This window comes from Haliotis rufescens, unplaced genomic scaffold (genome assembly GCF_023055435.1).
Source record: "Haliotis rufescens isolate VD_foot unplaced genomic scaffold, xgHalRufe1.0.p SCAF_8, whole genome shotgun sequence".
NCBI classification, from domain to species: Eukaryota; Metazoa; Mollusca; class Gastropoda; order Lepetellida; family Haliotidae; genus Haliotis; species Haliotis rufescens.
Window position 1 is genome coordinate 15,754,510 of NW_025964372.1, and position 72,089 is coordinate 15,826,598.

At 42.3% G+C, this 72,089-nt stretch overlaps 4 protein-coding genes across 6 annotated transcripts; 3 read left to right on the plus strand and 1 right to left on the minus strand.

Annotated features, from left to right (window-relative positions):
- Window positions 1–3,715: 3,715 nt before the first annotated feature.
- LOC124144782 (calcium-binding protein LPS1-beta-like) lies at window positions 3,716–8,033 on the minus strand. Of its 2 annotated transcripts, none has more exons than XM_046514336.2 (7): window positions 8,009–8,033; window positions 6,944–6,999; window positions 6,393–6,511; window positions 5,679–5,831; window positions 5,062–5,108; window positions 4,366–4,413; window positions 3,716–3,794 (listed from the first exon to the last, which is right to left on the minus strand). In XM_046514336.2, the coding sequence occupies exons 2-6, from the start codon at window positions 6,991–6,993 to the stop codon at window positions 4,369–4,371; spliced, it is 414 nt and encodes a 137-aa protein (XP_046370292.2). In that variant the 5' UTR covers window positions 6,994–6,999; window positions 8,009–8,033; the 3' UTR covers window positions 3,716–3,794; window positions 4,366–4,368. The 2 variants fall into 2 exon arrangements, with proteins under 2 accessions (XP_046370292.2, XP_046370291.2); XM_046514335.2 differs by lacking the exon at window positions 8,009–8,033 and adding an exon at window positions 7,632–7,654.
- A 129-nt stretch (window positions 8,034–8,162) lies between these two features.
- Window positions 8,163–20,439, plus strand: LOC124144783. 2 transcript variants are annotated; one of them, XM_046514337.2, is made up of 7 exons: window positions 8,163–8,182; window positions 11,269–11,321; window positions 13,251–13,378; window positions 14,092–14,256; window positions 14,892–14,938; window positions 19,824–19,863; window positions 20,390–20,439. In XM_046514337.2, the coding sequence occupies exons 2-6, from the start codon at window positions 11,275–11,277 to the stop codon at window positions 19,860–19,862; spliced, it is 426 nt and encodes a 141-aa protein (XP_046370293.1). In that variant the 5' UTR covers window positions 8,163–8,182; window positions 11,269–11,274; the 3' UTR covers window position 19,863; window positions 20,390–20,439. The 2 variants fall into 2 exon arrangements, with proteins under 2 accessions (XP_046370293.1, XP_046370295.1); XM_046514339.2 differs by lacking the exon at window positions 8,163–8,182 and adding an exon at window positions 10,948–11,026.
- A 2,171-nt stretch (window positions 20,440–22,610) lies between these two features.
- Window positions 22,611–34,119, plus strand: LOC124144784. Its single transcript, XM_048389689.1, has 6 exons — window positions 22,611–22,751; window positions 28,028–28,081; window positions 30,005–30,123; window positions 31,620–31,772; window positions 33,337–33,383; window positions 34,065–34,119. Exons 1-6 carry the CDS (start codon window positions 22,627–22,629, stop codon window positions 34,101–34,103), a joined length of 537 nt encoding a protein of 178 aa, XP_048245646.1. The 5' UTR covers window positions 22,611–22,626; the 3' UTR covers window positions 34,104–34,119.
- Window positions 34,120–43,680: 9,561 nt separating this feature from the next.
- LOC124144785 lies at window positions 43,681–53,852 on the plus strand. The gene is made up of 6 exons (XM_046514342.2): window positions 43,681–43,813; window positions 45,994–46,080; window positions 50,356–50,483; window positions 52,612–52,764; window positions 53,262–53,308; window positions 53,737–53,852. The coding sequence occupies exons 2-6, from the start codon at window positions 46,004–46,006 to the stop codon at window positions 53,773–53,775; spliced, it is 444 nt and encodes a 147-aa protein (XP_046370298.2). The 5' UTR covers window positions 43,681–43,813; window positions 45,994–46,003; the 3' UTR covers window positions 53,776–53,852.
- Window positions 53,853–72,089: the final 18,237 nt, after the last annotated feature.

Below are 72,089 nucleotides of genomic sequence, written 5' to 3' on the forward strand. Positions count from 1 at the left end.
CCTGTCGTAAGTAGCGACTAACAGGATCGGGTTGTCAGGCTCGCTGACTTGGTTGATGCTTGTCATCGTATCCCAATTGAGTGGATCGATGCTCATGCTATTATTCACTGGATTGTCTGGTCCAGACTCGATTATTTACAGAGCGCCGTCATATAGCTGGAATATTGCTGAGTGCGGCGTAAAACAACGGAGAAAGAAAGAAAGAGAAAGTATAAAGATGTGCTCATAAAGATACCATGTCACAATGATCCAAACAGTTAAAGTGCGACATGGTTTGATTAGTTCACTTGGTTGTTATTTATTGAAATTTCTATAACCACACTATGTTTTGGTTGAAAACATGTTCGTCCTTTTAAGATTAATAGTATGTACATCAGTTTGCAATACTTGTCTTTCTGTGGAGCAAATATTATATTAAATTATATTAGCTCTATCGTGTTTATTTTAATCAAAATAAAAGGGTTTAAGCTAATGACAGCGATTAATAACCGTGTATTCTGTGCTTCTGATACATACTTCAACATTAGGGTGTGTGTTTAGCGTCCATAGGAGTTTTGCTGATTTTTTCTGTGCTGGCTGCCTGCGTTTACAAACGTGCGTTTCGTCGCGCTAAGGCAGAGCACTCGCCCCACACCCGGCGTACCGCTAAAAGTGAGTGAGTGAGTTATGTCCCCGCTATTAACAGTATTCCAGTTATATCGCGGCGTGTCAGCTTATCGTGGGAGGAAAGCCCGAAGTGATGCAGGTCTCAGACGTTCACCACTTTGGTTAAACCCACGGAGCACGGGTATACTAACAAACCTAGAAACATAATCGGGGCGAACCGGGATTCGAACCCACAATCTCAGGTTTCTGGCGTGCCCAAGGGACGCAACTCTGCACAGGGATTCGCGGCGCCTTAGACGACTGGGCCACCCGTGCCTCCAATATAGTATGTTATATGCATTATGACGTATCTTTATATTGCTGGGACTGCTACATGGTGCAAACAAATTTTCTTCGGTATAATAAAGTGTTGTCTTATCTCTGAGCTTAACATTGGTGAGGAAAGCCTGGCACATTAGTGAGGCTAGCTCAGCATCGAATTGTGTCAACCAACAAAGAGATCTACTGCATTGCTGTCAGCATGTTGATGGGTATCTTATATTGAACAATGGAGACTGTTTCCAGTGCGTTACTGGACAGAATATGACTCAAGTGTTGATGGCACCAAGAGATGGGCAACATTGCCGGTAACTGAACATCACATTGCTCACTATTTACAAGGACCCGTGACGATCCGGGGTATAAGAGGCGACTAACGAGATCGGTTGGTCAGGCTCGCTAACTTTGTTGATGCATGTCATCGATCCCCATTGCGTGGGTCGATGCTCATGATATCAATCACTGGATTGTCTGGTCCAGACTCGATTATTAACAGACCACCGTCATTTAGCTTGGCATATTGCTGATTGCGGGGTTAATAACAAACAAAACACTATTTACATTACTATATTCAAAAAATAAAACTGGTAGTGTGATCTCAAGCTCGACTAGAAAGTCACCTTTCTCATGGCACTGGATAACTATTTTATCTGCCTTTGTCCATCCTGCACACAATCCAGTTATGCAAGAAAATGGGAAAAGAAAAAATAAAGAAAACTAAACAAGGAAGAAAATAAATTGGTTGACAAATAGAGGATTCATCACTCGTGTTTTTTTAATATGGGAAATATCAACCGAGTCTTAGTTAATCGGTATTTGCCTCGCCAAAGGCTCGGCAAATACCGATTAACTAAGACTCGGTTGATATTTCCCATATTAAAAAACACGAGTGATGAATTCTATTTATCATTTTCACATTTTTGCTTCCCAATTAAGGAATAATTGCATTAAACATTAACACCAGCAACTTGTCGAAATCTTACGTATAGATCGTGCGTAGTGATACATGTTTTCCATAGCCGTGTAAACCAAAATAAACAACCTCTTAACTCCTTTATGACATATTCCTTCGCTGAGAAAAAAAATTCCTCGGATTATTTTAAACAAAATACTTGAACAAAAAGATCGTATCGCCAGCTCTCCGTTGGGCTTCGATGACAGCACGTGGAGCCGTACAACCAATGTAAACAAAGAATAACTACACAAAAACAAAAAGATTTTCACGTATTAGGATACTTTCTTAATGAAACGTAACCATTCTTTGACGTTTGTTTATGAAAATGTGTTGACTTGTCATACATGAAACGGATGAAAAGCATATGCAATATCTTGAAAGGACTGTGAAAGATGTGACGAATCGTCACATGGCGCTGGCCTGTGGCAGAGGTACTATGCTGGCTGGCTGCCGGCCGCATGGAACTCTTTGTAGGAGAGTGCATTGGGGTATGACATACATGTTTTTATGTCAAAGGCTTATGTCATGGATAAATGCTTTAGTTAAATGATAAATCTTTATTCGATATTATAGCTAAAATGGATAGAATTATCATTAAATCGCCCGCATGTTATCAGAAATGAGCGGGCCACTGGGGAAAATGTCCTAATTGCTTGCCGACGGGCCATTATCACGCCCGTTGTTAGGTGACGTTACAGGGATAGGAAAGGTTACGTCACGTTCAATATTGACGTCATCGGGTTTGTTCTTTGACGTTTCCATATTTGTAAAAGTGGGTCAGTGAAATTTGTGTTAATTGCACTAAATGTTTCAAAACTGATATTGTTTATTTTTATTTGATTACATATCCTATCCATTTTAGCTATAAAAACGGTAACGCTATTTTTCAGGGCATTATCATTTGCAGAAGCCGTCGGTCTTTTCAACTACCCTCCTTCGTCGGGCAGTTAATGGAAGACCTCGGGCTTCTGCAAATGATAATGCCCTGAAAAATAGCGTTACCCTTATACCAACAGTTAATTTACCCAGCGTTCCTGAATAGTTTGCCTCCGTTGCACTTTCAGGGGCGGTCGGGTAGCCTAGTGGTTAAAGCGTTCGCTAGCCACGCCGAAGACCCGGGTTCGATTCCCGACATGGGTACAATGTGTGAAGCCTATTTCTAGTGTCCCCCGCCGTGATATTGCTGGAATATTGCTAAAAGCGGCGTAAAACCATACTCACTAATTTTACACTTTCAACCTTTTAAACAAAGCCTAGGGGTCCTATGGTCATATTTTCGTCACTCCAAGATCCATAGTCACAGGAATGAACCTGTTGCTACGTGCGTTACAGAACGAACTACTTGTCTCCAAATATAAGTGCTAACGGACAGAGTGGGTTAACAAGGTTCTTCTCCATAAGGACACTTGGTATTATATGATTTTCAAGAAAAGCATCATAGGTAATAATGTGAGTTCGTGGCTTGTTTTCAAAGCCGCTCTACAGTATTACAGTTGTATCACGTGTCAGTTTAATGTGATGACTTTGGACAAACCGGGAGGGCGAGTGCATAAACACCAAGACTAATGCTGGTGCCCTTATATGTCTAGAAAACGCCCCCTGCAAACTGGAGACTGATGTATCTTTGGACAAACCGGAACGACTGGTATGGTTCTGTCAAACCAAGAACCATATTATATGGCGCCTTATCTGAGACAGTCCACTGACAACGGATCCAGATGCGCTTAAGGGACGCAACTCTGCATTGGGCTATCAGCGTTTGCGTGTCTACTGCTGCGAAACAGCATGGCAGTTCATTAATGGTTGGATTATGGTAATTGACAACACGAAAAAAGATTTATTGAATTTTTTTTTATTGTATAAGGAAAGATTGTTAGAACGCCGACGTTACCATCTGCATGGTTGGGTTGTAAGCCTGAAAGGAAATACGTCTTAGTTACTGGCTTTCTGGTTACTTCGTCATATGCTAAAAGAACTAACAAATATTACTCAAGTTCAAGATTAATTACTTCTTCTATTGAGTGGTTCAAAATAAATCCCAAGTTTTGTCAAAAGAAGTGATTATACAATACCCCAAAGGTATATAGTTAATGTCATTGCAACCTCTTGTATATATTCGACTGCTTGGACTTTATGGAGTCATTAATGGGAAATCAACATGATATCTTTTCAAGTTCGGGTTGGAATGATGGCCGTTCTGTATATGTATCAAGTACTGTACATGTTGGGGAACCCGTGAAGAAACGGATTAGAATTGGTCTTCAGCAACCAATGCTTATCGTAAGAGATGACTGACGGGATCGGGTTGTCAGGCTCGCTGACTTGGTTGATGCATGTCATCGTATCCCAATTGCGTTGATCGATGCTCATGATATTATTCACTGGATTGTCTGGATCACACACGATTATTTACAGACCGCCGTCATATAGCTTGGTATATTGCAGAGTGCGGCGTTAAACAACAAACAAACAAACAAACACCTTACCAGTTACTTGCCAACACCAGTCCCAGCAGCAGCAATGGCTTTCTCCACCTGGAACCAAATATTATTTGTGAAGCATGGTATGTAATGTTTGAAGTAAAAGATATCATTGTGTATTACATGACATTAATGTTATAGGAAGCCAAACTATTCTATTATTGGGCTGTCTGATAAACCTTTATGAATTTGTTCATTCTCTAGGCCTCAGATGTTTAATTATCATTATATTTTAGTCTTTAAAAAAGCATGGATGATGGTGGAAATAAGGATATTCGTAATAAACATGTTCTGTTAAGCCATCTCAAAAAGTATTGTTGGTCGAGTGACTTAATTCTTTTAAAATGTTATTTCGAAATACATGTCTGACATATGTGGTCGCCATACACCAACTAGATCGATGCTCATATCAATCACTGGATTGTCTGGTCCAAACTCGATTATGTATAGACCGCCGTCATATAGCTGGAATATTGCTGAGTGCGGCGCTAAACAACAAACCAAACCAAAATCAAAAGTTTTAAGAATGTACGTTAACTATATTTGCGCAATGTCAGCTTGCTGTAGGAGCGATGCAAGTTTTTGACGTTTATCAATTTGGTGAAACCCCTGATCTCAAGGTTCTGGCACACCTAAGGGGCGCAACTCTGAACAGCTAATTGCGGTGCCTTAGACGACCAATGTCTTCCGGTGATTACTTACCATTGCATAGTGATGCGTAAATTCCCCAAATGACACGTCGCCATCAGCTGTTAGAATAAGGAACCATCATGTAATCAGAAGATTTTATTGGACAACAAGTGGGGTACAGGCGTACACAAGCGTCCGACATTGTTGTAATATCAATAAAGGGGTAAGAGTCAATGAATAGGCATGCTATATTACCGGTACCCGATACATTTGTTTTTAATGGGTTTAACGCGGCTTTAAACAGTATTGCACTTATATCACGGCGTGTCAGCTTGATTTTGAGTAAAGACAAAAGTTATACAGTTCTTAGACGTTTGTCACGTTGGACAAAACCTAGGAACAATCTGGTCAAGCCGGGATTCGAACCTACGACCATAGATTTCTGGCGTGCCCAAGGGACGCTACTCTGCAAATCGAATTGCGGCGCCTTAGATTTGTAAAAAATCTGTGTTATTATTATTAGTGTTAAGAGTACTTGTTTAAGATTTTACTGTGAAAAAAGTCATTATGTGTAATATTGTTTACTGGGAGTCCTGAAAAGAATGAGTTGGACGTTTAAAAAATCGTTTGGCTCCCCTTTCAAAGATAGAAATGTGTAGGTTTCAAGCAAAATGCTCATGTTCACGTACCATTCCCATCGTAGTCTCCGAAAATTTTCTTCACGTCAGATTTCGTGATGTCGCCATCCTTGTTGGTGTCGTAGTAGTCAAAGTTGGCTTGAGCAGAGGCCTGGGGGACTTGTGATGCTGCAATGTACTCGGCCAGCTTCATGTGACCGTCACCTAGGGGAGATAAGTCTTGGGGTAATGATTGCAAAATACTTAACTTCAGAAACCTGCAAGCATCCGTATGCGAGATGTTCAGGAAAACTGATAATAAAACTTTTTATATTATATTTATATATTATATATTAATATACCGAAACCTTCGTTTTTTCTAACATCTTGGATTGAGTGATGATGCTCGGTGACTCTTGTGATTGCGTTTCATCGTACCCCGACGATGTGGAACGTTCTAGTCGACTATGCTTGTCGTTAGAGGCGACTAACGGGATCGGGTGGTCAGGCTCGCTGACTTGGTTGATGCATGTCATCGATCCCAATTGCGCTGATCGATGTTCATGATGTCAATCACTGGATTGTCTGGTCCAGACTCGATTATTTACAGACCGCCGTCATAGAGCTGGAATATTGCGGCGTGCGGCGTCAAACAGCAAACAAATTAACACAATTAAAATCACTGGTTTGTCTGGTCCTCACTCACACCAACCGCGAGATCTCTTGAGATCCCTCGAGAGGAGACAGCTAGCTCGCCAAGAAACGGGAAAGGAAAACAAGACTTACCATCCTTATCGAACATGTCATAAATAGATTCAAATTCTGCTTCTGAGAGTTGACCATCTTTGTTGGAGTCGACGGAGGTAAAAGCCGCTTTAAGAGCTGCTACAACTGGGGAGTCGGTGCTGAAATCGAAGAGAAAACATCATTTTCATGTACATTGGAACATCCAGTTTACATAGTTTGTCAATGTCAGCACAATTTAGAAACCTGTTATGACGTTGTCCCATTGTCCTACAAGCGGGTGAAATCTCATAATCGAAGATATAAAAATTACAAAAGTAGGGATACTTGGAAATAACTTTAAGTTACAATTTCCAAAATTGTAGAGATATTAGTTGCTAGTAATAGTTGATTGATAATAATAAACGAATTGGGAACACTCCAAAACCGGTTGTCAAGTATGACAGAAGATGTTATGACCGCCAGTGATCTTAAAGGACGAGACCAGTTACTTTTGTCAGTTAGTATATAACAATGACCTGGCACACCCTAGGGACCTAACTCTGCGAAATGCAGCGCCTTAAACGACCCGTGCCACTACAATTGAAACTCACGCTGAAAACGCCACGGCGACAAGACACGTGAAGATTACTAGGCTGTTCATTTCGATCTGGAAGAACAAATATAACATTTTAGTCAAATCCAATTCGAATGCCCGCATGGGTACAACACGTGATATATCCTGTGTCACTCTGTGATATTGCTGGAATAGTGCTAAAAGCGACGCCAGCCCTTATTCTCTCACACACTCATCAATATGCCAGCTTTATGACGGCTTGCCGCAAATCCCGGAGTCTGGACCAGACAATCCTGTGATTGATATCATCAGCATCGATCTACGCCATTGGGATACGATGACATGCTTCAACCAAGTCAGTGAGCATGGCCACCCGATCCCGTTAGTAGCCTTTTACGATGAGCATGGGTTGCTGAAGACCAATACTAACCCGGATCTTCACGGGTATATAATCAAATGTAAATATAAGCTTAGCTTCACTTTACCTAAAACAAATTAACAAAATGGAAAAGAAACATTTTTTATCACATGTCTAAATGTATTTTAAAATAGAGTATTTCATACTTTCGGAAAACACCATTTAAGAGGAAAATATATCTCGATTATTTAAATTGTTTTTGATACAGAGTCTGTTTTCAGTGTAGAGAAACATCTGCTAACAAGCAAAATATAAAAAGGTCGACAGAAATGAACATGAAATTGATCCAAAATTTGAAGTTCATTACCTGCATGTGTGAGGGAGGGGGGTGGGGGAGATTCTCAACGTACGATCCACGTCCTCGGGGTACGATAATACACAATCAACCAAGTCATTGAGCTTGACCACCTCTTCAAAATTGGAATCCCCACGGCAATGAAAAAGGTACAGTTTCACCAACTGAACACGAAACATATGCCCCGTGAGGATTCCGGTGGTCAGGCTCAGTGACTTGCTTGATTGCGTGTCATCGTACCCCGACGGCGTGGATTGTTGTTCATAATATCAGCCTCTGGTTTGTCATGTCCAGATTGGATTATTTGCAGGCCGTCATCCCATAGCTGGAATATTCCCGAGTGTGGCGTTATACAACGAACACCTTATCAGCGACTGAATTGGACGCACCTACCGGGAGATCCTGAGAGAGAAGACAGATACCTCGCCAGCACAGACTTAAATATTCTCCTGACACGTGTCATATTGGTACAAGAGAAAGCATTGGTGGTTTTAAAACGTTAAAAAAAATAACTGCGGATTTGACGTCATTCTTTTAACGGGTCTAATTCGTCACGTATATAAGTAAGATTGTGAAACTTGAGATTTCGTCCCTAAATCCCTAAACATTTCAGTAACTTCATGGTAAACCTATTTTGTTAACGGATTTCATGACAATTGTAACCCCTAGTTTCATAAACTTAGTGTAACATATATACGTTTGTTGTACTGACCGCTGGGGCTTGTAAGAGACTTACTACATGTACTTGAGTTTTAGACCGACAACAAGGTTTGTTGTACTGACCGCTGGGGCTTGTTAGAGACTGACTGCATGTACTTGACGTTTTAGACCGACAACAAGGTTTGTTGCACTGACCGCTGGGGCTTGTAAGAGACTGACTGCATGTACTTGACGTTTTAGACCGACAACAAGGTTTGTTAGACTGACCGCTGGGGATTTTTAGAGACTGACTACATGTACTTGGCGTTTTAGACCGACAACAAGGTTTGTTGGACTGACCGCTGGGGCTTGTTAGACACTGACTGCATGAACTTGACGTTTTAGACCGACAACAAGGTTTGTAGGACTGACCGCTGGGGCTTGTTAGCGACTGACTGCATGTACTTGACGTTTAAGACCGACAACAAGGTTTGTAGGACTGACCGCTGGGGCTTGTTAGCGACTGACTGCATGTACTTGACGTTTTAGACCGACAACAAGGTTTGTAGGACTGACCGCTGGGGCTTGTTAGCGACTGACTGCATGTACTTGACGTTTTAGACCGACAACAAGGTTTGTAGGACTGACCGCTGGGGCTTGTTAGCGACTGACTACATGTACTTGACGTTTTAGACCGACAACAAGGTTTGTAGGACTGACCGCTGGGGCTTGTTAGCGACTGACTGCATGTACTTGACGTTTTAGACCGACAACAAGGTTTGTAGGACTGACCGCTGGGGCTTGTTAGCGACTGACTACATGTACTTGACGTTTTAGACCGACAACAAGGTTTGTTGGACTGACCGCTGGGGCTTGTTAGCGACTGACTGCATGTACTTGACGTTTTAGACCGACAACAAGGTTTGTTGGACTGACCGCTGGGGCTTGTTAGCGACTGACTGCATGTACTTGACGTTTTAGACCGACAACAAGGTTTGTTGGACTGACCGATGGGGCTTGTTAGACACTGACTGCATGAACTTGACGTATTAGACCGACAACAAGGTTTGTTGGACTGACCGCTGGGGCTTGTTAGACACTGACTGCATGTACTTGACCTAATAGACCGACAACAAAGTTTGTTGGACTTGCCGCTGGGGTTAATCTTTTTCACATATTGTTTTATTATTAGGACGGGAGACAACCGAACTGTATTCATTGGTTCATGTTTATAACGGTTGTGTTGTAATTCATCGTGATAATATATTTAACATATTGTCGCACGGGGCTTATATTCCAGCTCGCATATGTTTTTTTAATTTGCAAGAGGGTAACATCAGCAATATTGCAGCCAAATCACGGCGGCCTGTAAGTTTACGAGTCTTGCCTAGACAAACCAGTGAGTGATAGCATGAACAAATAGAAAGTGTAAACTTGAAAATTGGATTTGACCAAAAAGCGTTAACTCAACGTTACTAGCCTGAAAACAGTCCCCGAAACACTGCAAACTTTAGGCCCGAAACACAAATATGATAACCGTATTAAATATATCACCTTCGGAAAATATTTTTGAATTGTTTCATTTTTAGACACCATCAAACATAAGTATATACTTTCTTTTGCGGGCAGTTTTTTTCAGTTAGTTGACATCGCATCAGTTAAGTATTGGTTGACACCTTCCTCGTGGGTTACTACACAAATGGTGAGTGAGTGAGTGAATGAGTGAGTGAGTGAGTGAGTGAGTTGTGTTTAACGCCGCTTTTAAAAGTAGTCCAGTTATATAACGGCGTGTCAGCTTAATGTGGTTGGAAAGCCCGAAGTCATGCAGGTCTCAGACGTTTACCACTTCGGTGAAACCAACGAGCATGGGTATGGTGCTGACAAACCTAGAAACATAATCGGGGCGAACCTGGATTCGAACCCACAATCATAGGTTTCTGGCGTGCCCAAGGGACGCAACTCTGCACAGCGAATCGCAGCGCCTTAGACGACAGGGCCACCCGAGGCCCCCTAAGTGGTTACTATCTGAGGTTTGCATCACTGAGGGCTTTTGTCCCACGGCAAGCTGAAACCGGGACCTTCTTTTCAGTGTGGCGTGAAAACAAACTTATCAGATTTGTATGAAAGCCTAAAGGGACAGGAGCGGCAGGGTAGCCTAGTGGTTAAAGCGTTCGCTCGTGCCGCCGATGACCCGGGTTCGTTTCCCCACCTGGGTATAAAGTGTGAAGCCCATTTCTGGCGCCCCCCGCCGTGATATTTCTGGAATATTGTTCAAAGCGACGTAAAACCATATTCACTCATTCACTCACTCAATAAAGGGACACATGTTGCCGACGTGTTCCTCATTGATGAAACCCATGAGCATGGGTAAAGTGGCATCAAACCGATGAGCACAATCCACAACCAGCGGATCCTGTCACGGCTAGGGGATGTAAGTCCGTACTGCGAATTGCGGTACGCTAAACCAGAGGGTTGCCGACTTACTGTGGGTGAAAGCTCAAAGTGACGACGGTTGAAGACGTTTACCACTTTTGTGAGGTGTTGATGGGACAAGGGTCAGCTGGGATTCGAACCAAGGATTATCGGACCCTTGCACAGCTAAGTAACGCAACTCTAGAAAATGACGATTTAGACCACTAGGCGTAGTTCACAGACCGGTGTTAGATAATGGCTTGCTTATTCAGCAAATCAGATGTAATCAGCTGTGAACAGCCAGTTGTAACATCACGTGATAGATAACTGTTCTTCAAAATCTAGCCTTCTAGAAGGTATGTGACCATATGCCTCTCCTTAAAAAATACCAATATTGTTAAAAATAACATCCTTCAAAAGGTATTCCCATCAAGTGAAAAGTAACTATTTTGCCTTTATCTTGATTATATATATTCCGTATTTGTGTCATAAATAGTTTAGGAATTACAAAAAACGCTGATGACACAACACAAAAACTACCTATATATATGTATCGACACACACGGGTCATTCTTTATTCTTTTCGATCTATCCCCAGTGAACGATGAAGTTTCTAGTCGTTTTGGCGTCGCTAGCGTCTTTGGCTTTAAGGTTGGTAGTACTTTCATATAAAGTTTCATCTTGACAATATTTTTCAACGACCAACAAACATATGCTTTGTTTTAACGTATTACAGCTAACTGTTAATTGCTATACCTATATTGACCTTGTGAACTTGGTGATACTCTATATGTGCGAGCAGGGGCTTTCAATTGACATTTCCGGGCATCGGATAACCATTAACACCTCGCATCGCAAAAGACATAATGTATATCTCCTTACTGAAATGCAAACATATATTCATTGCCGACAATTTAGCACAATGTGGCATTCGTGCATATGGTATGGGTATTCCTACAGTCTTGCTTGCCGACGATACTACACTTATTAGCGCATCACCGAGAGGCTTACAAACATCCCTTGATATTGGGCGAGATGGTGTAAATATTGAGTTTTTAAACTTTTTTTTTTCATTTTTTTTCCCTTAGTATGTTCCCATGAAAACAGCATGCTTATTTTTGTAAATACCTTTGACCGAGACTGGGAAAAGACCGTAGAGTTTCTGGACTTTTGGGCTTCCAGAATTAAAATGGGACGTGTTTTGTACATACATATGCCTTAAGGTGGCGCCTAACATATAATCCATCAAAAAGTGCAATAATTGTGTCCACCAAAGCAAAACGCAAGGGGTATAACTTTCATTGTAAACTTGGTGATACACACATTACTACAACTGACTCTACGGTGTATGGTGGAATACTTTTAACGTGTAACCTGTCTTGTAAAACAAAGCAAAACAAAATATTAACTCCCTAAGATCTTTAGGATAAGATAGTTATGATCTTCATCCAATTTCAAGCGTGAAAATATGGCTCAGAATGATACAGAAAACCAGCCTTTATGGATGCGAATTACTCTATGACATCAAGGGTCAACATGCCGTTCTGTTGGAAGGTACGCAAAGATATTTTGCACACATTGTACAGGGTCTTGATAAAAGATCTCCTTCAGAATCTACTATTTCGAACCTTGGACTTTGGACAATTACTGCATATATTGATAAATGCAAACTTTTATTTCTTGGTCGTTTATGCAATCTTAACTGTAATAACTTTGCAAAAGATATTTTTGCGCGTCCATTGCAAGCCCTGTCAATTCAAAGACAATCTGTGGAGAGCCTAACTTTGTGTGAAAGTCTCATCACGCAGTAAACTTTCGAAAGAGTGCATGCTCTGTATTAGGCATGCTTTCGACGATGACAGTCACATTATTTCACATTGTGAAGCGCTTATACCAGAAAGAAATGCGTTTTTCTCTTCTCTCATTGACTTACTCGACGTTCAAAAACATGTTGATTTTGAAATGCAAGACGACACAGATATGTTATCATTCTTATTTGGGGCTGAAACTACATTTACTCACAATCTGGATCAACACACCTGGGAAACTATTATACTACAATTCGCCTCGTATCTGTACAAACTAAGGCATCTTTTGAGGTTCCAACAAACTAAACTCCAGGTTTAAAAACTGGAGCCTTGTAAATATCGTTGATTGTCTTAAATGGGGCTGAAGTGAGGTGAGGTGAGGTGAGGTGGGTTGAGGTGAGGTGAGGTGAGGTGAGGTTTAACATCGCGTTCAAAATTATTGCATATATAGCGACATTCAAGCATTCATGTGTGGTTGTGTGTGTGTGTGTGTGTGTGTGTGTGTGTGTGTGTGTGTGTGTGTGTGCGTGCGTTCCCTGATGTAAGGGTCGATTGGACACAATGGATGCCGAGTATATTTAATTGTTGTGTTTTCAATATATTTTCGGCGGTCAGAAATGGTCCCTTTGATTGTCGATTGAAGTTAAGACCTTGCGAGTATGAATTCATTTTAAATGATGTGGATCTCATAGGGGGTGCCATTCTGCCTTGACCACGTTAAATTATCATAAAGCTGTAATATTAGTGATAAAGATGTGGCCGCTTATTCCAGCCAACACGATCACCACAAGAACACCCAGGCTGTGGCGGAGCATCTGTTCAAGCTTGTGGACACAGACAGGAGCGGTGATGTCTCTGGTTCAGAACTGCTCGGGGTCTTCCATCAATATGACACTAATGGTATTATTGTTGTTGTGTGTTTCTCTCTAGACCTTCCTCCCTGTAATCCATCACTATCTCAAAACTGTACATTACAGGTGATATGTCATTACAGCTGATATGTCGTTACAGGTGGTATGTCGTTATAGGTGATACATCATTACAGGTGGTATGTCGGTGTAGGTGATATGCCATAGCAGGTGATGCATCATTACAGCTAGTATGCCGTTACAGCTGATATGTCATTACAGGTAGTATGCCGTTACAGCTGATATGGCATTACAGGTGGTATGTCGTTATACAATGTAGGTGATACATCATTACAGGTAGTATGCCGTTACAGCTGATATGTCATTACAGGTGATACATCATTAAAGGTTATATACCATTATAAGTGGTATGTCGTTACAGGTGATATGTCGTTACAGTGGATATGTCGTTACAGGTGCTATGTCGTTACAGGTGCTATGTCGTTACAGGTGCTATGTCGTTATAGGTGATATGTCGTTACATGTGATATGTCGTTACAGCGGATATGACGTTACAGGTGATATGTCGTTACAGGTGCTATGTCGTTACAGGTGCTATGTCGTTACAGGTGCTATGTCGTTACGGGTGCTATGTCGTTACAGGTGATATGTCGTTACAGGTGATATGACGTTACAGGTGATATGACGTTACAGCGGATATGTCGTTACAGGTGATATGTCGTTACAGGTGATATGTCGTTACAGGTGATAACCGTCTGACCGAGAAGGAGTTCTACTTGGGTCTCTGTCTTCACACCCCCGAGATTTGTCCGGAGACGGTGGGTCTCTTCCAGGAACTGGACACCCTCAATGAAAATGTTCTGTGGCTCGAAAACATGCACAGTGTATACAGTCTCTTCGATACAAACGGTATGTTCCCCGCGTTACACAAACAGTATGTCCCATATTTGGATACAAGCGGTCAGTTTCGTCTCTTTGACCAAAAGGTAGGTGCTATAAATCAAGTTGATACATGGGACATATCTACTTAATCCCTAAGCATGTGTTTAGTGAGTGAGTATGGCTTTACGTCGCTTTTAGCAATATTCCAGCAATATCACGGCGAGGACACCAGAAATGGGCTTCCATGTCGGGAATCGAACCCGGGTCTTCGGCGTGACGAGCGAACGCTTTAACCACTAGGCTACCCGACCGCCCCTGCATGTGTTTAAAACAACGAAGGACAAGAAGGTTTACATGAACTTACTCCATTATATACGAGGTATAGCATACTCATGAAATAATTGTGACTTCTTCACCCACACTGTCCTTAATGAATCGTGGGATTCAGATGGGATCGTGGGATTCTCTAGTGTCTCGAATTGTATTACCACCAGGATGTTCCGAAGTCTGACCTGGTTAGATCGTTGCTCATGCTATCAACTCCTAGTCTGACGGCTTATTGAGTTGAGTAATAATATTCCCATGGTAATTAAATGCTTAATTTATTATTTCTTTGTAATACAACACACATTTACTATAATTATATTCGGTATGTTCTGCAGGAAACGGAGCGATTACCCGAAGCGAATTTGTCACCTGGATGACAAACGTGAGTAATGCTGACAAATGATTGAATGATGATTCATGTAGTCTCAGAACCAAGATTTTGTATCAAGATTAGATATTTTTGCAGCTACAGGTAAAAAACCCATTTTTTTTTAAGTTTAAAACTTTGAGCCTTAAATTTCTTTTAAAAAACATCACTTTGGGATCTATATTGTGGACTGGCGCGGATGAAACATCACAGTCTGGACTGAAGTAGATGAAACATCATAGTCTGGACTGGCGCAGATGAAACATCAGAGTCTGGACTGGCGCAGATGAAACATCATAGTCTGGACTGGCGCAGATGAAACATCATAGTCTGGACTGGCGCAGATGAAACATCATAGTCTGGACTGGCGCAGATGAAACATCACAGTCTGGACTGGCGCAGATGAAACATCATAGTCTGGACTGGCGCAGATGAAACATCACAGTCTGGACTGAAGTAGATGAAACATCACAGTCTGGACTGAAGTAGATGAAACATCATAGTCTAGACTGGCGCAGATGAAACATCATAGTCTGGACTGGCGCAGATGAAACATCATAGTCTGGACTGAAGTAGATGAAAGATCATAGCCTAGACTGGCGCAGATGAAACATCATAGTCTGGACTGAAGTAGATGAAACATCAAAGTCTGGACTGGCGCAGATGAAACATCATAGTCTAGACTGGCGCGGATGAAACATCACAGTCTGGACTGGCGCAGATGAAACATCATAGTCTGGACTGGCGCAGATGAAACATCACAGTCTGGACTGGCGCAGATGAAACATCATAGTCTGGACTGGCGCAGATGAAACATCATAGTCTGGACTGAAGTAGATGAAACATCATAGTCTGGACTGAAGTAGATGAAACATCATAGTCTAGACTGGCGCAGATGAAACATCATAGTCTGGACTGAAGTAGATGAAACATCATAGTCTGGACTGGCGCAGATGAAACATCATAGTCTAGACTGGCGCGGATGAAACATCACAGTCTGGACTGGCGCAGATGAAACATCATAGTCTGGACTGGCGCAGATGAAACATCACAGTCTGGACTGGCGCAGATGAAACATCATAGTCTGGACTGGCGCAGATGAAACATCATAGTCTGGACTGAAGTAGATGAAACATCATAGTCTGGACTGAAGTAGATGAAACATCATAGTCTGGACTGAAGTAGATGAAACATCATAGTCTAGACTGGCGCAGATGAAACATCATAGTCTGGACTGGCGCAGATGAAACATCATAGTCTGGACTGGCGCAGATGAAACATCACAGTCTGGACTGGCGCAGATGAAACATCATAGTCTGGACTGAAGTAGATGAAACATCATAGTCTAGACTGGCGCGGAAGAAACATCACAGTCTGGACTGGCGCAGATGAAACATCATAGTCTGGACTGGCGCAGATGAAACATCATAGTCTAGACTGGCGCAGATGAGACATCACAGTCTGGACTGGCGCAGATGAAACATCATAGTCTGGACTGGCGCAGATGAAACATCATAGTCTGGACTGGCGCAGATGAAACATCACAGTCTGGACTGGCTCAGATGAAACATACCAGTCTGGACTGGCGCAGTTAAACCATCAAAGTCTCGAATGGGGAATATGAAACGTTATAGTGTCGATTGGCGTAGACAAAACATCATAGTTTGGACTGACAAAAATGAAACATCATAGTCTAGACTGGCGCAGATGAGACATCACAGTCTGGACTGGCGCAGATGAAACATCATAGTTTGGACTGGCGCAGATGAAGCATCACAGTCTGGACTGGCGCAGATGAAACATACCAGTCTGGACTGGCTCAGATGAAACATCACAGTCTAGACTGGCTCAGATGAAACATCACAGTCTAGACTGGCGCAGATGAAACATCACAGTCTGGACTGGCGCAGATGAAACATCACAGTCTGGATTGGCTCAGATGAAACATCACAGTCTGGACTGGCTGAGATGAAACATCACAGTCTGGACTGGCTCAGATGAAACATCAAAGTCTGGACTGGCGCAGATGAAACATCACAGTCTGGACTGGCGCAGATGAAACATACCAGTCTGGACTGGCTCAGATGAAACATCACAGTCTGGACTGGCGCAGATGAAACATCAAAGTCTGGACTGGCGCAGATGAAACATCACAGTCTGGACTGGCGCAGATGAAACATCATAGTCTAGACTGGCGCAGATGCGACATCACAGTCTGGACTGGCGCAGATGAAACATCATAGTCTGGACTGGCGCAGATGAAACATCATAGTCTGGACTGGCGCAGATGAAACATCACAGTCTGGACTGGCTCAGATGAAACATACCAGTCTGGACTGGCGCAGTTAAACCATCAAAGTCTCGACTGGGGAAGATGAAACGTTATAGTGTCGATTGGCGTAGACAAAACATCATAGTTTGGACTGACAAAAATGAAACATCATAGTCTAGACTGGCGCAGATGAGACATCACAGTCTGGACTGGCTCAGATGAAACATCATAGTTTGGACTGGCGCAGATGAAGCATCACAGTCTGGACTGGCGCAGATGAAACATACCAGTCTTGACTGGCTCAGATGAAACATCACAGTCTAGACTGGCTCAGATGAAACATCACAGTCTAGACTGGCGCAGATGAAACATCACAGTCTGGACTGGCGCAGATGAAACATCACAGTCTGGACTGGCTCAGATGAAACATACCAGTCTGGACTGGCGCAGATGAAACATCATAGTCTGGACTGGCGCAGATGAAACATCATAGTCTGGACTGGCGCAGATGAAACATCACAGTCTGGACTGGCGCAGATGAAACAACGCAGTCTGGACTGGCGCAGATGAAACATCAAAGTCTGGACTGGCGCAGATGAAACATCACAGTCTGGACTGGCTCAGATGAAACATCACAGTCTTGACTGGCGCAGATGAAACATCAAAGTCTGGACTGGCGCAGATGAAACATCATAGTCTGGACTGGCGCAGATGAAACATCACAGTCTGGACTGGCTCAGATGAAACATCACAGTCTGGACTGGCGCAGATGAAACATCAAAGTCTGGACTGGCGCAGATGAAACATCATAGTCTGGACTGGCGCAGATGAAACATCATAGTCTGGACTGGCGCAGATGAAACATCACAGTCTGGACTGGCGCAGATGAAACAACGCAGTCTGGACTGGCGCAGATGAAACATCAAAGTCTGGACTGGCGCAGATGAAACATCATAGTCTGGACTGGCGCAGATGAAACATCACAGTCTGGACTGGCTCAGATGAAACAACGCAGTCTGGACTGGCGCAGATGAAACATCAAAGTCTGGACTGGCGCAGATGAAACATCACAGTCTGGACTGGCTCAGATGAAACATCACAGTTTGGACTGGCGCAGATGAAACATACCAGTCTTGACTGGCGCAGATGAAACATCATAGTCTGGACTGGCGCAGATGAAACATCACAGTCTGGACTGGCGCAGATGAAACAACGCAGTCTGGACTGGCGCAGATGAAACATCAAAGTCTGGACTGGCGCAGATGAAACATCACAGTCTGGACTGGCTCAGATGAAACATCACAGTCTGGACTGGCGCAGATGAAACATCAAAGTCTGGACTGGCGCAGATGAAACATCATAGTCTGGACTGGCGCAGATGAAACATCACAGTCTGGACTGGCGCAGATGAAACATCAAAGTCTGGACTGGCGCAGATGAAACATCATAGTCTGGACTGGCGCAGATGAAACATCATAGTCTGGACTGGCGCAGATGAAACATCACAGTCTGGACTGGCGCAGATGAAACAACGCAGTCTGGACTGGCGCAGATGAAACATCATAGTCTGGACTGGCGCAGATGAAACATCACAGTCTGGACTGGCTCATATGAAACATACCAGTCTGGACTGGCGCAGATGAAACATCACAGTCTGGACTGGCGCAGATGAAACATCAAAGTCTAGACTGGCGCAGATGAAACATCATAGTCTGGACTGGCGCAGATGAAACATCATAGTCTGGACTGGCGCAGATGAAACATCAAAGTCTGGACTGGCGCAGATGAAACAACGCAGTCTGGACTGGCGCAGATGAAACATCATAGTCTCGACTGGGGAAGATGAAACGTTATAGTGTCGATTGGCGTAGACAAAACATCATAGTTTGGACTGACAAAAATGAAACATCATAGTCTGGACTGGCGAAGATAAAACATATTCTCTGCTGACCATTTTATGGGGGATGTGTCATGTACACATTTAAAGCAGATTAAAAAACAGAACAAAACAATTTCGTCTGCCGTAGATGAAACGGTAAACTTTCGACCTTCTCAGATGAAACGGCATAATTCCGACTGACGTAGATACAATAGCAACTATACATAGCCTGGACTAATACCGGTTCTATAGTGCTAGTCTTGTGAGATACATTGCAGCAGTTTAACATGGATACCAGACTCAGACACGTTATACTGACTCCGAGACGACCAGACTTTAATGCCAAGCCAGGTTGGGTAACCACAAATACCGCTTTTAACATATTTTGGTTTGACGCGGCCGGGGACCGAAAGACCAACCTTCCGCTCCCGGACAGACATTCTAGATACATTTAACGCAGATGGAACAACATAGATCAAACTTACCACTGGAGTAAATGGAACAAAAATGTTTCGACATACGTAGATGAAACATCCTACAGTTTCGACAAATGCAGATGAAACAGTACAGATGGACTACCGCCGTTTGTGTCAGTGGGCACACTCCACTGTATTGTTATATTGGGTAGGCTGATTCCATAGACACACTTATCTACTCAGCATTAAGAAAGTTCAACGAAGTGAAAAAGACACATTCTTCTATTTACCTTCACTACGTTTATGTGTAATATTGTAAATTTTGTGTTTCAGAAGCTGGACGCGATTAAACAAACTCTACCAAAACACTAGGGTAAGGGACATAGCATGGGGGGGGGGGGGGGGGGGGGGGGGGGGGGGGGATGTGTGTGTGTGTGTGTGTGTGTGTGTGTGTGTGTGTGTGTGTGTGTGGGATGGAGGGTCAGAGACGGGGCGGAGTGGTTGGTGTAGGCCAGCCTTGATATATCCGATTAGGCCGTACTTGATAATTTGTATCTTGTTGAGATCTGTGTCTTAACTAACGTTCGCCCGAGCCAACCGTCAAGTCGTCCACTCATCTTACTGTCCACCCATCACCCCATCCATCCGACGACAATCCATCCGTCCATCAATCAAACTGTCCCTTAACCCATCCGGCCACTCATTCACATGTCCACCTATCCATCCATTCCGTTATTCTTCTCATCAGCCCGTCCACTCGTCTACCCGGCCACCCATAAACGCGTCCAAATTATTAACAATTTCAAATTCTGGGACTTTCTAATTGACGTATTCAAATTTAATTCAATCGTGCTATATGATTGTCCTTCACACTTCCAAATTTTTATTTTATTTTGCAGGTGACGCTGAACCTCGTGTGAATTGGGATGAATAAAATATCAGTAACTTATATAGCTGTGTGTGTTTTTAATCGAGCACCGGGTTCGAATCCCGGTTCGCAATGTATTATATTATAGATTTGTCAGGACCATACCCGTGTTTTGGGGATTCATCAAAGAGGTAAACATCTAACAGCTGTATCACTTCGGGCTTTTCTACCACATTATGCTGACACGACGAAAGAGAACTGAAATACTGTTCAGGGAGGCGTCAAACCAACCTCACTAACACACCCATACACCCACCCACCGCCGTAATGTAACTGGAAAGTAGCTGAGTGCGGCGTTAAAAAACAATCAAACCATGGCGACACGCAATACAGCCAGGCCGCACAGAGATATCGCATGTTCCTCAAATAACTCGCTTGGTGACACGCATTGATAACAGGACATCACTCGATTCGCAACAAGTTACATATTCTCCGACAACTTATAATTATGACACACACTTGCGGCCTGGATGGCCTTGTGGTGATAAGAACTGTATTACTAGTTACAGATCCCGTAGGCCGTGACTATGGCCTTTACTAGTCATTTTAAATTTAAAAGTTAAATTGTTCAATTTGCAATGTTTTGCTATGTTCATGCCATGCGGGGAGACACATCGATTAAATAGCACCTCTTTACTCAGTCGTGATCACTCGTGTCATTAGGGACAAGCCGAATGTCCTCTTGCAAGATACGTAAAGCGACGAGTGTTGATGAATGCTTTTTTAATGCTCCAAAATCTCCAGAGAATGGTAGACAGTCACGGGGTAATTCAAAACTATATACAGTATGAGTTGTAGCAGGATCCCTCGTGGTACATGGGGTTTTATGCGTCCCTGGGGCCTGGTGTATAATACCACGCGGGACGCATAAAACCCCATGTACCCCGAGTGATCCTGATACAACGAATATATCTTACCGATATGTTTTAATGTGACATTGTAAAAGAATTAACACAATTTCAAAATTGATAGAAAACAGCTGTTCGATTAACCTGAGGTTAACTTGTACCATGAACGTGACTTCAATTGACTAAAAAAAAGCGTGCGGATTTTTGCTTTGAAGCGTTGATAGGGGATTTATTCTGTCTCTCAGAAATCCACGTGCAGCCTGTATTGCTCGCGACGGGGTATAAGAGATATATTCCTCCGCTGAGAAATGTATTCCTCACCGAGGCGGGTTACACAGTATTTTATCAAGATCACGTGGACCAATCAGATCTCATCATTCTGACATGGAGGTATGATAAAGTATTTTATCAAGATCACGTGGGCCAATCAGATCTCCTCATTCTGACATGGAGGTATGATAAAGTATTTTATCAAGATCACATGGGCCAATCAGATCTCATCATTCTGACATGGAGGTATAATAAAGTATTGTATCAAGATCACGTGGGCCAATCAGATCTCATAATTCTGACATGGAGGTATGATAAAGTATTTTATCAAGATCACGTGGACCAATCAGATCTCATCATTCTGACATGGCGTTATGATAACGGCCTTAATGGTCTTCATGCGCTATGCACGGATCATGGAGTAACGGGAATATCAACAAGAACAGTTAGACTTGTTTTTTATCGCCCTACTTAACAGTATTATTGCTCGGCGGGTCGTAAATAATGATCACACCACGTAGTACAGTTTTTAACATTCTATACCATACTTTCTCATCATTACAATCATAGCATAACAGACATACAAGCTTACATTATAAATACTATTTTCTTGCTTATTTGACATTAATATTGACTTCCGGGCAAAATGAAGTATACACCCATGTTAATTTGATGGTGGCTAGATATGAAACAAACAAGAAATGTTTTTTCGATGCTGATGTATTTGATACGGGTATCATAGTTGTGTTTTAAGTTCCAAGTGTTTCGACGAATGTTTTCAGCTAACTGTAGTAACGTGTCGATAACGTTTGTAATATTTTGATCAAATCCAATTTTCAAGTGTGTTAATGTGTGCTTTCTTTTGCTCGTCAGTTATTAGAAATTTAAAAAAGATTCAGATACAAAGTGGAAGGCATATTCAACAGTTTAAACCAATATATAAATTCAAAAGATATATGCATTATTAAAGTAAAATGGTGATAGTGTGAATTTATACTTGTAGTCCACACAACGTAACTATACTAGTATATCTTGTGGTATATTCCTTAGAAACACACGGTCAGCCATAATATACTTGCTGACCTGGGTCATGAGAGATGACAGCTTGTCCTTTCCTAGATTGGTTCACCTGATCTTGGTCACATGTCAAGTGCTTGTTAAGGATAGGCATTTTTGTTTTCTTTTCTTTTACCAGCTCTTTTGCACCTTAATCAGGTAAGTCAAAGTGTGGCGTTTCTGGGGGATGGTCAGTTACTCGAACATATCTAAACATACTCATTTGATCTTTATGCTTTGTTCCATGATGAAAAGAAATAACACATGTTTCTTAATTTCTAACAATAAGCATCAATCTGGATTATTACGTCGTCGATTAGCTGAACAAACACAATCATGGCAACAGGGGTAAACTCCACGGTTCATTCGCAGGACGACGACCCCCTGCGTCGTATGAAAACAAACTAGCAAAAAGTGAGGTCGTCGTCCTGCGAATATTTCAATCCGCCAATCTAGTTAAACAATGGGTATCGAGTGTTATTTTAACAACTCGAGCAAGTACAAAAGTGGAATTGGATTTGAAACGGTAGCCACCAGTACAAAGGTATCAACTGCCGCTTGTAGTTGGAAGAAACGGGCACTGTAACTGCGCGTTTGCCATATCGAGAATGATGACAGACTTACTTACTTATATTGGAGATTTTACGTGCGCTTTCCGACTGCAGCGTATTTCGCACACGGGCCCGGCCAAGCCATTTAATGTGTTTCCAAAAAAGGGGAAAAGGTTGTTTGGCAATCCAGTAGGGGTGTTTTAGTGGTTGCTTATATCGAATTTTGGAAATTTTGAGATTTGGGAAAAATGCCAAGAGGGTTTGGGGGGCGAACTAAGGGACCTGAGTATGGAAGTTTGTTAGTTTGATTATTTGGTTTGGTTTTGGTAGTTTATTGGGGTTTTAAATGCGATTTATTAGTTTTGATTAAGTATACACCTAAGGCTTTGAATTTTTCTATTTTATTTTGTGGGTTTAGGATTGCTTCTAGAGTAAGAGCCTGTGTGTTTGGAGATCGGATCTGAGGATCCGTCTGTATAAATGTGACACCAATTTGGCCAATTTTCATGTATGTATGCTAGTGTGGTGGTTTTTGCTATGTTTGGGTCGGTTTGTTTATTTATTGTGCTAGCTAGTGTTGTGTCTATTTTGGGTGTTTTAAGTTTTGGGGTGAAGATATTTGATTTTTTACAGTTTTGTTTAAGATTGTTTATTTGGTGTTCATTTAAGTAATGGTTATTCTTTGGGATATTGGAGTAAGTAGAGGGTGTTTTCGAGCTAGGGCTTGGTTTTTGGGGCTGATATTTTTGTTTATTAGGTTTTGAATTAGGGGGTTGGATTGAGACGCGGCCCAGAAATTTAGAGTTAATTGTTCCCTACGTAGACTTAGTGGCATTTCTCCTGTTAAGGCCTGGAGTGAAGTGTAGGAGGTGCCATGTTGAGTGCGTGTTATTAGTTTTAGAGCCTGATATTGAATTGAGTCTAGTTTTTTGCTTAGGGCTTGGTTTAGGGTGTCGTATATGGCACATCCGTAGTCTATTTTAGATCTAATTAGTGATATATAGAGTGAGATGAGGGTGTCTTTGGAGGCCCCCCAGTTTGAGCCAGTAAGGCACCTTAGCGTATTTAGATCTTTGCTACATTTAGTTATTAGATTATTTATGTGAGCGTCCCAGGAGAGATGTTCATCGAAAATTAGTCCTAAGAATTTGGTTTGTTTTAGGAATTGGATTGGTTTGTTGTTTAGCTGGAGTTTTGGGGAGGCGTTTATTTTAGGGGATAGGCCCTCGAATAGATCATTTATCATTATATTGAAGAGTGTGGGGCTGAGGATACTGCCCTGGGGAGTGCCATTTTCTAGGGGACATTGGTCCGATAGCGTTTGGTCTATACCCACGGTTATTTTACGATTGTTTAGGAAGTCCTGGATGTAGTTTATTATTTGTCCTTTGAGTCCTATGTTTTGTAGTTTTTGTATTAGCCCGTCGTGCCATACCATGTCGAAAGCTTTGGAGAAGTCTAAGAAGATGCCTGTAGTATATTGTTTGCTGAGTTGTCCTGTTTTAATGTCCTGCTCTAAACGGGCGAGGTTATCTAAGGTTGAGCGGCCAGGAGTGAAACCACTTTGATCTGGGTTTATGATGTTATTTTGAGTAAGGTAATGTTGTAGTCTGTTTTTAGCCATAGATTCCATTACTTTACATAAGTTTGAAGTTAAGGAAATTGGTCTATAGGAGTTAGCCTGATTAGCTGGTTTATTAGGTTTAGGGATTGGTATGACTAAGGCCTGTTTCCAGGGAGTAGGTACTCGTCCGTTTTGATAGATGAGATTGTATAGTTTAAGTAGTGCCTGGAGTAGTTTAGGGTGTTTTTTTTTAATTATTTGGTAGGAAGTTAGGTCCAATCCTGGGTCTGTGCCCTTTTTCCTGTTTTGGATGACGTAGAGTAGCTCCTCCATTGTGTAAGGGTGGTTTATTTCTAGGTTGTCATTATTTGGTTCTTTGGTGTATTTGTTTTCTGTTTTAAGTTTATCTTGAAATTTTTGGCTAAAGTTGTTGCTGCTTACGGCCGAAAAGTGGTTGGCGAGGTTATTTGCCTTTTCAGCGATGACAGACTACCATGGTTTCGGAGATTTATAACAGAGTAACTGTTGAGTCAATCAGTTGAGTAAATGGTACTCACTAGATTATCAAAATCAGAGTTCACCAATTCAGTCAACACATTTCAGTTTTTGACACTAACCAAGGAGTTAATCCCCTCCTAAAACAACACCACACATCAAAGGCGTACCGGCGGGTCGTTGTCCTGCGAATGGAAAAATTCGAGGGGTCGTCGTCCTGCGAATACCCCAACCCACATGCTTCGTGATCACATAAAATAAATACAATTACAATCCTTCTGTTATATGTAACTTGATTTTTTTTAATCATATATAGATAAATAGTTTTGGTTAAAACTAATCAACTAGTTGTCGAGTTTGTAATGAATATATATTGAAATTTTAGATTTACCATCGTGCTGTTATCGCGATAATAAGAAATACAATTTTTAAGTCAGTTACAATCGTGATATCGGAGATGTTAACATAACAATATTCTGACTCATAAAAAATCATTCTATTTTAAACATTCAGTGTTTTTGTATCTGTATGAGGGGACACGGGTGGCCCAGTCGTATAAGGCGCAGCAATTCGCTGTGCAAAGTTGCGTCCCTTGGGCACGCCAGAAACCTATGATTGTGGGTTCGAATCCCGGTTCGCCCCGATTATGTTTCTAGGTTTGTCAGCATCATACCCGTGCTCGTGGGTTTCACCAAAGTGGTAAACGTCTGAGACCTGCATCACTTCGGCTCTTCCTCCCACATTAAGCTGACACGCCGTGATACATCTGGAATACTGTTAAAATCGGCATTAAACCCAACTCACTCACTCACTCACTATTTGTATGTTGTAAGACCAGTCCATACAGGAATAAAGAGAACAGGCAGGGATTAGCTGCTCACTGGATTATTTGTTGTTTGAGTCTGTAGTGGTTTTGGACTGTAGTTATTCTGGCAGGATACCCTTGCGTACGGCTGCCCTTGGCCTTGGTATTGTCCACCATTCCACCCGTAGAGCTACCCCAAGCTGGGCCACATTGACAGGTGCTGGGGCTATGGCGTACACTCTCCGCCTAAGAACATCCCACAGATGCTCTGTTGGGGACAGGTCAGAGGACTTAGGGGACCAGTCGAATGTCCGTATGTCTCGTCTGAGATAATCGGTGACGACCTGAGCACGATATGGTCTGGTATTGTCACCTTGCTGTTAAAATGACTGCCCACAATTCTAGCGAACGGTTGGTTGGTTTGTTGTTTAACGCCGCACTCAGCAATATTCCAGCTATATGACGGCGGTCTGGAAATAATCGAGTCTGGACCAGACAATCCAGTGATTAATATCATGAGCATCGATCAACGCAATTGGGATCGATGACATGCATCAACCAAGTCAGCGAGCCTGACCACCCGATCCCGTTAGTCGCCTTTTACGACAAGCATAGTCACCTTTTACGGCAAGCATGGGTTGCTGAAGACCTATTCTACCCCGGAATCTTCACGGGTCTTTAGCGAACGGAACGACAGGACGCAACATTTCGTCAACGTATCGCTTGCCAATCAAAAGTCCATTCACAATAACCAAGTCAGCACCGCCTCGCACTCTGACAGTCCCGCCCCGAAACTGATCATGGTCAAGAACTGTTGCCCTGGCCTAGCACTCACCGCTACGTCGCCAACAACGTTTTCTGTCATCTGCGAATCGGATGCAAAACGCACAGCTCTTCCTGGTGTTGCCAAGCCCACCCCAATCTTGCCGCTCACAGTAAGCTGTTAGGGTTACACCTGTCACAGGAGGCTTTGCTTTTCAGCACATTCGTCACCACTCGCCCCTATTCGTAACCTGCAAGAAGACTCGTCCCCCTATCAATGAATGGGGGGCACGGGTGGCCCAGTCGTCTAAGGCGCCGCGATTCGCTGTGCAGAGTTGCGTCCCTTGGGCACGCCAGAAACCTATGATTGTGGGTTCGAATCCCGGTTCGCCCCGATTATGTTTCTAGGTTTGTCAGCACCATACCCGTGCTCGTGGGTTTCACCGAAGTGGTAAACGTCTGAGACCTGCATCACTTCGGGCTTTCCTCCCACATTAAGCTGACACGCCGTGATATAACTGGAATACTGTTAAAAGCGGCGTTAAACCCAACTCACTCACTCACTCACTATCAATGAATGTCATGTACGAAAATACGACAAACCAATCAGGATGCGCGTATGATTTCAAGTTCTTCGTCAAAGAATCCCTCAGAAATAATTTTTGATTTTACATATGTCTTGCATCTAAAAATATACCCAAGACACAGTTTAATGTGTTCAATCATACTGTATAATTCCACATGTCTCGATGTGCTTTAAATTGCGTCTGAAATATATATAATATATGGGGAAATATATGTGAACCACAAGAAACTAGTTGACAATTGTTTTAGGTATGCCCGTTTGTGCTAGGACGGATCCCGGTCGCAAAAATGGCCATGTGAGGGGCACGAGTCGCTATTCGGCTTGTCCCGGAATAACACGAGTTGGTCAAGAACGGCGGGCTGCATAGTGCCCCCTCTCTATATATACACATAAATTCATTTAGTGATCGGCTGGTTCTTCCGGCTTTTTAAAAGCATCTTCGGGCCATATAAATGTAAATCCTGGATTCTCTCTCATTACATGGACTCAAGAAGTTTAGGAAGGGCCGGAAGTACTAGCCGAGCAGTAAATGAATCTGCAAAATTTTGCGAAGACTTCTCTTCATTTTTCTTATATACTGTACATACCCTAGAGAGTTGATTCACAATAATGGTAAACTTTATTTTGAATGAAATTATCGGTTTGCTTTTATTTCGCATCCTTGTTTTCCAGGATGATCTGCTTCCTTGTGCTGGCTCTTGCTTGCGGTGCCCTAAGTGCCCCGACGTAAGTTCCAATTACGTAAGAAAATAATTAGAATTAGAAAAACAAATTTAAATTAAATTGAATTAATTTATGACGTTTCGAGGATTTAATTTATTGACTCGAAATTTTCGTTGAGAAAAATCGCCCGTGTTTGCCTTCTCCAAAATTGGTTTATCTATCATAAAACACGTGGATACATTTTTAATACACTAATATTTCGAAACAAAGTATTGGTTTCCCAAGCGTGTAGAGCATGCACTATTTCTAATTTCTAAAAGGAAGATCTACAAATGCAAAATTGTATGTATGTGTCGATATCTGTTACTGTTGTTTAATGCAGGTGTTGATATTCAAGTATTGTTGTTTACTTTAAGCAGGTAGGTGTGGATTCTGTTGTTTACTGCAGCGGTCGGGTAGCCTAGTGGTTAAAACGTTTGCTCGTCACACCGAAGACCCGGGTCGACATGGGTACATTTGTGAAGCCCATTTCTGGTGTCCTACGCCGTGAAATTGTTGGAATATTGCTAAAAGCGGCGTAAAACCATACTCAGTCACTTACTGCAACAGGCAGGTGTCGATATCTGCTACTGTTGTTTACTGCAATAGGTATGTGTCAACATCTGCTTCTGTTGTTTACTGCAGCATGTAGATGTCGATATCTGCTTCTGTTGTTTACAGCAGCAGGTAGGTGTCGATATCTGCTTCTGTTGTTTACTGAAGCAGGTAGGCGTCTATATCTGCTTCTGTTGTTTACTGCAGTAGGTAGGTGTCGATATCTGCTTCTGTTGTTTACTGCAGTAGGTAGGTGTCGATATCTGCTTCTGTTGTTTACTGCAGCAGGTAGGTGTCGATATCTGCTTCTGTTGTTTACTGAAGCAGGTAGGCGTCGATATCTGCTTCTGTTGTTTACTGAAGCAGGTAGGTGTCGATATCTGCTTCTGTTGTTTACTGCAGTAGGTAAGTGTCGATATCTGCTTCTGTTGTTTACTGCAGCATGTAGATGTCGATTTCTGCTTCTGTTGTTTACTGCAGCATGTAGGCGTCGATTTCTGCTTCTGTTGTTTACTGCAGTAGGTAAGTGTCGATATCTGCTTCTGTTGTTTACTGTAGCATGTATGTGTCGATATCTGCTACTGTTGTTTACTGCAGTAGGTAGGTGTCGATATCTGCTTCTGTTGTTTACTGCAGCATGTAGGTGTCGATATCTGCTTCTGTTGTTTACTGCAGTAGGTAAGTGTCGATATCTGCTTCTGTTGTTTACCGCAGCATGTGAGTGTCGATATCTGCTTCTGTTGTTTACTGCAGTAGGTAGGTGTCGATATCTGCTACTGTTGTTTACTGCAGCAGGTATGTGTCAATATCTGCTTCTGTTGTTTACTGAAGCAGGTAGGCGTCGATATCTGCTTCTGTTGTTTACTGCAGCAGATAGGTGTCGATATCTGCTTCTGTTGTTTACTGCAGCAGATAGGTGTCGATATCTGCTTCTGTTGTTTACTGCAGCAGATAGGTGTCGATATCTGCTGCTGTTGTTTACTGCAGTAGGTAGGTGTCGATATCTGCTACTGTTGTTTACTGCAGTAGGTAGGTGTCGATATCTGCTACTGTTGTTTACTGCAGCAGATAGATGTCGATATCTGCTTCTGTTGTTTACTGCAGCAGGTAAGTGTCGATATCTGCTTCTGTTGTTTACTGCAGTAGGTAAATGTCGATATCTGCTTCTGTTGTTTACTGCAGTAGGTAAGTGTCGATATCTGCTTCTGTTGTTTACTGCAGCAGGTAAGTGTCGATATCTGCTTCTGTTGTTTACTGCAGCAGGTAAGTGTCGATATCTGCTTCTGTTGTTTACTGCAGCAGGTAAGTGTCGATATCTGCTTCTGTTGTTTACTGCAGCACAAAAGTGTCTTTATTCTAATATTGTTGTTTTACTGTTTCTTTTCCCTTTAGAACTGCACCGGACTTTACGGCGCTTCTCTCACAGGCATTCAACAGAATCGATGCTGATGGGAGCGGCTCTGTTGATGTGTCAGAATTCCTCAAGGTCTTTGACCTGTATGATCTCAACCGTAGGTTTCGTTTAGACACATATTGCCACTGTAGGCGACCCAAGACGCCCCGTGGTTTAAGACGTCGCAATTCATTGTATAGAGTCAGTTAGCCGTGCAAGGATCCGTTGATCGCGAGTTCGAATCCAAGATTCCTGATGATGATATTTGGTTTCGGCACTACTATTCGTGCTGGTGGGTTTCACCAAAGTGGTTAACGTCTACAACCTGCGCATGCGTACCTCAGGGTTTCTTCCCAAATTCGCCCTTGACAAGCATTATAACTTGTTCCCTAATGATATTTACGGTATGAAACATACGAGGTATTACAATTTTTTTTATATCATATAATATCACTCTTGCAATCGATGCTTAAGATCTAGTCTGCTTCGGAAACCTATTCTGTCCCTTAATCGTCAGTGTATGTGTTGACCCAGACTGACATCGTCGGGAGGGTGTGGTATGGAGTGAGACAGTGACGGTACTTCCACAGATGCACTGTGCACATATACGGCGACAAGCTTTGGTTAGCGGGGACCTTATCTGTCCTGGAAACGAAGAGTATTCTTTAGAGTATGTGTTGATTAAGACTGACATCGTCGGGAGGGTGTGGTGTCGGGAGAGACAGTGACGGTACTTCCACAGGTCCACTGTGCACATATACGGCGACAAGCTTTGGGTAGCGGGGACCTTGTCTGTCCTGGAAACGAAGAGTATTCTTCAGAGTCGGGAGGGTGTGGTGTCGAGAGAGACAGTGTACTACCACGCTTCGCTGTGTACATACAGTATCTTGTTCTAAATGCATCTCGAATCGCATCGACAGGGCATACACCGATGGGACAGGACACAGTGAAACCCCGTTTACCCGGTCGGTGCCGCTGCCTGTGAAATCAGATTAATAACACATATCTGGTTTAACGAATCGTGAAATTATTTAAATGTCCCCTGATGTATTCCCAACAGCAATCGTTCGGAGGACGGGTACTGCCGATTAACATTGGCCAGATAAACAGGGTTTCACTGTACACGGGTGTGAACCCACCTTCCTGACCAATTGTTGCTCGTACGTCAGTATTCCTTGTTTACTAGGGAAATATAAAAGCATGCGTTCGTTACTCAATATAGTTACTTCTAACTGGACGGGGGGGCACAGGTGTCCCAGTCGTCGAAGGCGCAGCGATTTGCTGCGCAGAGTTGCGTCCCTTGGGCATGCCAGAAACCTATGATTGTGGGCCCGAATCCCGGTTCGCCCCGATTATGTTTCTAGGTTTGTCAGCACCATACCCGTGCTCGTGGGTTTCACCGAAATGGTAAACGTCTGAGACCTGCATCACTTCGGGCTTTCATCCAACATTAAGCTGACACGCCGTGATATAACTGGAATACTGTTAAAATCGGCGTTAAACCCAACTCACTCTAACTGGACGATTTTGATAAGAAACTAAATTGCATACACGTGGTGTAACTTTTGATAATTAATATTTTTCACTGAATAATCAAAATGTTTTCAATTTAAGATGATGGCAAAATGACAATTGAAGAGTATATGACTAGTACTCACGTGCCGAAAACCTTTGCTCAGGCGGTCTACAATTCCATAGACTCCGATCACGACAATGCCATCAAGAGAAGTGACATAAACAGCGTCTTCGCGACCTACGACACCAGCGGTAATAAACCTTGACTTGCGATGAACACCTGCTCACAGTGATTGTACCTTTAACTGAAACACAGTGATTATACTTATCGCTGCAGTAAAACCAATTTTACTGAAACTCAGCCGGACGCTTTTGTGAGTTTTAGCACTGGCGGATCCAGAGGTAAAGGGAGTGGGTTGTGTTGTGTGCAGGGGTGCGCAACCCCCTATTTGACATGTGACCTGCACCTAGGGGTGGGGTGGTGTTGTGTGCAGGGGTGCGCAACCCCCTATTTGACATGTGACCTGCACCTAGGGGTGGGGTGGTGTTGTGTGGGAAGGGCGCGCAACCCCCTATTTGACATGTGACCTGCACCTAGGGGAGGGGCGGTGTTGTGTGCAGGGGTGCGCAACCCCCTATTTTACATGTGACCTGCACCTAGGGGTGGGGTGGTGTTGTGTGCAGGGGTGCGCAACCCCCTATTTTACATGTGACCTGCACCTAGGGGTGGGGTGGTGTTGTGTGCAGGGTTGCGCAACCCCCTATTTTACATGTTACCTGCACCTAGGGGTGGGGTGGTGTTGTGTGCAGGGGTGCGCAACCCCCTATTTTACATGTGACCTGCACCTAGGGGTGGGGTGGTGTTGTGTGCAGGGGTGCGCAACCCCCTATTTTACATGTGACCTGCACCTAGGGGTGGGGTGGTGTTGTGTGCAGGGGTGCGCAACCCCCTATTTTGCATGTTACCTGTACCTAGGGGTGGGGTGGTGTTGTGTGCAGGGGTGCGCAACCCCCTATTTTGCATGTTACCTGCACCTAGGGGTGGGGCGGTGTTGTGTGCAGGGGTGCGCAACCCCCTATTTTACATGTTACCTGCTCCCTCGGTCACGTCACTTTTGGATATGGGTAATATGTGCACCCCTTGTTTCAAAATCATGGATCTGCCTCTGTTCACTGTGTACGTAAATGATGTTAAAATGATAAAACATTTATTTACATATGTAGATTGTTAGTTTAACAGAAGACTGCCTCCGTGGTTTAGTGGTAGAGCATCTGTCCGAAGAAGGTTGGGGTTCCATTCCCGGCCGCGTTATACCAAAAGACTTTAAAAGATGGTACTTAATGTTACCCTGTCTGGTGCTCGGCATTAATAGGCTAAAAAAGGACTGGTCGGCTCGGACTGTGTCTGAGTGGGGTATTCGTGTTAAGGGGCGGTCGGGTAGCCTAGTGGTTAGAGCGTTCGATCGTCACGCCGAAGACCCGGTTTCGATTCCCGACATGGGTACAATGTGTGAAGCCCATTTCTGGTGTCCCCCGCCGTGATATTGCTGAAATATTGCTAAAAGCGGCGCAAAACCATATTCACTCTCTCACTCACTATTCATGTTAAACTGGGTCATGGTATCTCAGTGGGCTAACACTATAAAATTGGCATTAGTCCGGACTAGCACAAGCAGCCTCACATACATGCATGCACGTCTCTATATAAGTGCACTTATCTCGATCGCGACGTTAAACCCCATTTCACCTAACCTAATTCAATAGTATTCTTATCCTAAAAACAACCCAAAGCTAATCCACGTCATGATCTTTTCAGGTAATGGCCTCATCAGTCTCGCCGAATTCGTTACTAAGTATAAGGAGGTAAGGCACCCTCCCCCTTACAAGGAGACATTTTGACCCATTACTTTTGACAAATTTGCACATCAATCTCAAAGTACACAGTTTGAGCTAGAGTGAGTGAGTGAGTTTGGTTTAACGCCGCTTTTAACAGTATTCCAGTTATATCACGGCGTGTCAGCTTTATGTGGGAGGAAAGCCCGAAGTGATGCAGGTCTCAGACGGTTACCACTTCGGTGAAACCCACGAGCACGGGTATGGTGCTGACAAACCTAGAAACATAATCGGGGCGAACCGGGATTCGAACCCACAATCATAGGTTTCTGGCGTGCCCAAGGGACGTAACTCTGCACAGCGAATCGCGGCACCTTAGACGACTGGGCCACCCGTGCCCCCAGTTTGAGCTAGAAGAAGAACACGGTTATTTTAATACTTTTGAAGTGTGGCGGTACGTGGTACTGTGTACAGTGCACAGGTCACTGACCTGTTTAAAAGTTTCAAATCAAACTATATTTGGAGAAATAATAACATGATACGTGTTTGATAAACTTAAGTATGGCCCGGCCGAGATAGTACGTCTTTTTTACCCACTACATATTATTTTTTCAGATTTTTCAGCATGTCAAGTGGAATATTTAATATTATTTGTGCGTACAATTTGAGGACAAATGATTCATTTTAATTATTTTTTATTTTTTATTCCAGATTTTCGCGCAGGTCCAAAAGAACTTGTCTGGTCAATAAATGTTACTGGCAAACATAAACGTGTTTAACCTCCATTTCTAAACTTGTGGGCAAAACACGTCCAAAGGCCGAATTCTTCGAAGAATGCAGAGTATATGTAGTTACACGTGACCACGTGACAGATTCGAGCTGCTTCGGCGCATGCGTATGTGATGGTGAGTCACTCATACGCGCGATTCGCTACACAATATCCTATTTCAACTGAACATAGGACCGTATAAAATGCCCTGTTTGTCAGCTGCTGTCACACTTTGACATTAGGCAATAATGTACCCAATGTTATAATATATGCACATCACCCCTGGACCGTAATGGACTAGGCCATTCATGCATATTCATCGGGATCAAAAGTCAAGTTTTTCTTTTCTGTTTGATTGTTTGTTTGTTGTTTACCGTTGCACTCAGCAATATTCCAGCTACATGACAGCGGTCTGTAAATTATCGAGCCTTAACAAGACAATCCAGTGACTGACATCATCAGCATCGATTTACGCAAATACGATACGATGACATTCTACAATCAGGCCAGAGAGCTTGAGCACCGATCCCGCCCACGAGTACCCCTTGGGGCTGAGAAACTTAGCAGAAACGTCTAGATCTTCTAATGGCGGCTTAACACGGGTAACTTAAGTTTGCAAAAGCAGTTTGGCAAACGCTAAAATGTTTTCACACGACAAATATGTATTGTTTGTACTTAGTTCTTCTTTACTTCTCTCTCTAATGACGTCACATAAATAAGCAGACATTAGTAAACATCACGTGGTATGGACGCAGTATCTGATGGGTTGTAAGCTCTTATAGCTAAAATGGATAGAATTATCATTAAACCGCCCGCACGTTATCAGAAACGAGCGGGCCACTGTAACTTGATAATGCCCTCATAATGCTTGACGACGGGCCATTATCAAGCCCGTTGTGAGGTGACGTCATAAGGTAGAGAAAGTGACGTCACGTATTATAGTGACGTCATCTGGTTTGTTCTATGACGTTTCCATGTTTGTAAAATGGGGTCAGTGACATTCGTGTTGATTGCAAAAATTTTAAAAACCGATGTTGTTGTTTCTTTTTATTTGATAACAAATTCCATCCATTTTAGCTATAATAACGATAACGCTATTTTTCAGGGCATTATCATATGCAGAAGCCCTCGGTCTTTTCAACTGCCCTCCTTCGTCGGGCGGTTAATGGAAAACCTCGGGCTTCTGCAAATGATAATGCCCTGAAAAATAGCGTTATCCTTATATCAACATATGCTTGAGAACCATTTACAGTCAAAATCGAGTTTGACATCACTAAAATGGCGGCCAAAGTATTAATGAAAATAGAGTCCGATTCCATTTCTAGCCAACAGTTTGTGAAACTTCATAATGGTCGCACACAAGGTTTCTCGTGTGAAGCCATCTCATGGCGCCCCAATGTGTTGTGAAGAGTTGCGTCCCTTAGGCGTGCTTGAAACTTGGTTCGAAAAGTCCAAGTTTATATTTCTTGAATTTTCAGCATCGATTTCGGCTTCGAACTGTGCAGTATCGCATTCCACTGCCCGGTTCAGGCCAGTTGGTGATTGACAGCGGGTGATTAACTTTTCTCAGATGGCTCTAGTTGGACCAGCAGACGACACACTATTCTAAGATGCATTGAAAAACAATTGAAATCTTAGTAATACTTATAAGCACAGGGACTGTAACAATTTCAAAATAATACAAATGTTATAATACAAACTAAATTTAAATTTGTGCATGTTGTAATATCCTATAAAAAATAAGAACTGTGCCCATGTTAGAAATAATATCCATAAACCCCACACCTCTCTCTATGTTCAATATGAAATAATTATCAAACTTTACGATCTGAATTTATGAAAATGACAGTAATATCATAATTAAAATTATATTACTAATCCTTTAACGGAAGTACATGTAGTCCTCTACACTATACATTCAATGAAGAAGTTACTGATCCTAAACTGACAATGTAGACGCCTATGAACATATTAACTTCTTAACAAGCAAACATATCATTATCAAACAATTCATGAAACAGTGAAGGCTACCCATTCTCAACATGCAAGGCACAATACAACTGGACAGAGGACCTCCCCCTGGCTCTCCAGTTAACAGTAACCATACGGCTTATTGTCGGACAGTCTTGGCACGGGATGTTTGGAGAACTGTGGACTGCTGAGAGCAGTAAGGTGATGTACAGACATATAAGAGAGATCATTTTACAACTGCAAACGCTTATGCAACAAAGTGGATATGGAATTGGATGTTTAATACTGGTAGATGTAGTCTCTCTTGTAAGTATATGAAAGTCAAATGGTGAAGAGACTTTTGACTTCAAGTGGTATGTGGCAAACTCAAACAGCGATTTTGTTTTCGTTAAGAGCATGGCTTAAACTGCACATTCCTATTGTACTTCATATACAATACATTATACCTGGCATTTGGACATCGATACTCCAATGACACAAGTATGTGAAAATTTAAAGAGAAAAACAACAAACTTCCTGATGCAAGCTATTTTGTAAACAAATTAGGACAAGTCTTAATTGTTTATGCCTTAAGTGGGAGATAAGTTAGGCACCCCTATATCAAATGAGTCTTGTCGAAATGCTTTGAAATAAATTATAGATCATTATCGATACTTAAACTTGTAATTTTCAATGTAGAGTGATTCACAGAGTATCACTACTAATTCCTTCTTTGAGAAATGTATGAGGACTGGTAACTATAGTAACCAGAGTTGTCGTGAGCAACACATTCAGTCGTCTTTCAGCTCAAGAAAACATATCAATCAGATATATCAAGTACTATCAAAAGATGAATGGATACCTGTCAAAGTTTAGATGTACACTCTCTCAAAAAAGAAACGCAACCCCTATATTTTCAAGATGTTTATCTCAATATTCAAGTTATTATAACACATTTATTATTGAAGACAACAATATGAAATTTGGCATGGTGGCAGTACAGTTATGCAAGTTTAAGTCCAGACTTCGACAGTTCTCTTACTAAGATTGACTTGACGCAAGGGGGCGTCTTTCTCAGTACCTCGTATGTGCGCCACGAGCTGCGATCACAGCATTACACCTCCTAGGAACAGAACGGATTAGACGCCGGATTCTTTCCTGAGGGATTGCTCTCCACTCCTCCTGCAGTGCAACGGCTAGTGCATCCAACGTCTGCGGCGGCGGTGTACGTGCAAGTACTAGTCGGTACAGATAATCCCAAAGATGTTCGATTGGGTTGATGTCTGGTGATCGTGAGGGCCATGGTAACACGTTGACGTTAGAATTCTGGAGAAATTCACTGTTGCATGAACAGTGTGCGTCCGGGCGTTGTCGTGTTGATAGAGCTCCCTCTGTTGGTCGATAATCGGTAGAAGATGAGGCTGTAAAACGTCATTGATATAGCGCTGGACTGTCAAATTGCCACAAATGGTCACCAAGTCTGATCTTTGGTTGTAACACATGGCTCCCCACACCATGACGCTCCCTCCACCAAATCTGTCGACCTGCCGAACACATTTCGGGGCAAAACGTTAGTTTCCTCTTCTATAGACACGCTGTCTTCCGTCACGGCGTTGAAAGAGAAAACGTGATTCGTCACTAAACCAGACGCGCCCCCAGTTTCTGAGGGTCCATATCCGAACGTTGGTGCACCACCTGAGTCGTTGGTGTCGATGTTCGTGGCGTAAAACAGGTCCAATAAGTGGTCTTCTTGCACGTAGACCGGCCTCTCGTAGACGATTCGTAATTGTTTGTGCGGACACTCTTCTCAAACCTGGCACCTATGTTGCAGTGACGGTAGGTGTGGCTAGCCGATTACGTAGGTGGGTGACCCGGAAGAATCGATCCTGAGGTGGTGTGGTAACCCTTGGCCTACCACTTCTGGGGCGATCTTCAGTTGCATAAAACTGGGTATATCGGCTCCAAAGTCGGGAAATCGTTGTTTTATGAAAATTGAGGTGCCGGGCAACGTTTCCAAAGCTTTGCCCGGCCTCAATACGACCAATGGCGATATTTCGATCTGCAGCACTCAACCGTGGCATATTCGACCTTGTCTTTCGGTGAAAACGATAGAGTGAATTGCTAATCAACACGTGCTTTTATAAACCCATACTTCTACTGCTCTTTCCATGAATTGCACGTGCATGAGGCTTTTGGCATGGGCCACGTGAAAATTTTGCTCACTATGATAAAAATAACAATAAAATGTCCTTGTGCACGAAAATTGGTGTGTTTGGGTGCTTACGTTAATAAACAGTGTACATGGTATACGTGCATATCAGAAAAACTGTATTTACAATCAACATTTTTCTTCTTGGGGCTTTCTAACATTTTCACTCTGGGGTTACGTTTCTTTTTTGAGAGATTGTAATAATTTCAGTTTAAATATGGAGCTTGGAGTGAGTGAGTGAGTATGGTTTTACGCCGCTTTTAGCAATATTCCAGCAATATCACGGCGGGGCACACCAGAAATGGGCTTCACACATTGTACCCATGTCGGGAATCGAACCCGGGTCTTCGGCGTGACGAGCGAACGCTTTAACCACTAGGCTACCCGACCGCCCTGTGGAGCTTGGAAGACAGTTACATTACATAATGAACGATAGTGCGCTTTCTGTTTCCAAAAACCAGTGTAAATATATTGGATTCCATGTTATTTTTACATGTGAATAATATGCCACAATAAGAAGAAATACCTCTTTCGATATTACACTGAATCTCCATCTCTGATGAAATTCCCACAGCTCATGCAAACGGGTGATACACTTATCCTTTAAACAAGTCCAACAAATTATAATAAAATAAGAAACACAAATTAAGAAACACCTAAATACCCATTGTTTCATGAATGAATATGTTATATAAATTTTACTCCAGCATACGTGATTTATCAGTCTATTTTAATGTTTACTGAACAACAAAAGTTCCTGTGACATTGAATAAGATTAATGCAAAGTTATGTTTTTTACCAAATCTGAAACAATTTCGGTTTGCAACAGACTCCTGTAAGTGTTCAAATGGTTTAATTTGCAATACTGACTTCAGAAAGTGCGTGATTTAAAAACCCCAAACATGAACATGCCAAAATGTCAATTAACAAATCAATGGCGTGTGTGTCCACCTCTGATTGCGATGCAAGCAACACATCCTCGTCTCATGGAATGGACCAGGCGTCGCACAAAGTCCTGTGGGAGATCTCTCCATATCTGATGGAGCATGTTTCGAAGTGTCTGTGGAACACATGGTTGACGTCGAAGGCGCCGATCCATCTCATCCCAAATGTGCTCGATTGGTGAGAGATCAGGGGAGCGAGCCGGTCAGGGGATGACATTCACGTTGTTTTGTTGAAGAGAATCCTGAACAAGTCGAGCAATATGAGGCCGGGCGTTGTCATGTTGAAAGGTAATGCCTGAGCCATGACGACGCAAAAACGGTAGAACAATGTGGCTGATGATCTCGTCGCGGTAGCGCTATCCATTGAGATTTCCCTCTACCACTATCAAACGGGTCCTCTGTGTTGATGTAATCCCATCCCATACCATAAGGCTGCCGCCCCCGAACGGATCTTCTTCCATGACACACTGATTGATGTTTTGTTCACCTCCACGTCGGTACACTCGAAACCGTCCATCGCTGTGGCTGAGGTGAAAACGAGACAGTGAATAGAACTTGTCCCCACTGCATGGCCGCCCAGCGTGGACGCTGTCTGCACCACTGTAGAAATACTTGACGGTGGTTTCTTGTCAAAATGGGACGTCTGGCGGGTCTTCTGGCGACAATCCCTGCACATCTAAGGCGACGATGTGCGGTTTGTAAAAAAATTCGTCGAAGGCCAGGGATGCTTCTTGCAGTCACTGTTGCTGGCTGGAATCGATTTCGCAGGTGTGTTGTTCGAATCCAGTTGTCTTGTCGATTATTGGCTACGGGTGGCCTGCCACTCCAAGGATGGTCTCTGACAGTATTCGTCTGTTGCCAACGTTGCCATAAACACCAAATTGTGTTTCTGTGGACGTTAAATTGTCTTGCAACATCACGTTGACGCGATCCTGCTTCAAGCATACCAATAGCTCGTAGACGCTCATTTTCGGACAGGCGTGACGTTTCGTAATGTTGAATAATTGCGTAATTTTGTTGTTTTTCTGAGTGGTTGTCAGCACGATGCTAAACGACGCATATGGAATCCCGTTAACGCACATGTTTTTATACCCATTCTTGGGTTGTGAAATGCATGGGGCTCGCATAAAAGTCAACTTTTGCATGGAATGCATGCTTTTCTGTAGCAGTTGCGTTTTTTGTGACTTGATTCCATACATGAACTACAATATTGAAAACCAAACTTTCCTTGTTTGAAAAATACACTAAAATATTGGTGTCACAGGAATGTTTGTTGTTAAATATATTATGGGGGGCACGGGTGGCCTAGTCGTCTAAAGCGCAGCTATTCACTGTGCAGAGTTGCGTCCCTTGGGCACGCCAGAAACCTATGATTGTGGGTTCGAATCCCGGTTCGCCCCGATTATGTTTCTAGGTTTGTCAGCACCATACCCGTGCTCATGGGTTTCACCGAAGTGGTAAACGTCTGAGACCTGCATCACTTCGGGCTTTCCTCCCACATTAAGCTGACACGCCGCTATATAACTGGAATACTGTTAAAAGCGGCGTTAAACACAACTCACTCACTCACTTAATGTATTATGGGCAAGTGGTCTTTTACAGATTAAATTGTCTGTCTGTATGTGTGTCTGTGTCTGTCTGTATGTGTGTCTGTGTGTGTCCGTCTGTCTGTAACCACCAGAATGTATGCTTCAACCTCGACCCTGTTTCATCGAATGTTGACCTACATAACACAAGGCACAAAGGTCGGTAATCTTTATCCAAGATCAACTACAGTGTCAGTAAAAATCTAAACCTGTCTGAAAAGCATACATAGGTTTTGAGTTGCGTCGTAATCTCGTCAGCAGTAAACTTTATCAGTCTCTCGTGTCATGCCCTCAGACATATGAGGGATTGGTCTTCAGAAGCTTATCGTTTGAGTTTTTAATCATTGTAACGTATTCGTGAGAAAGGACATGTAACCATTATGTAACATATCCACTAAGAGTGAGTGAGTGAGTGAGTTGGGTTTAACGCCGCTTTAAACAGTATTCCAGTTATATAGCGGCGTGTCAGCTTAATGTGGGAGGAAAGCCCCCAGTGATGCAGGTCTCGGACGTTTACCCCTTCGGTGAAACCCACGAGCACGGGTATGGTGCTCACAAACCTAGGAATATAATTGGGGCGAACCGGGACTGGACCCCACAATCATAGGTTTCTGGCGTGCCCAAGGGACGCAACTCTGCACAGCGAATCGCGTCGCCTTAGACGACTGGGCCACCCGTGCCCCCGTATCCACTAAGAGTGTCAGAAATAAATATTTAATTTATATATGCAAACAAGTATAACCCTTCAAAGTACTCATTACAAAAAATATGAAATTAATCGTTCATGATCTTAAAAATGTCCAGTACACTGCTAATCATGCCACATACCTGAACAAAGTAACAAAACGAAGAAGACAGAGTCACCCATTGCCCCGCCATCCTTGCAAGCTTACAGCTATAATTACCTAATCTTAGATTTCTGTGAAAACGACAAACATCAGTCCTTTAACAGATTATTATCAAGGAAAACAATGAAATGTTTGGCACTAAAAACAAATTGTACGCGCTTTTGAAGTTGTTGCAAAGATATTTTTTTCAAATTCACAGACTATCGACATGCACCAGTTCAGCCCTTGCCTGAAATACATGCAAAGTTTCGTTAAGATATGTTAAACGTTTATAAGGTTTGTTCTTGAAACGAACCTTACTCTTATTTGTGCAAATACAGAACAAGAAATAAACAAGGGTCATAACTATTATTAAACTTGATAACATATTCATAACCTACTGATTTATTAGTAGGTGTCATCCATCGTGTTTTCCAGGAAATGTTGTCCCCACTTGCGTTACCGTGCACCAATGGCAATAGCTCAAACAGGGGCCATAACTCTTGATATAATACAAATATATTTTCGATTCTGGTTTTTGAACTCAGCCCACTGTGTGTGCTGTATTGCTCTGAAATTGAATGATATAACATATCCACATCCATTTTTAGGTTGACCTTTGTACTTCCACATATGAAGCACATTTGTTAAATTGGTCACACACATTAATAAATGTAACAATCAGTACCCATAGTATATAAACTTGTACACAAAATACAATTCAAATTGCAATCTCGACATGATTTGACATAACATCTTCCACAGCTCACAATCAGGCACAGATCACACAGTTAATAGTTAACTTTCAAGTTTAATCTTACAGTAGTCAGCAGCATCCATACATATTATATTGCATTATATTATATTATATTATATTATATTATATTATATTATATTATATTATATTATATTATATTATATTATATTATATTATATTATATTATATTATATTATATTATATTGCATTATATTATATTAATATAATATAATATAATATATTGCATTATATTATATTAATATAATACAATATAATATATTGCATTATATTATATTATATTATATTATATTATATTATATTATATTATATTATATTATATTATATTATATTATATTATATTATAATATATTATATTATATGATATTATATTATAATATATTGCATTACATTATATTATATTATATTGCATTGCATTGCATTGCATTGCATTGCATCGCATCGCATTGCATTGCATTGCATTACATTACATTACATTACATTACATTACATTACATTACATTACATTACATTATATTCTATTCTATTGCATTATATTATATTATATTATATTATATTATATTATATTATATTGCATTATATTATATTAATATAATATAATATAATATATTGCATTATATTATATTATATTATATTATATTATATTATATTATATTATAATATAATATATTATATTATATTATATTATATTATATTATATTATATTATATTATATTTATTATATTATATTATATTATATTATATTATATTATATTTATTATATTATATTATATTATATTATATTATATTATATTATATTATATTATATTATATTATATTATATTATATTTATTATATTATATTATATTATATTATATTATATTATATTATATTATATTATATTATAAGTATAAGCTATAGACATGTAAACACATTAACACCTTTCCGTCTGTTAAAAGACAAAGTATTGTCACTGCGGTTTAAGATAAAACGCTGGGACAGCTGGCAATAACAAACGAAATTAACTGTTGTCGGAGATAATCGTCCAATGGAGCATTTCGTCGGATTCATCTTTAATATTATCCAAATAATTAAAGAATACCCTATCACTGACATTCAGTGATTTACATGTCTACCTATTTCTATTTTCAGATGGTCCAGGAGCACTCGCAAAACACACAATCAAAGACAATCGTCAAGAATGGAAGTGGCCATTGTTCCCGTGGGTTTGGTTTCTGTAGAAGTGGTAATTGGTCTCAACTTCCAAATACCAGCTTGTCTGTCACGATTCATACGAAACATTTTTTTGGTCACTGCGGCGTTAAGCAACTCTTATCACAAAGATCAGGAACGCTGCCTGTGATATATTTAGCTCTCGCTCTAGTAGCGACCTTACACAAACCTGTCTTTCTGTGTGACTGGTAAGTACAGATTTTAATATTCTTTGAATTAGAAACTGACCATTTGATATTTAATTATTTGAAAAAGCATTATATGTTTCTGATAATACTGGAAAGCATAATTCTATCATGAATTTGGAAAATACTCGATTTTGATTTGTCGATCAGAGGTGTCAAATCACAATAAACCCCCTCTAATTGAAACAGCCGATTTAACGGCTGCATCACCACGGAAGGTAATAAATTTAGAATAGTACGTTTTTCACCGCGCTAAATTCAACATTTGAAACCTCATGGTGCGCTTTTGGTTCCAAATCAGTTTAGCGCGGTTAAACCTACAGGTAACCTAGGTCTACATTGAAAACACAGTAGGTTTATCTCCTAATTCACTTCACTCTGCCGTGTTGTGTACAGAAAGTCTGCCCGGTTTCATCTTAATGCGGGGGGCACGGGTGGCCCAGTCGTCTAAGGCGCCGCGATTGTCAGCAACATATCCGTGCTTGTGGGTTTCACGAAGTGGTAAACGTCTGAGACCTGCGTCACTTCGGGTTTTCCTCCCACATTAAGCTGACACGCCGCGATATAACTGTAATAATGTTAAAAGCGGCGTTAAACCCAACTCACTCACTCATGAAGGCTGAAACAAGGACTGGTCGGCTCGGAGTCAGTATACTGTGTCTGAGTGGAGTATCCGCATCAAACTGCGACATGGTACCTTACATGGAATGGCACTATAACACTGGCATAAGTCCGGACTTGTACGAGCAGCCACGCCCAGGTGCATGCCAGTATACGTGCAATATGTTTTAACGCGACTGTCAAGGTGAAATGGACCTCAATCCTCCCACGTGCAGGTTGCAAGCCCAATCAGTTCATCTCGTCTTATACTGCCATTTACAATATTCATGTTTCTTTTTTACACAATGCTAGCACTTTAGTTTCATGGCATTAACGTGATCATTATTCAAAGCTGAATACATCACCGAGCATATTACCAGACAAGTCATTGTGTTTAATATCATAACAGTCAATCCATCAAACTCAGATCACACCTGAAATAACAGTAAGAATGTAGGTCAAGGGATAGATGCAGCATGTTTACACAAGCGAGTGCAATGTCGACATATGCAGAATTACATATGCAGAAATAATAAGGATATTACTTTTATCCAATAAGGATATTGGTTTGTATCCACATCAATACAATGAAGTAGCGGTAGTTCCCTTACATCATTGTATCAAAACAAGACAGACTCTTTTCGAAGTCACATTAAGCGAACAGGGATTTGCATACCATACATTCTGTTTGTGACGAGTTTCACAACCTCTCCAAAATCAGCTTTTAATCAGTTGAAATCTGTGTACATACCTTCGCGTTTGTATATGTGGCCTAACCCCTATGAGGGCATGTCTCCAGGAACATTGTGAAGTCAAGAGTGAGTGAGTGAGTTGGGTTTAACGCCGCTTTTAACAATATTCCAGTCACATCGCGGCGTGTCAGCTTAATGTGGGAGTAAAGCCCGAAATGATGCAGGTCTCAGACGTTTACCACTTCGGTGAAACCCACGAGCACGGATATGGTGCTGACAAACCTAGATCTATAATCGGGGTGTACCGGGATTCGAACCCACAATCATAGGTTTCTGGCGTGCCCAAGGGACGCAAATCTAAACAGCGATCCGCGGCGCCTTAGACGACTGGGCCATCCGCGACCCATGTGAAGTCAAGAATATGTGCCTATTTATTGTAATTGTACATCACATCCAAAAGAATTAACTTCTACTTGCCATAAGGATCTGTGTGCACTACGTGTAAAATCTGTTCTGATACCACCGTTCATGGTTTCATGAGAATAAAGAATCTAACGAGTAATGTAGATACAACTATGTTGAAGATGTGTACCATTTTATTCTAATATGCAAATGTTACCAGATTCTGAGGGCAGAATTTATAGCAAAGAAAATATAATGAATTTCCAACAAGGCAAACGTTCAACATTTAATATCATCTGTCCTTCGAGCAACTGTACAAAGTCTATCTTTGTTTATTGTTAAAGCCATGTATCTTAGACAATCACTGTTAAATACATAAATGTGATCCTCGAACTTCCACTGTACATTTTCTGCTTGTACATTTGTGCCTACACTACACTTGAATGAAGAACCTACAGGTCAATCACTGGGAATCTCTTGTGTTTACAGGTCAAGAAAGATGCGTGTGTTTCTCGTCCTGGTTTTAACCTCGGTGTTGGCTGACGCCCAAACGCAGATGTCCCACAGTATTCATGGGTTGAGTATTGTATCTTCAGATACCTTTCAGTTGAATAGCCCCTCTGGGCCCGGGGGTAGAATGTTTCCCCAGCACCCCCTTGCAAGTCGTTACTTAATTGGAGACCCAGAGTATTCCAGGTTAGAATTGGTTCCTACCAACTCATGTTGGTCGCAAGAGGCGACGTAATGGATCGAGTGGTCAGACTCGGTGACTTTGTTGATTGCAAGTCAACGTATCCAGACGCCGTGAATCGTTGCTCCTAATATCAATCACAGGATTGTCGATTTTTATAGGCCGCTTACATATAGCTGGAATATTGTCGACTACAAACGAACCAATATAGCAGGTCGATAAACCGAAAATTAACAACATTCAAATCGAAAAAAATAAATAATAAATATTCCTTACAAACACGAAGAGTAGATGAATACAGATACGCGAGTTTGTTTGCTGTTTAACGCATTAACGCAGTTAAAAGCATCACTGAGGTCTTCAATGTGGTAACCTTGATCAAACAACGCATGATGCTCTTTGAAATTTTCGAAGCAAGAACATGCCTGATTGTACCTTACCTTTGTTGGTTTGTTGTTTGTTGGTTTGTTGTTTAACGCCGCACTCAGCAATATTCCACCTATATGACGGCGGTCTGTAAATAATCGAGTCTGGACCAGACAATCCAGTGATTAATATCATGAGCATCGATCCACGCAATTTGGATCGATGACATGCATCAACCAAGTCAGCGAGCCTGACCACCCGATCCCGTTAGTCGCCTTTTACGACAAGCATAGTCACCTTTTACGGCAAGCATGGGTTGCTGAAGACCTATTCTACCCCGGAATCTTCAAGGGTCCCTTACCTTTGTCAAGTGTAGACACAACGCTCAGCTGCTGGCATGTTGCTGGGCGTAAAGGGAAAGATGACTATTGGAAAGTTGAAGTCATCCATCCCTCTAATACATGCAGTCATGCAGTCTTGTGGAGAGAAATGTGTCTTTCCGAATCTTTATGCATAGATTTAAGGATTGAAGTTGTATTTGTTGACGTTCATCAGCTGATGAAGACGTGAGCAGATTGCATGATGCAGTTCACCAGGGAATGGGACACAGCATCACACCACACCCGGAGACATCTACCCGAGGCAAGGGAGGTAACTGACTGTAAAAGTCCAGCTTCAACCCTTGCCGAACTAGGCTGGAATTATAGAGTAATATCTTGGCTGGACTAACGAGGCTATGCATACTCCAATCAAACTCGCGTAACGAAATCGACATCCGGTTCGTAAACTGCCGTGTGGATTTCGGTCGATTGCAGGATTTGCAAAGCATGTGTATCGTCAACTTAGGGTCAGCAGATACTTTACAAATCTTTCAATGTTTTTAATCAAGGTACTCACGTGATTTGATGCACTGTTTTATTAAAGTGTATATCTCGTTTGTCGATCATTTTCGCTAGGGCGCCGCCATGGCGTTTGAAGCAAATGCAAATGATATGAGAAGTGGAATAACTCGTAATAGCTGCTGGTGGCGCTACTATCTGGCCCTGAAATTCCAGTCTAGTTTGGCAACAGTGGAAACTGGACTTTTACAGTCAGTTAACTTCCTTGCCTCGGGAAAATAATTGGAGACGGCCTAGAGTCGTTTGAAATGTATAGATTTAACTTAAAATCAAATATAACCGACAAGCCGCTTTAGTTTTTACATGTATCCAAGAACAAAAATACAAATGTTGATATATATTACCAAGTGTCAATGATGTATGTTCAGAATCGCTGACGATAGGAGCCTAAACGTAAATAGATTTCTATAGTCCGTTTCTGCTTGCGTTGTCCACCAGCAGTATGCACAACACTGTATCTCACAACTGAACTCGTTATTCCATAGCGGGTAAACACAAACCCACTTCACCTGAAAACTATAAACAAAGGTCACGTACTAGCTTTTAAAATCCATATAGCCTATACCACCGGGTCCATCCGACAAACACTCTTCATGGGTCTTGCAGAAAGACAACAAATGGGGGCTATTCGTATATTTATAAGACGCTTCCTTCGGTTAATATATCTGAAACCAAATGTAACCGTCAGCCTTACTTTTAACATGCATGCAAGAAAAAAAAGAGTGCAACATGCTATGTTGATATTATGATATAAAACCAGGTTTCAATGTTTTCTATACAGAACCGTTGAAAATACGAGTTTAAAAGTAAGTTTCTGAAGTGTCTACAATCTCTGTCTCACCACAACATGACATTTCAGATCATGTCAGATCACAGCTTGGTGTATGTTGCGTGAGTGAGTTTGGTTTTATGCCGCTTTTAGCAATATTCCAGCAATATAAAGGCGGGGGACACCAGTAATGGGCTTCACACATTGTACCCATGTGGGGAATCGAACCCGGGTCTTCGGCGTGACGAGCGAACGCTTTAACCTCTAGGCTACCCGACCGCCTCTGGTGTATGTTGAACATATGGGAATCATACATTGGATTTGTGAATGCATTTCAATATTGACAGACATCTGCAGGTACTTAACAGTGCCAAGCCTGATATAGTTATTGGATAGTCTGTAAGGAACAATAGGTTAAAAGAGATCGTTGTTTTAAGTGAATTATATTTTCTCTCTGGAGCCTTCGGAGCTATGAAAGGCACGGTAAGCCAAGTCGTCTAAGGCGCCGCGATTTGCTGTGCAGACCTGCGTCCCTTGGGCGAGCCAGAAACCTGTGATTGTGGGTTCGAATCCCGGTTCGCCCCGATTATGTTTCTAGGTTTGTCAGCACCATACCCGTGCTCGTGGGTTTCATCGGAGTGGTAAACGTTTGAGACCTGCATCACTTCGAACTTTCCTCCCACATTAAGCTGACAGGCCGCTATATAACTGGAATATTGTTAAAAGCGGCGTTGAACCCAACTCACTCACTCACTTCGGAGCTATGAGGCTGTAATAAGAGGTGAACATCAACAATCATCTCTATACGCACACAGAGTTTCTGGTCGAATCGGACCACTGGTTTCTAAGATACAGGTGGTTAAAGCAGTTGATTTTAAATAGAGAATCTGTTTGTGTGGTCAAAGGGTCATGTAGCTTTTAAGTAGTCTAGGGGAAGAAAGTGTTTATCTTCGTTGTCATTAGGTCTATAGTCTAAAGACTTACTGTTCTAGGTTCGCCGTGACATTGACTATCAGTCGCACCCATGCATGACCACCAAATATGGAAGGTTTCGAAGCGTTTGAGCTTATAGTTTGAGCTAAGCAAATTTTTAGAGACAAGGACTGAGAAAAATGGTGAAAAAATGGCCACAACCTCCAATCCAATATGGCGGCCAAACGAAATTGTTTGGCATCTGATTCCGCAGCCGCACAAAAATTCTTTAAGCTCTCGGAGTGTTAGTTTCTGAGGTATGAACTATTAAAATTGATTTTTTAATTAAGTTTGAATTATCTGCCCTTAATCCTTGAACCGAGAGCCTTGAGATATTTGTGGGCACTGCTTTAGGACTTGGATACCTTGGTGAATTTGTTAAAGAGCTTCTGGTTACTTGTTCTTGAGTTATGACTGGTACCAAAAACGGCGGAATAATAATATTTAGAACGATTACAATAGAGCTCTTGCCTTTCATCACATATCAGGTTGATGTGGAAGCGAATCCCGATGTGATCCAGCTTTCAAACATCTACCACTTTTGTGAAACGCACGAGCACGCATATGGCGCTGACAAATGTTGAAACCCAATCAGGACGAATTTGGTATTTGAACCCAGAGTAATATTTCTGGCACGCCATAGGCACGCAGCACTGCACAGAGAATTGTGGCGCCTCAGACGATTTGACTCCGATTGACGCATTCGTCACCACTCGCCCCTTTCCGTAAACTGCAAGAAGACTCGTCCCCCTATCGATGAATGTTATGTGCGAAAATACGACAAACCAATCAGAATGCGCGTATGTTTTCAAGTTCTTCGTCAAAGAATCCCTCAGAAATATTTTTTGATTTTACATATGGCTTGCATCTAAAAATATACCCAAGACACAGTTAAATGTGTTCAATCATACTGCATAATTCCGCATGTCCCGATGTGCTTTAAATTGCATCTGAAATATATATAATATATTGGGAAATGTTAGTGAACCATTACGCAACGAGTTGACAATTGTTTTAGGTATGCCCGTTTGCGCTGAGACGGAACCCGGTCGCAAAAATGGCCATGAGAGGGGAACGAGTCGCTATTCGGCTTGTCCCGGAATAACACGAGTTGGTCGCGAATGCGATTGACGAAGAACTGTTTCATGTTGCAGGTCGAGCCTGATGCACGTCTTTATGATGCAGAGCCACCACGCAGCCTTTGAGCTCCTGGACACCAACGGTGACAACTCTGTCACTCTCGCAGAGTTCGAGAATTACTACGATCAGTATGATCTCCACGGTAAAGTATACTTCATACAGCTGATATGTATATTGTTACTGGGTGTTTTCGAATTGAACACAGAGGTTAACCAAGCAATCGCTTAGCAAAGAATAAAATTATGGAATCAGTAAATACTCACACAAGATCAACAAATATTTAATTGATTCAATTTAAACACAGTCTGGGGTTTACAATCACAAAAGGCAATACAGTGGGTCAAATAATGGTAGCAGCAATAGTTGAGGTGAAATGGGGTTTAACGTCGCGTCCAAGATTATTGCACTTATATAGCGACGTGCATGTACGTGTGTGTGTTTGTGTGGCTGCTTGTGCTAGTCCGGATTGATGCCGATTTATATTGCTAGCTCATTGAGATACAATGCCGCAGTTTAACATGAATACCCCACTCAGACACAGTTTACTGACTCCGAGCCGACAAGTCCTTGTTTTAGCCCCTTAATGCCGAGCGCAAGACATGGTAACAACAAGTACCATATTTTAACGTCTCTTTGTATGACGCGGCCGGGGATCGACCGCTCCGGACCTTCCGCTCACCGGTCGGACGCTCTACCACTAGACCACGGAGGCAGTCGGTAGCAGCCTTAAGTAGTAGACCCTTTCATTAATGTATATGCACTCACGAATATTGTCACTGTTGCCGGCCTCTTTGCTTGAATCCAGAATAGTATTGGAAGCTGGCAGGAATATGTTTACAAATGAGTCCCCAATCCGCACTTGGCAATCACATACGATGCACGTCAGGTCGTAGAAGGCATATCCGATCTTTAATGTTTGGAGGCCACTGTCATACATGGAGTCATCTCCTCGAGGCAAGTGAGTTGACTGACTATAAAAGTCCAGTACAGTATCCACCCTTGCCGAACTAGGCCGGTATTATGGAGTTACATTTTGGCTGGACTAACGAGTCTGTGCATAGTCAATCAAAATCGCGCACCGAAATCGAAATCCGGTTCGTAAAGTGTCATGCAGATTTCGGTCGACTGCAGGATTTGCAAAACATGTGCACCGCTAACTCGTTGTCAACAGATATTTACTAAATCTTTTCACGCTTTTAATCAAGGTGCTCACGTGATTTGATGCACTTCGCGATGTAAGACTCGTTTTATCACAATATAGATCTTGATTATCAATCAGATCGTCTTGACTGGGCGCCACCGTTTTGTTTGAAGCAAATGCAAGTGAGACGAGAGGTTGAATCTGATTGGTCAATAGGAGAGGCATAGAAAGGACATAACTCGTAATAGCCACTGGTGGCGCTACGATCGAGCCCAGGAATTCCAGCCTAGTTAGGCAAGGGTGGAAACTGGACTTTTAAAGTCAGTTAACTCTCTTGCCTCGGAAAGATGACATGGAGTTGAACACGCGACTGACTGAACGTTATGTTTTTACAAGGAAGTGATGACTATAGTAAAGCTGACTATTTTTCACCCAGCTAAAATATTTTCTTGATTGTAACTTTGAAATTCTATTTTATTTCAACTATCATGTAATTGGTATTGAAGTAAGAATATAAAAAAAATGTAAGGAGGAAGTTTGGCAACGACAGCACTTGACGCCTTTCACTAGCAGTTGAATCATCTGCTACCACAGACACAATCACAAAAGAAGTCTTTTCTACTACAAAAACCACCCATACGACAATAAAGTGAGTTTGTCTGTTGTCACCGCATTCAGCAATCCTCCATCTATATGACGGGGACAAGGACCAGACAATCCACTGGTTGATGTAATGAGCAACGCCCCACGTCTTCATATAGTTGGAATATGGTTGAGTGGATCGCTGAACATCAAACAAACATGGTCGCATCTCTGTATTCCCTCTTCTCTTCGTGTTCGCAAAGGCTATCAAAAAACAAATTCGGTGTTTTTCAATTTATCGAGTCATGAATAGCTTTTGGTTGTTTGCCTTTGCCAATAATCCAGCTGTATGATAGTGGCCTGTCTGGACCAGAAAATTCAGTGGTTGATATTGTGAACACCAACGCCGTTGACACAATGGCAGGCAATCAACCAAGTCAGCGAGGCTGACCACCGAATCCACCAAGTTGCCTCTGACCCAGGATGCTGGGGACCTATTCTAACAAGGGATTCCCACGGGGTTTATATATTTGTGGTTGTCAACCAGGCGATGGCCTTATCACCGAAGCCGAATTCATCCAGACAACCGGCATGAACGCGATGATGGCCCGCAATGAATTCAATTATATTGACGAAGATAAGAATGGTGTCATCACTAGGGCAGACATCTCAGACATCTACAAAACATTCGACGTCAACCGTGAGTACATGTATCATCGTCTCTGCCTTCTATATTGCAAAAATGTATATGTAATTAAGAGTGAGTGAGTGAGTGAGTATGGTTTTACGCCGCTTTTAGCAATATTCCAGCAACATCACGGCGGGGGACACCAGAAATGGGCTTCACACATTGTACCCATGTCGGGAATCGAACCCGGGTCTTCAGCGTGACGATCGAACGCTTTAACCAGTAGGCTACCCGACCGCCCCTTATGTGTGTAATTAAGAACTACAAAAGCGGAAACAAAATACAGGTACCAGGTCATTCTACCGTAGATAATCATGCTAATCGCTATAATGGTAGTAGTGGCATCAGAAGTAGTAACACAACAAACCGATAAACATTAAATGGAATATATTGTAAACGAACTCTATTTTACACGCACAAATTGAACTTCAGGAAATAAGTTAATCGATTTTTAAAAAACGATGACTGCTTCTGATTAATTGTGTCATGTCGATGTATTTATGATGTAGATGATAACGCAGTTACCGAAAAGGAGTTTGTCGACCGTTACGGAAAGGTAAGCTCTGAAAAGTTTTCGAATGGACACAGTCAGATGAGGAATTCTTTTGTCTATTACACATGGAACCTTTTAGAAATCAGCAAAGTTGTGAGAAATCGTTATGAATAATAATGATACAGATGTGGTCATGTTGATGTGAATTGGACATTTTTCCTCATAATGTTGGCATATTTGGATTTATAAGAACACAGCAAGATGACATATGAACATATTTGATGACATTCATGACAATTATTTTATGATTTCTGTAGTTTCAAAGTGTTCTTTTTCCAATGGGGCACAAAGGCTGTCATACCCCTTCCAAATCGTTTGTGTTTTTCACAAGTTCAACAAAATAACTTCTGTGCTAAGTCCGAACAAGGTGTCAATTATTATTGCCATTATATGTGTGAACCTATCACATTTAAATATATTCACTGTTACAGATAATGAGCATTGCTCATCAAGGCATGAACATAGGATGAAGAAGCAGATTCTAATGTATACTAAGTAATGTACTGCGTAATTTTGGATTAAACATGTTCTTTGTTCACTGTCGAAAGACATTATGTTGGACATATTCCCTTAAAACTGAAAAACTTGAGCAAAATAAAGATTGATTATGATACAGTTGAACTATATCAGAATGCACTGCCAATGGTACAGATTGCTAATGAAAGGACGTATCAGATGGCAGTGTCAATATTTGCCAGGTTAGAAGGGAAGGTGAAAGGACGTTTCAGATGGCAGTGTCAATATCTGCCAGGTTAGAAGGGTAGACGAAAGGACGTATCAGATGGCAGTGTCAATATTTGCCAGGTTAGAAGGGGAGTCGAAAGGACGTTTCAGATGGCAGTGTCAATATCTGCCAGGTTAGAAGGGTAGACGAAAGGACGTATGAGATGGCAGTGTCAATATCTGCTAGGTTAGAAGGGTAGACGAAAGGACGTATCAGATGGCAGTGTCAATATTTGCCAGGTTAGAAGGGGAGTCGAAAGGACGTTTCAGATGGCAGTGTCAATATTTGCCAGGTTAGAAGGGGAGTCGAAAGGACGTATCAGATGGCAGTGTCAATATCTGCTAGGTTAGAAGGGTAGACGAAAGGACGTATCAGATGACAGTGTCAATATATGCCAGGTTAAAAGGGAAGATGAAAGGACGTATCAGATGGCAATGTCAATATGTGCCAGGTTAGAAGGGACGACGAAAGAACGTATCTGCTGGCAATGTCAATATTTGCCAGGTTAGAAGGGAAGATGAAAGGACGTATCAGATGGCAGTGCCAATATCTGCCAGGTTAGAAGGGAGATGAAAGGACGTATCAGATGGCAATGTCAATATTTGCCAGGTTAGAAGGGTAGACGAAAGGACGTATCTGCTGGCAATGTCAATATTTGCCAGGTTAGAAGGGAAGATGAAAGGACGTATCAGATGGCAGTGCCAATATCTGCCAGGTTAGAAGGGAGACGAAAGGACGTATCTGCTGGCAATGTCAATATTTGCCAGGTTAGAAGGGAAGATGAAAGGACGTATCTGCTGGCAGTGTTAATATTTGCCAGGTTAGAAGGGTAGACGAAAGGACGTATCAGATGACAGTGCCAATATCTGCCAGGTTAGAAGGGAGATGAAAGGACGTATCAGATGGCAGTGTCAATATCTGCCAGGTTAGAAGGGAAGATGACAGGACGTATCGGATGGCAGTGTCAATATCTTCAAGGTTAGAAGGGAAGATGAAAGGACGTATCAGATGGCAGTGTCAATATTTGCCAGGTTAGAAGGGTAGACGAAAGGACGTATCAGATGGCAGTGTCAGTATCTGCCAGGTTAAAAGGGAAGATGAAAGGACGTATCAGATGGCAGTGTCAATATCTGCCAGGTTAGAAGGGTAGGCGATAGGACGTATCTGCTGGACAGTAGAAAGAACGTTGTAAAGTTTTAAAATGTATAGGATTATAGGATTATTTTAAGGAGACACTTTTATGGCATGACAATGAATCTGAAAAGATGATGAAATATTTAGCTCGGTTTTGTTGTTTAATACAGGCCTAAGCTGTTCGTAATTGGTTATGTTCCTGTTGATATACCAAAGGATTAGTTCAGGATTTTGTTCAGCTGGGTGAGGGTAAGGTCTACTTCTGGCTTCACTATCTGGCAGGGAAGAGAAAACAGAACTTAAACTGTGAACCAAAGTATCTTTAGAAAGTCCACAGGGTTTATCTCAGCGCAATTAAACAATCTAAATGTCCTAATTTAAAACACTCAGTATAGTAAGGAAATTACTAATGCACAGCACGTCATTGTGGTCTCACGTTCCCCATGTGTTTCACTGACCATCCGATATTCTTGGAGGGGGAGTTGCCCAAACATTCCTCAGCTTCCCCTTTCAAAGAACTAACTTGGATGCATTGAACCGCTGATTAAAGACGTAATTCAGAGCATTTAGTTTGATTGGTTTGTTAAAGAGTGAATGCAACCGTGAGCAGGAAAATCAGTTTATTATTAGTGAGTGAGTATGGTTTTACGTCGCTCTTAGCAAAATACTACCATTACACCGCGGGGGACACCAGAAATGGGCTTCACACATTGTACCCATATCGGGAATCGAATCCGGGTCTTCGCCGTGAAGAGCGAACGCTTTAACCACTGGGCTTCTTTCCTATGCATTTAATAATGCCCTTTCCAACAGCCCCAAACTGTACGATAATGCACGTGCAAGTAATGTACAATACAATAATGCACGTGCAAGTAATGGACAAAACAATAATGCGTGTTCAAGCTGTAACCATATTTACAATAATTCACGTTCAGACAACTGACCGGTACATAATAATGCACTTTCCAAAAAACCCAAACCGTATATAATGCACGTGCAAGTAATGGACAATACAATAATGCACGTGCAAGTAATGGACAATACAATAATGCGTGTTCAAGCTGTAACCATATCTACAATAATTCACGTTCAGACAGCTGCCCGGTACATAATTATGCACTTTCCAAAAGCCCAAAAACTGTAAATAATGCACGTGCAAGTATTTGACAATACAATAATGCACGTGCAAGTAATGGACAATACAATAATGCACGTGCAAGTAATGGACAAAACAATAATGCACGTGCAAGTAATGGACAATACAATAATACGTGTTCAAGCTGTAACCATATTTACAATAATTCACGTTCAGACAGCTGCCCGGTACATAATAATGCACTTTCCAAAAAACCCAAACCGTAAATAATGCACGTGCAAGTAATGAACAATACAATAATGCACGTGCAAGTAATGGACAATACAATAATGCGTGTTCAAGCTGTAACCATATTTACAATAATTCACATTCAGACAGCTGCCCGGTACATAATAATGCACTTTCCAAAAGCCCAAAAACTGTAAATAATGCACGTGCAAGTATTTGACAATACAATAATGCACGTGCAAGTAATGGACAATACAACAATGCGTGTTCAAGCTGTAACCATATTTACAATAATTCACGTTCAGACAGCTTCCCGGTACATAATAATGCACTTTCCAAAAGCCCAAAAACTGTAAATAATGCACGTGCAAGTATTTGACAATACAATAATGCACGTGCAAGTAATGGACAATACAATAATGCACGTGCAAGTAATGGACAATACAATAATGCACGTGCAAGTAATGGACAATACAATAATGCACGTGCAAGTAATGGACAATACAATAATGCGTGTTCAAGCTGTAACCATATTTACAATAATTCACGTTCAGACAGCTGCCCGGTACATACTAATGTACTTTCCAAAAACCCCAAACCGTAAATAATGCACGTGCAAGTAATGGACAATACAATAATGCGTGTTCAAGCTGTAACCATATTTACAATAATTCACGTTAAGACAACTGACCGGTACATAATAATGCACTTTCCAAAATAAGGCACGTGCAAGTAATGGACAATACAATAATGCGTGTTCAAGCTGTAACCATATTTACAATAATTCACGTTCAGACAGCTGCCCGGTACATAATAATTCCTTTTCCAACAGCCCTAAACTGTACAATAATGCACGTGCAAGTAATGGACAATACAATAATGCGTGTTCAAGAAGTGACCATATTTACAAGTTCACGTTGAAGAAATCGCTCATATACAATAATTGCCGTGCAGATAATGAATTAGTATACAGTCAAGCATGATGAAGCAGTGATATATATTTATATATTTAAAAAAGTGCGCACAAAAACCAACAAGGATACACAAACACAAGCTAAAGTAGTGGTCAAATAAACAATAATGCACGTTTTAGGTAATACTCAGTTCGACAAAAATACCTTTTTGAAGCGGTAAACATATTCACAACAATGCACACTCGAACAGTCACCAACCATAAAAAAACAATATCCCCCGGTCTGGTGCAATTCGGAGTTTGGCTACTTTTACACTTATGTTTCACTGCCATTGAATACATTCAGTTCCGTGGAGAAAAATAATGTTGTTAAGTATTTCACTGCCCTCATTTTCAGTACAGTTCAACTTGCTGATATGAAAACATAAATAAATAAATACAACACCCAAATCATCAAAAGGCACCAGTTCACCACCAGACTGATCTGTACAGCAAGTTTCATCAAGAAATAGTTAACACTTTTGGAGTTCTGCTCCGAAAATAGCACTACCTTAATTTTCAGTAGGTTCAACTGGTCGTCATTAAATAATAATGTCTACGTACACATGGAAAAGATTTCAGCACTACAGCGCGTTTGCTGCAAAAACGTATCAAAGTAACGTTAAATAAATATAAATACGAACGCAACAATTCGTCTTAAATGGCAAATCTTATTTTTTTGTCCATACCAAATCGTCAGCATAATTTCAGACATTGTCATGGATTTTTTGCATTTTCATACTGCAACGTATTGTTGTGATATATTAAGCTCGTTCTGTTTAATTTCTTATTTGTATTTGAAATTAGATGAGTACAATACAAACAGTATCGCTTGCACTGCATTTTACAGATTCTCATTGTATATTCCGTTTTATAACTACAAAAGATACGCTTCTGATTAAGACTTTTCATTTGACATTTTCTAACAGTTGTAGGTTGGCATAACATGTGCGAATGTTGGGCTGTTCTGTTTACAGTGCATATCCCCTTGTAACAACAGTCAATGTCAATGATAATGTCTGAAATTATGGCGACGAGTTGATGTCGATGGTTTATTGACGTAAAGGGGCCACAGGAACATTATGGTTGGTTTGTTTGTTGTTTAACGCCGCACTCAGCAATATTCCAGCTATATGACGGCGGTCTGTAAATAATCGAGTCTGGAGCAGACAATCCAGTGATTAATATCATGAGCATCGATCCACGCAATTGGGATCGATGACGTGCATCAACCAAGTCAGCGAGCCTGACCACACGATCCCGTTAGTCGCCTTTTACGACAAGCATAGTCACCCTTTACGGCAAGCATGGGTTGCTGAAGACCTATTCTACCCCGGAATCTTCACGTGTCAGGACCATTATGCAAATACAGGACAGTATTACGTACATTTGGACAGAGCGCAGAATATCAGCTGGTATGGCATGCACCACACATACACATACACATACACATACACATACACATATACAATAAAATCTAACAATGTAATTATAACAGTATTGACACTTCCTTCAAATAACCGCGACCCTTTCTTTTGGTGGGGACTTGGTATGGACAAATAAATAGTGAGTGAGTGAGTTGGGTTTAACGCCGATTTTAACAGTATTCCAGTTATATCACGGCGTGTCAGCTTTATGTGGGAGGAAAGCTCGAAGTGATGCAGGTCTCAGACGTTTATCACTTCGGTGAAACCCACGAGCACGGGTATGGTGCTGACAAACCTAGAAACATAATCGGGGCGAACCGGGATTCGAACCCACAATCATAGGTTTCTGGCGTGCCCAAGGGACGCAAATCTACACAGCGAATCGCGGCGCCTTAGACGACTGGGCCACCCGTGCCCTCGACAAATAATTAACTTGCATGCCATTTAAGACGATTTGTTGCTCTTGTTTTCCTGTGTCAACTGATCAATTGCTTTTATACGCACATATAAAAATAGTCCAACATAGTCGTTGCGCTTTTTTAGTGGTTTATAGTTCATGTCCTATGGTGTGTGATGCATACCGATTTTTGATAACGATGCGGACCTAATTGTATGGCATACCGTCTCCTGGACTGACATTCCGATGGTTCATACGTGTGGCGAATCGTATCATAAATTGACGTATCGTGATGCATCGTGGACTGACAATACCGTAGGTATGGTGTACCAGGTTGTGGAGTAGCGCATAGCGATGCAACGTCCGTATGATGTACCACATTGTGAACTGACGCATAGCGATGCAACGAATGTAGCGTACCACATTGTGGACTGACGCATGGCGGTGCAACGAATGTAGCGTACCAAATTTCGGATAGACACATAAAGATGTAACGTCCGTATGATGTACCACATTGTGCACTGACGCATAGCGATGCAACGAATGTAGCGTACCACATTGTGGACTGACGCATGGCGGTGCAACGAATGTCGCGTACATCATTACGGATAGACGCATAGCGATGCAACGTCCGTATGATGTACCACATTGTGGACTGACGCATGGCGATGCAACGAATATAGCGTCCCACATTGTGGACTGACGCATGGCGGTGCAACGAACGTCGCGTACATCATTACGGATAGACGCATAGCGATGCAACGTCCGTATGATGTACCACATTGTGGACTGACGCATGGCGATGAAACGAATATAGCGTCCCACATTACGGATAGACGCATAGCGATGCAACGTCCGTATAATGTACATGTACCACATTGTGTATTGACTTACAGCGATGCATGGAAAACTCATAACGCTTGTAGGCAAGACTGTACAAATCCACAAAGCCATGGAACCAGCCAGCATCCCATATATAGGAGGACCAGGCACCCATAGGTGTTGATGTCACCATTCCGGTCAGTGTAGAGTCCTCCAGAGGGACCACGAAAGTGTCTGAGGGAGTTGAGTGTTGACTGATTCACGCCGTACTCGGAGTCCCCTGGGAGGTCTTTAGAACAATATTCTTTAAACCAACGGTACGTTTCGTCACCGTCTTCATCAGAAGAGAAGTCTGAATGATCAGATGATTCGTGAGTTATCAAGCTTTGTTCTGAGCATTCCGCGACATCGTTGGAGTCGGTGGAGGAATCGTGTGAGTAATGTGTCGGAACGCTGACTGATGAGCAGGTATCCCACGTGGAATCTTTATCACTTTCAGATTCAGATTCAGATTCGGCATCTGCAAAGTACATGTAACGATTATACGTGCTCATCAGTTGTGATGCAATGGAACGTGGACCGCATCCTTTTCGAAAATCAGGCATCTCGCCCTCCAAAGTGAAAACACAAGATTTCAAATCTACAAACCCTTCATCTATGTCATTTGTGTCACAGCCATCTTGACGTGAAACAACCTCCGTGTCTGTCTTTGACAACTCTTCAACTGTATCACCAAAGTTGTGTCTTCTAGCAGCTATACTGTTCCAGAACTTGTCAAACGAGTGTTTCTGTTTCAAGCTTTGGTACAGATCCCCTGAAAGGGTCTCCTTCTTCACCCCGCATTGAAGGTCAGGATTGAACATCCTTTCCGTTGTGGACTCGAAGTCACCACATATTGCCTTCAAATGTATACCACCAAATTTCTGGACGAAAACCTGTGTGTAGCTGGAAGATGTCAAAAACGCAGGCCCTACCTCAGTTCCCCAACAAGCTTTCTTCTCCCATACAAAGTCATAAACAACGTTTTTGACCCTCTTCTTTGTGTAGGCAGGCGCTAGGTTGACGGAGGTGAAAAAATGCCCGGCGTGGTCAAGCTGGAGACAGGACAGACAAGCAACGATTTCACACGTGTGGCAATAATACTCCACATCAGGACCATGCAAGTCCAGACAATCTGTAGCTGATGGCTGTTCCCACTTCTCCTGGTAGTTATTCATCACATACTTCAGTGCAGACATTACCCTGTGTGACCTTGTGTCAGGAGCCAGGGTATGCGTTGTGTTGCATTCTCCACACATGAGTACGTAGCAGGTGAGACAAATGCGCATCGCTGACGAAGTAACGCCTTTTGCTTCACAATACGTGCATTCTCCTAGCAATTTATTGACATTGTATATGTCCAGCAGTCTATTCACATACACCCACGCCTTGATCTCCGGAACTCCGTCTTTGGTCATTTCCATCTCAACTCCACACTGACCACATCTGAAGGTCCTCTGCCCTTTGTGGTCAGTGGTCACCTGCTTGACCAAACACTCGTGGCAGTACGAGTGAAGGCATGTGAATGTTGTGGGGTTCCATAGGGTCTCGTGGCAACCGTGACACGAGAAGGTGTCGATTCCCTTAAGCCCATCCTCCGCGATGTACATATCCTTCGTTATGTTGACCGAAGCGTCTATGGTCCAGTTGTCATCTAGAATTTGAAAATACCGTCACAAAAGTAAATGTTAGGGTTGGAGTGAGTGAATGACAAGTATGGGTTGCTGAAATATAACACGAATCTTGACGGGTCAATAGGTATTGATGAGTTGAGGTGAAATGAGGTTTAACGTCTCGTCCAAGATTTTTGCACTTATATAGCGACGTGCATGCACGTGTGTGTGTGTGTTTGTGTGGCTGCTTGTACTAGTCCGGACTGATGCCGATTTATAGTGCTAGCTCACTGAGATACCATGCCGCAGTTTAACATGAATACCCCACTCAGACACAGTATACTGACTCCGAGCCGACCAGCCGAGCGCCAGACAGGGTAACAACAAGTGCCATCATTTAACGTCTTTTGGTGTGACGCGGCCCGGGATCGAACTCAGGACCTCCCGCTCTCCGGGCAGACGCTCTACCACTGGACCACGGATGCGGTCCAATAGGTTTTGACTCACACGGTCAATATTGTGCTGGAGAATTCAATTCTGTTACTTAACATCACAGTACATGCGGTGAACGTGAAACGTTAAAAGATATGGTCAATTAAAACAAACTTTACCGTTGCCATATCGACTGCATCTCAGTGGTATGATGGTGGTCTGGTCATCTGTAAAGAGAAATATGTTTGTTTGTTGTTTTACGCCGCACTCAGCAATATTCTAGCTATATGACGGCGGTCTGTAAATAATCGAGTCTGGACCAGACAATCCTGTGATTGACAATATGAGCATCGATCCACGCAATTGGGATTGATGACGTGCATCAAACAAGTCAGCGAGCCAGACCACCCGATCCCGTTAGTTGCCTCTTACGACAAGCATAGTCGCCTTTTACGGCAAGCATGTGTTGCTGAAGACCTATTCTACCCCGGGTCTTCACGGGCCTTAAAGAGAAATAAGGTAAAACAGAAAAAAGAAAGTTATTTCGTGCTGCGCTCTTTCCATCAACGACGTTTGACTATGCAAACTAGTGCGTGATAGCACGAACGCAATCTGAGTGGGATGACAGACAATCAGCTGTATTACATACGGGCTTCCTTGATCCCTACTTTAGGGTCGGTCGGGTAGCCTAGTGGTTAAAGCGTTCGCTCGTCACGCCGAAGACCCGGATCGATTCCCGACATGGGTACATTGTGTGAAGTCCAATTCTGGTGTCCCCCGCCATGATATTGCTGGAATATTGCTAAAAGCGGCGTAAAACCATACTCACTCACTTGATCCCTATTTTAGAGCACCAACTTTCGTCCTTGTATACGCTATGATGTGATGTGAATATAGTTATGTTTAACACCGCATATTTAAGTTATATGGCGGTAGTCTGTAAATATTTGAGTCACCGAACCTGACCACCAGACACATTAAGCCTATACTACTAAATGTCTGCTTAGGATCACCACTTTAAATGGTAATACATCACATTTTTGTGCATCTGTTGAAATAGCCAAATACATATTTGCATAAAGACATGTTTAATGAACAAAAGTCCGTTGTGCCAACAAACAACATGTGACAAATATTCAGTCAGATTACACGTCAAGAGAATCTGAACAAAACTGATACGTAAAAAAATCACGAAAACAAATTCATTGTCCAAAAACACCTGTGTAATCAGTGTGATGCGATCACAGACTGGCACCGTCGTCCCATGCCCACAATAAATGTTTGGTTGCCAAGGGAACATTGTTTCACAGTATACCGCCTCCGAGCCGAACAGTCCTTGTCATAGCTCCTTAATGCTAAAATGACCAAATATTATGTTTTTTTCAATAACAAAACTTACATGAAGCGCGGTAACGTTTTTTTCGCTCGTTTATTTAATTGTCGGTAAGCCAAGAACACATTTTGTCAATTTCCTTAGCCGTCTTTATTTAAATTAACAGTTTAAACTAAAACGGGTAGATATGTTAAAGAAGTAAAATCAGATAGAATATTTCATGTATGTAAACTAAGAAACATAGAGGATGAATACCATCTTGTACTTGTGTTATGTTTATGATAATCTCAGGAGTTTGTATTTACCCCGAAATATACTACATATATCCACCATTACATAAATTTACTTATTAATGTCTTCAAAAAAATCCAGAAACTGTTAAAAATCTTGCAAAGTTTGTATATAAGTCGATGCAACTAAGACAATGATTTGGGTGAACAATGTCTATCAATGTACCCATGTATATATGCTGTTACTCCCTCAAGCAATGATGTAACTGTAGAATGGGCCTATGGCCTCCACCCTCCACTTTATGAATAAAGATAAAGAATGATATCTTATTAATTTACAAGTGAGTATATCATAATATCCAATGTCTAATTTCACTCTACCGGCCAAGCGTGAACCTCTACGGCCAGATCACAAAAAGAAAAGAAAGAGGTGAGTTGAGGTGAGGTGAGGTGAGGTGAGGTGAGGTGAGGTGAGGTGAGGTTAACGTCGCGTCCAAGATTATTGCGTGCGTGTGTGCGTGTGCGTGTGTGTGTGTGTGTGTGCTTGTACTAGTCCGGACTGATGCCGATTTTATAGTGCTAGCTCACTGTGATACTATGCCGCAGTTGAACATGAACACCCCTACTCAGACACAGTGTACTGACTCCGAGCCGACCAGTCCTTGTTTTAGTACCGACAGTTATATATTCATTTCTTAAAACCTACAGTATGTAATATTCCAAATTTTACAGGGGAGTTTGTCATCTAAATCAGTATCGAGCGTTATTTATTTATCAAAATATTAATAGGATGATATATTCCAAATTTGGACATTTCCGAGAATATTCAGATTTCTTTATCCCAAAAATGATGTGAGGTGAGGTGAAATGGGGTTTAACGTCGCGTTCAAGATTATTGCATTTATATAGCGACGTGCATGCACGTGTGTGGGCGTGTGGGCGTGAGTGTGTGTTTGTCTGCTTGTACTAGTCCGGTCTAGTGCCGATTTGTATGCCTAAGGCGCCGCAATTCGCTGTGCAGAGTTGCGTCCCTTCGGCACGCCAGAAACCTATGATTGTGGGCCCGAATCCTGGATCGCCCCGATTATGTTTCTAGGTTTGTCACCACCATACCCGTGCCCGTGGTAAACGTCTTCGGGCTTTCCTTCCACATCAAGCTGACACTCTGTAGTATAACTGGAATACTAGAAGTATTCAAAACGACGTTAACACTAACTCACTCACTCAGTCATACCTTTACGACGATACATCCAGCTCAGTAGCGGTTTTCTGGTCATCAAACGTGAAACCTTTCGTGCACCTTTGATTACCCCGTGTAACTTTTGCAACTTCGTGTAACATGTATTACGTAAGTGAGTGAAGAGTGAGTGAGTGAGTTGGATTTAACCCCGCTCTTAACAGTATTCCAGTTATATCACGGCGTGTCAGCTCAATGTGGGAGGAAAGACCGAAGTAATGCAGGTCTCAGATGTTTACCACTTCGGTGAAACCCACGAGCACGGGTATGGTGCTGACAAACCTAGAAACATAATCGGGGCAAACCGGGATTCGAACCCACAATCATAGGTTTCTGGCGTGCCCAAGGGACGCAACTCTGCACAGCGAATCGCGGCGCCCTAGACGACTGGGTCACCCGTGCCCCCAAGTGAGTGGAGAAGAGTGGCGAGTTTTATGCCGGGTATATTCCGGCATAGTTCCAGCGGACGGAGGGACACGGGCAATGGGCTTCAGACATGTAGGCAGTGGAACCTCTCCATCTGGATCCGCCTATAGTTGGCCCTCACTGGAGAGCGCAAGGCAGGGTAACAACAAGCCTGAAGTGACGCAAGACGTTTACCATTACTGCTTCGGTGAAACCCTTGGCCGCGACTATGGTCCTTTCAAACCTAGAAACATAATCAGGACGAACCTGATGCAAATAGTTTTCTGACATGCCTATGGAGGGCGAATTGCTGCGCCAAAGAAAACTGGGCCATAAAAATGTCATCTTTGTAATTAGTACATGGTTTGAAGTGATCAACGTCCACAAAAGAAGCTTGAATGGACTTAATAATAATTATTAAAATACTGGTTGGACTTACTGGCATCCATTGTGAAGGCCATGAAGACAATGGTCTCCAAGTCGATGTTTTGACATTATAACATTGAGGAAATGAAGGACTGAAAGGGATTATTTCAAAATTCACGTTGTGCACGAGGAACACGTGTTGAACGTTGAGATAGATGTGTTTTGGCGACATGACCAAACATTTGTTTTAATTGGAGTTATTGGAACATAAACGCAAAACAAATGAGTAAGTGGTATGTATGTATGTATGTATGTATGTATGTATGTATGTATGTATGTATGTATGTATGTATGTATGTATGTATGTATGTATGTATGTATGTATGTATGTATGTATGTATGTATGTGCGTGCGTTCGTGCGCGTGTGTGTTTGTACTAGTCCGAACTTAAGCCGCACACAAGCCGACCAGTCCTTGTGATATCCTCATTAATACTGAGCGCAAGGCAGGGTGACAACAAGTACCATCTTACCAACCTCGTATGGTATGACGCGACCAAGGGATCGAACCACCGACCTTCGCTCTCCGGGAAGACGCTATATCCACAGGACCACGGGGAAGAATAAAATAAACTACACACGAACAAATACCGTGGAGAACTGAATTTTATTCATTAAATAATTATGGTGAAACCGAAAAAGTCGTACACACCAATAAGGGTTGCAAAGAAATACAGATAAATGCTAACCAAGAACGACAGAAGTGTCAAAAGGCATTGGTGCCGAAGAAAGCAGGAGACTCCATGTGAGAACACTGACATCATCAGCACTAAACTCCACCAATGGAAGAGACCCGTGAAGATTCCGGGGTAGAATAGGTCTTCAGCAACCCATGCTTGCCGTAAAAGGCGACTATGCTTCTCGTAAAAGGCGACTAACGGGATCGGGTGGTCATTCTCGCTGACTTGGTTGATACATGTCATCGATCCCAATTGCGTGGATCGATGCTCATGATATCAATCACAGGATTGTCTGGTCCAGACTCGATTATTTACAGACCGCCGTCATATAGCTGGAATATTGCTGAGTGGGGCGTTAAACAACCAACCAACCAACCAACCAAAGAATGGAAGATCTGCTACTTCGTGTTATCATCTATAATTAGAAAAGTTACAATGATCAAATAACTGAAACGAATTTGGAACAGTTCTCATTATTTAAACAACCCCAAACTTAAAGCCATTAAACACATCGAGCTTCTGTACCACAGATGATATATAACATGAACTATGTTTGATGAAAAACTAACTTAACTGAAACATTTCGCTATATTTGATAGAATGTGGCCTGGCCATGAACCATCAAGTTGTTTACAGGTATCTGTGAGAAAAGTGGCAAGGTGAGGTGAGGTGAAATGGGGTTTAACGTTCAAGATTATTGCACTTATTTAGCAACGTGCATGTACGTGTGTGTGTTTTTGTGGCTGCTTGTACTAGTCCGGACTGATGCCGATTTATAGTGCTAGCACACTGAAATACCATGCCACAGTTTAACATATATACCCCACTCAGACACAGTACACTAACTCCGAGCCGACCAGTCCTTGTTTTAGCCCCTTAATGCCGAGCGCCAGACAGGGTAACAACCAGTACCACCTTTCAACGTCTTTTGTTATGACGTGGCCGGGAATCGAACCTCGGACCTTCCGCTCTCCGGGCGGACGCTTTACCTCTTGACCACGAAGGCGGTCTCGAAAAGTGGCACGAGACTTAATGCCCACAATAGCATTATATCACACATCCCAGTTGTTGAGCGTTGATCAGCCACCCAAAAAATATACGCACGGGGATGATTGGACAGTCCCTATTGGAGTAGGCTTTACCAGCATAAGGGGGCACGTGGACGCCGCGATTCGCTGTGTAGAGTTGCGTCCCTCGGACGTTCTAAATAGTAAATTAAAATACCTTATTTATTTGCAATGGAAGATGCGGTATTGTTCATGCCAGGGAGAGTGATGCAAGACTTTCCTTCACTTAGGATTATCCGCTTCCCCTCATATTTGATCTCGCTGTAAAGCGCCCAACTAAAAGAAATATAAAAATGCCACAGCTAATAGTATCATGACTGCTACCTGAAATACGCTAAATGTTAAGAAATATTTTTATTTGTTTTCTACATATATCATAAAGGAATTTAGTTACTTGAAAACAGTTTTACTTGTGGACTTACTCTCCCTCGTGTAAAATGGCTGAGTTGTCAAAATCTCCTAAATTTTGCATGTCCTCATTGACATCTATACTTTCTCCATAGAAGCCAGCGCTCCTGTATAAGGTGATCTTGGACTGTAACATAATCTTGAATTATTAAGATACTATGTGACTGTAACGCAACTGTTCATGGAACGAGAGATGGTTATACATACAGTGTAACTGTTCAAGACACGAGAGATGGGTTATAAATACAGCGTAACTGTTCAAGGCACGAGACATGGGTTATAAATACAGTGTAACTGTTCAAGGCCCGAGACATGGGTTATAAATACAATGTTACTCTTTAAGGCACGAGGGATGGGTGATACATACAGTGTAACTGTTCAAGGCACGAGACATGGGTTATAAATACAATGTTATTCTTTAAGGCACGAGGGATGGGTGATACATACAGTGTAACTGTTCAAGGCACGAGAGATGGTTATACATACAGTGTAACTGAGATGGGTTATAAATATAGTGTAACTGTTCAAGGCACGAGACATGGGTTAAAATACAGTGTAACTGTTCAAGGCACGAGACATGGGTTATAAATACAATGTTACTCTTCAAGGCACGAGGGATGGGCGATACACACAGTGTAACTGTTGAAGGCACGAGAGATGGGTGATACATACAGTGTAACTGTTCAAGGCACGAGAGATGGGTTATACACACGGGGTAACTGTTCAAGGCACGAGGGATGGGTGATACATAGAGTGTAATTGTTCAAGGCCCGAGAGATTGGTGATACACACAGTGTAACTGTTCAAGGGACGAGAGATGGGTGATACACACAGGGTAACTGTTCAAGGCACGAGAGATGGGTGATACACACCGTGTAACTGTTCAAGGTACGAGAGATGGGCGTTACACACAGTGTAACTGTTCAAGGCACGAGAGATGGGTGATACACTCAGTGTAACTGTTCAAGGTACGAGAGATGGGCGATACACACAGTTTAACTGTTCAAGGCACGAGAGATGGGCGATACACACAGTGTAACTGTTGAAGGCACGAGAGATGGGTGATACATACAGTGTAACTGTTCAAGGCACGAGGGATGGGCGATACACACAGTGTAACTGTTGAAGGCACGAGAGATGGGTGATACATACAGTGTAACTGTTCAAGGCACGAGAGATGGGTTATACACACGGGGTAACTGTTCAAGGCACGAGGGATGGGTGATACATAGAGTGTAATTGTTCAAGGCCCGAGAGATTGGTGATACACACAGTGTAACTGTTCAAGGGACGAGAGATGGGTGATACACACAGTGTAACTGTTCAAGGCACGAGAGATGGGTGATACACACCGTGTAACTGTTCAAGGTACGAGAGATGGGCGTTACACACAGTGTAACTGTTCAAGGCACGAGAGATGGGTGATACACTCAGTGTAACTGTTCAAGGTACGAGAGATGGGCGATACACACAGTTTAACTGTTCAAGGCACGAGAGATGGGTGATACACACAGTGTAACTGTTCAAGGTACGAGAGATGGGTGATACATAGAGGGTATCTGTTCAAGGCACGAGGGATGGGCGATACACACAGTGTAACTGTTCAAGGCACGAGAGATGGGTGATACACACAGTGTAACTGTTCAAGGTACGAGAGATGGGTGATACATAGAGGGTATCTGTTCAAGGCACGAGACATGGGTTAAAAATACAATGTTACTCTTCAAGGCACGAGAGATGGGTGACACACACAGGGTAACTGTTCAAGGCCCGAGAGATGGGTGATAGACACAGTGTAACTGTTCAAGGCACGAGAGATGGGTGACACACACAGGGTAACTGTTCAAGGCACGAGGGATGGGTGATAGACACAGTGTAACTGTTCAAGGCACGAGAGATGGGTGACACACACAGGGTAACTGTTCAAGGCACGAGGGATGGGTGATACATACAGTGTAACTGTTCAAGGCACGAGAGATGGGTTATACACACAGTGTAACTGTTCAAGGCACGAGAGATGGGTGACACACTCAGTGTAACTGTTCAAGGTACGAGAGATGGGCGATACACACAGTGTAACTGTTGAAGGCACGAGAGATGGGTAATACACACAGGGTAACTGTTCAAGGCACGAGGGATGGGTGATACTTAGAGTGTAATTGTTCAAGGCCCGAGAGATGGGTGATAGACACAGTGTAACTGTTCAAGGCACGAGAGATGGGTGACACACACAGGGTAACTGTTCAAGGCACGAGGGATGGGTGATAGACACAGTGTAACTGTTCAAGGCACGAGAGATGGGTGACACACACAGGGTAACTGTTCAAGGCACGAGGGATGGGTGATACATACAGTGTAACTGTTCAAGGCACGAGAGATGGGTTATACACACAGGGTAACTGTTCAAGACACGAGAGATGGGTGATACATAGAGTGTAATTGTTCAAGGCCCGAGAGATGGGTGATACACACAGTGTAACTGTTCAAGGGACGAGAGATGGGTGATACACTCAGTGTAACTGTTCAAGGGACGAGAGATGGGTGATACACTCAGTGTAACTGTTCAAGGGACGAGAGATGGGTGATACACACAGTGTAACTGTTCAAGGTACGAGAGATGGGTGATACACTCAGTGTAACTGTTCAAGGTACGAGAGATGGGCGATACACACAGTGTAACTGTTCAAGACACGAGAGATGGGCAATACACACAGGGTAACTGTCCAAGGCACGAGAGATGCGTGATACACACAGTGTAACTGTTCAAGGCACGAGAGATGGGTGATACACACAGGGTAACTGTTCAAGGCACGAGAGATGGGTGATACACACAGGGTATCTGTCCAAGACACGAGAGATGGGCGATACACACAGTGTAACTGTTCAAGGCACGAGAGATGGGTGATACACACAGTGTAACTGTTCAAGGCACGAGAGATGGGTGATACACACAGTGTAACTGTTCAAGGCACGAGAGATGGGTGATACACACAGGGTATCTGTCCAAGACACGAGAGATGGGCGATACACACAGGGTAACTGTTCAAGGTACGAGAGATGGGTGATACACACAGTGTAACTGTTCAAGGCACGAGAGATCGGTGATACACACAGGGTATCTGTCCAAGACACGAGAGATGGGCGATACACACAGGGTAACTGTTCAAGGTACGAGAGATGGGTGATACACACAGTGTAACTGTTCAAGGCACGAGAGATGGGTGATACACACAGGGTATCTGTCCAAGACACGAGAGATGGGCGATACACACAGGGTAACTGTTCAAGGTACGAGAGATGGGCGATACACACAGTGTAACTGTTCAAGGCACGAGAGAATGGGTGATACACACAGGGTAACTGTTCAAGGCACGAGAGATGGGTGATACACACAGTGTAACTGTTCAAGGTACGAGAGATGGGCGATACACACAGTGTAACTGTTCAAGGCACGAGAGATGGGTGATACACACAGGGTAACTGTTCCAGGCACGAGAGATGGGCGATACACACAGGGTAACTGTTCAAGGTACGAGAGATGCGTGATACACACAGTGTAACTGTTCAAGGCACGAGAGATGGGTGATACACACAGGGTATCTGTCCAAGACACGAGAGATGGGCGATACACACAGGGTAACTGTTCAAGGTACGAGAGATGGGCGATACACACAGTGTAACTGTTCAAGGCACGAGAGATGGGTGATACACACAGGGTAACTGTTCAAGGCACGAGGGATGGGTGATACACACAGGGTAACTGTTCAAGACACGAGAGATGGGTGATACACACAGGGTAACTGTTCAAGGCCCGAGAGATGGGTGGTACGTTTAGGTATGTAACTTAACATGTCACCAATAAAGAAAACAATTTGCATGATAAAGAGATCCTAACTGTTACTGAAGGAACAGTAGTTTTTATTTTCCAAAACAATGTGTATGGATGTACAGAATGCAAATGACTAATGGCTAGAAGTAGGGATGTGTGTGAATTGGGGATAACGCCACTTAAGAAGGTATTATCATCAAGGTGTATGTGAGTCATGTCAACAGATGTGAATCAGACTCATCAAGTTCTTCACCGAGCCTATCAGCACTTGTTTGACAGATAGTTGGGTTAGATGTAATAGTCTTC

What these genes read in the sequence shown, in the direction of transcription:
- LOC124144784 (XM_048389689.1), top strand. Translation starts at nt 22,627, where the DNA reads ATGAGAGATGACAGCTTGTCCTTTCCTAGATTGGTTCACCTGATCTTG. An exon ending in CGCGACCTACGACACCAGCG is followed by an intron (nt 31,773 to 33,336) that starts GTAATAAACCTT and finishes TGATCTTTTCAG; the next exon opens with GTAATGGCCTCATCAGTCTC. An exon ending in TCGTTACTAAGTATAAGGAG is followed by an intron (nt 33,384 to 34,064) that starts GTAAGGCACCCT and finishes TTTTTATTCCAG; the next exon opens with ATTTTCGCGCAGGTCCAAAA.
- LOC124144785 (XM_046514342.2), top strand. Translation starts at nt 46,004, where the DNA reads ATGCGTGTGTTTCTCGTCCTGGTTTTAACCTCGGTGTTGGCTGACGCC. An exon ending in CAAAACATTCGACGTCAACC is followed by an intron (nt 52,765 to 53,261) that starts GTGAGTACATGT and finishes TTTATGATGTAG; the next exon opens with ATGATAACGCAGTTACCGAA. An exon ending in TTGTCGACCGTTACGGAAAG is followed by an intron (nt 53,309 to 53,736) that starts GTAAGCTCTGAA and finishes TCACTGTTACAG; the next exon opens with ATAATGAGCATTGCTCATCA.
- LOC124144782 (XM_046514335.2), bottom strand. An exon ending in TGACATGTTCGATAAGGATG is followed by an intron (nt 5,832 to 6,392) that starts GTAAGTCTTGTT and finishes TATCTCCCCTAG; the next exon opens with GTGACGGTCACATGAAGCTG. An exon ending in CGGAGACTACGATGGGAATG is followed by an intron (nt 5,109 to 5,678) that starts GTACGTGAACAT and finishes TTATTCTAACAG; the next exon opens with CTGATGGCGACGTGTCATTT.
- LOC124144783 (XM_046514337.2), top strand. Translation starts at nt 11,275, where the DNA reads ATGAAGTTTCTAGTCGTTTTGGCGTCGCTAGCGTCTTTGGCTTTAAG. An exon ending in CTAGCGTCTTTGGCTTTAAG is followed by an intron (nt 11,322 to 13,250) that starts GTTGGTAGTACT and finishes CGCTTATTCCAG; the next exon opens with CCAACACGATCACCACAAGA. An exon ending in CCATCAATATGACACTAATG is followed by an intron (nt 13,379 to 14,091) that starts GTATTATTGTTG and finishes ATGTCGTTACAG; the next exon opens with GTGATAACCGTCTGACCGAG.